The sequence below is a fragment of the Scyliorhinus torazame genome, chromosome 9, assembly GCF_047496885.1.
Source record: "Scyliorhinus torazame isolate Kashiwa2021f chromosome 9, sScyTor2.1, whole genome shotgun sequence".
NCBI lineage: Eukaryota > Metazoa > Chordata > Chondrichthyes > Carcharhiniformes > Scyliorhinidae > Scyliorhinus > Scyliorhinus torazame.
Genome location: NC_092715.1, coordinates 181,386,307 through 181,455,947, shown reverse-complemented (window position 1 = coordinate 181,455,947; position 69,641 = coordinate 181,386,307).

The following is a 69,641-nucleotide window of genomic DNA, read 5'->3' as shown; positions in this document are numbered from 1 at the left end:
TGGAGACTCTCGATGTTGCAGGAGGAACTGCTGGTCGTGCCTCTCGATATTGGAGCAGGAGCTGGAGGCGGAGCATCTCGATGTTGGAACAGGAGCTGCAGGTGGAGTCTCTCGATGTTGAAGCAGGAGCTGCAGATGGAATCACTCAATGTTGGAACTAGAGCTGCAGATGGAGTCTCTCGATGTTGGAGCAGGTGCTGCAGGTGGAGTCAGTCGATGGGAGCGAAGGAGTTGCAGGTGCAGTCTCACGATGTCGGAGCAGGAGCTGCAGGTGGAGCATCTCGAGGTTGGAGCTGGAACTGCAGATGGAGTCTCTCGATGTTAGAGCAGGAGCTCCAGGTGGCGTCTCTCGATGTTGGTGCAGGAACTGCAGGTTTCGTCTCTCGATGTGAGAGCAGGAGCTGCAGCTAGAGTCTCTCGAGTACGTGGCAGGAGCTGCAGGTGGAGCCTCTTGTTGTTGAAGCAGCAATGGCAGGTGGAGCCTCTAGATGGTCGAGCAGGAGCTGCAGGTGGAGCATCTCGATGTTGGTGCAGGAGCTGCAGGTGGAATCTGTCGATGTTAGAACAGTAACTGCAGGTGGAGCCTCTCGATGTTGGAGCAGGTGCTGCAGGTTGAGCCTCTCGATGTTGGAGCAGGAACTGCAAGTGGTGTCTCTCGATGTGGTAGCAGGAACTGCAGGTTGAGCCTCTCCATGTTATAGCAGGAACTTCACGTTCAGCCTCTCCATGTTGGGAGCAGGAACAGCTGGTCGAGCATGTCCATGTTAGATCAGGAGCTGCAGGTGGAGACTCTCGATGTTGGAGCAGGAACAGCTGGTCGAGCACGTCGATGTTAGTTCCGGAGCTGCAGGTGGAGCCTCTCGATGTTGGAGCAGGAGATTCAGGTGGACCCTCTCGATGTTGCAGCAGGAAATGCAGGTGGAGCCTGTCGATGTTGGAGCAGGAGCTGCAGGTTTAGCCTCTCGATGTTGGAGCAGGAGCTGCAGGTGGAGTCTCTCGATGTTCGAGCAGGAGCTGCAGGTGGAGACTCTCGAAGTTGGAGGAGGAACTGCTGGCCGAATCTCTCGATATTGGAGCAGGCGCTGGAGGCGGAGCATCTCGATGTTGGAACAGGAGCTGCAGGTGGAGACTCTCGATGTTGGAGGAGGAACTGCTGGTCGAGTCTCTCGATATTGGAGCAGGAGCTGGTGGCGGAGCATCTCGATGTTGGAACAGGAGCTGCAGGTGGAGTCTCTCGATGTTGGAGCAGGAGCTGCAGGTGGAGTCTCTCGATGTTGGAGCAGGTGCTGCAGGTGAAGTCTGTCGATGTGGGAGAAGGCGTTACAGGTGGAGTCTCACGATGTCGGAGTAGGAGCTGTAGGTGGAGCATCTCGAGGTTGGAGCAGGAACTGCAGATGGAGTCTCTCGATGTTAGAGCAGGAGCTCCAGGTGGCGTCTCTCGATGTTGGTGCAGGAGCTGCAGGTGGAGTCTCTCGATGTTGTAGCAGGAGCTGCAGGTGGAATCTCTCGATATTAGAGCAATAACTGCAGGTGGACACTCTCGGTGCTGCAGCAGGCGCTGCAGGTGGAGCCTCTCGATGTTGGAGCAGGAACTGCAGGTGGACACTATCGATGTTGCAGCAGGAACTGCTGGTGGACTCTCCCGATGTTGTAGCAGGAAATGCAGGTGGAGTCATTCGATGTTGGAGCAGGAGCCGCAGGTGGGCCCTCTCGATGTTGAAGCAGGAAGTGCAGGTGGAGCCTCTCGATGCGGTAGCAGGAACTGCAGGCTGAGCCTCTCCATGTTATAGCAGGAACTTCACGTTCAGCCTCTACATGTTGGGAGCAGGAACAGCTGGTCGAGCTTGTCGATGTTAGATCAGGAGCTGCAGGTGGAGACTCTCGATGTTGGAGCAGGAACAGCTGGTCGAGCATGTCCATGTTAGTTCGGGAGCTGCAGGTGGAGCCTCTCGATGTAGGAGCAGGAGCTGCAGGTGGATCATCTCGATGTTGGAGCACGAGCTGCAGTTTGAGCCTCTCGATGTTGAACCATGAGCTGCAGGTGGAGTCTCTCGATGTTGCAGCAGGAGCTGCAGGTGGAGTCTCTCCATATTAGAGCAAGAGCTACAGGTGGACCCTGGCGATGTTGCAGCAGGAAGTGCAGGTGGAGCCTCTCGATGTTGGAGCAGGAGCTGCAGATTTAGTCTCTCGATGTTGTAGCAGGAGCTGCAGGTGGAGTCTCTCGATGTTAGAGCAGGAGCTGCAGGTGGAGACTCACGATGTTGGAGGAGGAACTGCTGGTCGAGTCTCTCGATATTGGAGCAGGAGCTGGAGGCGGAGCATCTCGATGTTGGAACAGGAGCTGCAGGTGGAGTCTCTCGATGTTGGAGCAGGAACAGCAGGTGGTGCCTCTCGATGTTGGAGCACGAGCTGCAGTGGAGCCTCTCGATATTGGTGCAGGAACTGCAGGTGGGTTCTCTCGATGTTGGAAACGTAGCTGCAGGTAGTGTCTCTCGATGTTGTAGCAGGAACTACAGGTTTCGTCTGTCGATGTTAGAGCCGGGCCTCCAGGTGGCGTCTCACGTTGTTTTGCAGGAACTGCAGGTGGAGTCTCTCGATTTTGCAACAGGAACTGCAGGTGGAGCCTCTCGAAGTTGTAGCAGGAACTGCAGGTTTCGTCTCTCGGTGTTAGAGCCGGAGCTGCAGGTGGAGACTCTCAATGTTGGAGCAGGGACTGCAGGTGGAGTCCTCGAAGATGGAGCAGGAACTGCATGTGGAGTCTCTCGATGTTAGAGCTGAATCTACAGGTGGCGTCTCTCGATGTTGCAGCAGGAACTGTACGTTTCGTCTATCGATGTTAGAGCAGGAGCTGCAGGTGGAGTCTCTCGATGTTGTAGCAGGAGCTGCAGGTGGAGCCTCTTGTTGTTGGAGAAGCAACTGCAGGTGGAGCCTCCAGATGGTCGAGCAGGAGCTGCAGGTGGAGCATCTCGATGTTGGTGCAGGAACTGCAGCTGGATACTCTCGATGTTCGAGTAGGAGCTGCAGGTGGATCCTCTCGATGTTGGAGCAGGAGCTGGAGGTGGTGCTTCTCGATGTTGGAGACGGAGCTGCAGTGGAACATCTCAATATTCGAGCAGGAGCTCGAGGTGCAGCTTCTCGATGTTGGAGCAGGAGCTGCAGGTGAACTCTCTCGATGTTGGAGACGGAGCTGCAGGTGGAGCATCTCGATGTTCGAGCAGGAGCTACAGGTGGAGTCTCTCGATGTTGGAGCCGGAGCTGCAGTTGAAGTCTCTCAATGTTGGAGCAGGAACTGCAGGTGGAGGCTATCGATGTTAGAGCCGGAGCTGCACGTGGAATCTCTCGATGTCGGAGCAGCAACTGCAGGTGGAGACTCTCGATGTTGGATCAGGAGCTGCAGGTGGAATATCTCGACGTTGTAGCAGGAACTGCAGGTGGAGTCATTCGATGTTGGAGCAGGAGCTGCAGGTGGACCCTCACGATGTTGCAGCAGGAGCTTCAGGTGAAGTCATTCGATGTTGAAGCAGGAGCTGCAGGTTGGACCCTCTCGATGTTGCAGCAGGAACTGCAGGTGGAGCCTCTCGATGTTAGAGCAGGAGCTGCAGGTGGAGGTTCTCGATGATGGGAACGGAGCTGCAGGTGGAGCCTCTCCATGTCGGAACAGGAACAGCAGCTGGAGACTTTCGATGTTGAACCAGGAGTTGCAGGTGGAGTCTCTCGATAATGGAGCGGGAGCTGCAGTTGGAGTCTCCCTATGATGGAGCAGGAGCTGCAGGTGGAGCCTCTCGATGTTGGAGCAGGAGCTGCAGGTGGCGTCCCTCGATGTTGGAACTGGAGCTGCAGGTCGAGTCTCTCGATGTTGGAGCAGGTGCTGCAGGTGAAGTCTGTCGATGTGGGAGAAGGAGTTGCAGGTGGAGTCTCACGATGTCGGAACAGGAGCTGCAGGTGGAGTATATCGAGGTTGGAGCAAGAACTGCAGATGGAGTCTCTCGATGTTAGAGCAGGAGCTCCAGCTGGCGTCTCCCGATGTTGGTGCAGGAACTGCAGGTTTCGTCTCTCGGTGTTAGAGCAGGAGCTGCAAGTGGAGTCTCTCGAGTATGCAGCAGGAGCTGCAGGTGGAGTCATTGTTGTTGGAGCAGCAACGGCAGGTGGAGCCTCTAGATGGTCGAGCAGGAGCTGCAGTGGGAGCATCTCGATGTTGGTGCAGGCGCTGCAGGTGGAATCTCTCGATGTTAGAGCAGTAACTGCAGGTGGACACTATCGATGTTGCAGCAGGAACTGCTGGTGGACTCTCCCGATGTTGTAGCAGGAAATGCAGGTGGAGTCATTCGATATTGGAGCAGGAGCTGCAGGTTTCGTCACTCGATGTTGTAGCAGGAACTTCAGGTGGAGCCTCTCGATGTTGCAGCAGAAACTGCAGGTGGAGTCTCTCGATGTTGGTGCAGGAGCTGCAGATGAAGTCTCTCGATGATGGAGTAGGAGCTGCAGGTAGAGAGTCCGATTTTGGAGACGGAGCTGCAGGATGAGTCTCTCGATGTTGTAGTAGGAACTTCAGGTGGAGTCTCTCGATTTTGGAGCAGGAGCTGCAGGTGGAGTCTCTCGATGTTTTAGCAGGAATTTCAGGTGGAGTCTCTCGAATTTGGAGCAGGAGCTGCAGGTGGAGTCTCTCGAAGTTTTAGCAGGAATTTCAGATGGAGTCTCTCGATTTTGGTGCAGGAGCTGCAGGTGGAATCTCTCGATGTTTTAGCAGGAATTTCAGGTGGAGTATCTCGATGTTTTAGCAGGAACTTCAGGTGGAGTCTCTCGATGTTAGAGCCGGAGCTCCAGGTGGCGTCTCTCGATGTTGTAGCAGGAACTGCAGCTTTCTTCTCACGATGTTAGAGCCGGAGCTGCAAGTGCAGTCTCTCAATGTTAAAGCAGGAAATGCAGGTGGAGTCTCTTGATGTTGTCGCAGGAACTGCAGGTTTCGTCTGTCGATGTTAGAGCCGGGTCTCCAGGTGGAGTCTCTCAATGTTGGAGCAGGAACTGCAGGTAGAGTCCTCGATGTTGGAGCAGGAACTGCAGGTGGAGTCTCTCGATGATGGAGCAGGAACTGCAGGTTTCGTCTCTCGATGTTAGAGCCGGAGCTGCAGGTGGAGTCTCTCAATGGTGGAGCAGGACCTGCAGGTGGAGTCCTCGAACTTGGAGCAGGAACTGCATGTGGAGTCTCTAGATGTTAGAGCTGGATCTACAGGTGGCGTCTCTCGATGTTGTAGCAGGAACTGTAGGTTTCGTCTCTCGATGTTAGAGCAGGAGCTGCAGTTGGAGCATCTCGATGATGGTGCAGGAACTGCAAGTGGATACTCTCGCTGTTCGAGTAGCAGCTGCAGGTGGAGCCTCTCGATGTTGGAGCAGGAACTGCACATGGTGTCTCTCGATGTTGGAGTAGGAGCTGCAGGGTGAATCTCACGGTGTCGGAGCAGTAGGTGCAGGGGGAATCTCACGGTGTCGGAGCAGGAGCTGCAGGTGGAGTCTCTCGATGTTGGAGCAGGAGCTGCAGGTGGCGTCCCTCGATGTTGGAACTGGAGCTGCAGGCGGAGTCTCTCGATGTTGGAGCAGGTGCTGCAGGTGGAGTGTCTCAATGTTAGAGCAGGAGCTCCAGGTGGCGTCTCTCGATGTTGGTGCAGGAACTGCAGGTTTCGTCTCTCGATGTTAGAGCAGGAGCTGCAGGTAGAGTCTCTCGAGTATGTAGCAGGAGCTGCAGGTGAAGTCTCTCGATGATGGAGCAGGAGCTGCAGGTAGAGACTCCGATTTTGTAGACGGAGCTGCAGGTTGAGTCTCTCGATGTTGTAGTAGGAACTTCAGGTGGAGTCTCTCGATTTTGGAGCAGGAGCTGCAGGTGGAATCTCTAGATGTTTTAGCAGGAACTTCAGGTGGAGTATCTCGATTTTGTAGCAGGAACTGCAGGGGAGTTTTATGCGCCAAAGTTTAGAGAACCCCAAAGTGTTTCATGGCGTTCACCTGACCCACAACCTTTTATAGATTGTGGAATGGGGAGCACACGACCCACTCTACAGTGTGGGACAGCAGAATGGAAAAGTATTATTTAAAGCAAAACAATGTATCTTCTACGAACTCAAATTAACCTTTTCAAACCATAAAGTGAACACCTTAGCAACAGTTAATTCAAATACAACAGCCAAAGAATACAACACTAAGAAAGCCTTAAACTGTCCTGTTAACTTCCTTAAGACTTAAAAAAAAACTTTAAAACACAAAGAGCAGGTTTAAATTCACTATTGGGAGCAGTTATTAGTTTTAAAACACCAAAGGATCGATTTACAATCTTTAGATTCCAGAGAGAGAAAGCAATACGCCCTCGATTTTGTAGCAGGAACTGCAGGTGGAGTTTTATGCGCCAAAGTTTAGAAAACCCCAAAGTGTATCATGGCGTTCACCTGACCCACAACATTTAATAGATTGTGGAGTCTCTCCATGTTGGAGCAGGTGCTGCAGGTGAAATCTGTCGATGTGGGAGAAGGAGTTGCAGGTGGAACCTCACGATGTCGGAGCAGGAGCTGCAGGTGGTGCATCTCGAGGTTGGAGCAGGAACTCCAGATGGAGTCTCTCGATGTTAGAGCAGGAGCTCCAGGTGGCGTCTCTCGATGTTGGTGCAGGAACTGCAGGTTTCGTCTCTCGATGTTAGAGCAGGAGCAGCAGGTAGAGTCTCTCGAGTATGTAGCAGGAGCTGCAGGTGGAACCTCTTGTTGTTGGAGCAGCAACGGCAGGTGGAGCCTCTAGATGGTCGAGCAGGAGCTGCAGGTGGAGCATCTCGATGTTGGTGCAGGAGATGCAGGTGGAATCTCTCGCAGTTAGAGCAGTAACTGCAGGTGGACACTCTCGATGTTCCAGCAGGAACTGCTGGTGGACTGTCCCGATGTTGTAGCAGGAAATGCAGGTGGAGTCATTCGATGTTGGAGCAGGAGCTGCAGGTGGACACTCTCGATGTTGGAGCAGGAACTGCAGTGGAGCCTCTCGATGTTGGTGCAGGAACTGCAGGTGGGTTCTCTCGATGTTGGAGACGGAGCTGCAGGTTGAGTCTCTGGATGTTGTAGCAGGAACTGCAGGTATCGTCTGTCGATGTTAGAGCCGAGTCTCCAGTTGGCGTCTCTCGATGTTCTAGCAGGAACTGCGGATGGAGTCTCTCAATATTGGAGCAGGAACTGCAGGTGGACCCTCTCGAAGTTGCAGCAGAAACGGCAGGTGGAGTCTCTCGAAGTTGTAGCAGGAACTGCAGGTTTCGTTTCTCGATGTTACAGCCGGAGCTGCAGGTGGAGTCTCTCAATTTTGGAGCAGGAACTGCAGGTGGAGTCCTCGATGTTGGAGCAGGAACTGCAGGTTTCGTCTCTCGATGTTAGAGCAGGAGCTGCAGGTAGAGTCTCTCGAGTATGTAGCAGGAGCTGCAGGTGAAGTCTCTCGATGATGGAGCAGGAGCTGCAGGTAGAGACTCCGATTTTGTAGACGGAGCTGCAGGTTGAGTCTCTCGATGTTGTAGTAGGAACTTCAGGTGGAGTCTCTCGATTTTGGAGCAGGAGCTGCAGGTGGAATCTCTAGATGTTTTAGCAGGAACTTCAGGTGGAGTATCTCGATTTTGTAGCAGGAACTGCAGGGGAGTTTTATGCGCCAAAGTTTAGAGAACCCCAAAGTGTTTCATGGCGTTCACCTGACCCACAACCTTTTATAGATTGTGGAATGGGGAGCACACGACCCACTCTACAGTGTGGGACAGCAGAATGGAAAAGTATTATTTAAAGCAAAACAATGTATCTTCTACGAACTCAAATTAACCTTTTCAAACCATAAAGTGAACACCTTAGCAACAGTTAATTCAAATACAACAGCCAAAGAATACAACACTAAGAAAGCCTTAAACTGTCCTGTTAACTTCCTTAAGACTTAAAAAAAAACTTTAAAACACAAAGAGCAGGTTTAAATTCACTATTGGGAGCAGTTATTAGTTTTAAAACACCAAAGGATCGATTTACAATCTTTAGATTCCAGAGAGAGAAAGCAATACGCCCTCGATTTTGTAGCAGGAACTGCAGGTGGAGTTTTATGCGCCAAAGTTTAGAAAACCCCAAAGTGTATCATGGCGTTCACCTGACCCACAACATTTAATAGATTGTGGAGTCTCTCCATGTTGGAGCAGGTGCTGCAGGTGAAATCTGTCGATGTGGGAGAAGGAGTTGCAGGTGGAACCTCACGATGTCGGAGCAGGAGCTGCAGGTGGTGCATCTCGAGGTTGGAGCAGGAACTCCAGATGGAGTCTCTCGATGTTAGAGCAGGAGCTCCAGGTGGCGTCTCTCGATGTTGGTGCAGGAACTGCAGGTTTCGTCTCTCGATGTTAGAGCAGGAGCAGCAGGTAGAGTCTCTCGAGTATGTAGCAGGAGCTGCAGGTGGAACCTCTTGTTGTTGGAGCAGCAACGGCAGGTGGAGCCTCTAGATGGTCGAGCAGGAGCTGCAGGTGGAGCATCTCGATGTTGGTGCAGGAGATGCAGGTGGAATCTCTCGCAGTTAGAGCAGTAACTGCAGGTGGACACTCTCGATGTTCCAGCAGGAACTGCTGGTGGACTGTCCCGATGTTGTAGCAGGAAATGCAGGTGGAGTCATTCGATGTTGGAGCAGGAGCTGCAGGTGGACACTCTCGATGTTGGAGCAGGAACTGCAGTGGAGCCTCTCGATGTTGGTGCAGGAACTGCAGGTGGGTTCTCTCGATGTTGGAGACGGAGCTGCAGGTTGAGTCTCTGGATGTTGTAGCAGGAACTGCAGGTATCGTCTGTCGATGTTAGAGCCGAGTCTCCAGTTGGCGTCTCTCGATGTTCTAGCAGGAACTGCGGATGGAGTCTCTCAATATTGGAGCAGGAACTGCAGGTGGACCCTCTCGAAGTTGCAGCAGAAACGGCAGGTGGAGTCTCTCGAAGTTGTAGCAGGAACTGCAGGTTTCGTTTCTCGATGTTACAGCCGGAGCTGCAGGTGGAGTCTCTCAATTTTGGAGCAGGAACTGCAGGTGGAGTCCTCGATGTTGGAGCAGGAACTGCAGGTGGAATCTCTCGATGTTAGAGCAGAATCTACAGGTGGCGTCTCTCGATGTTGTAGCTGGAACTGCAGGTTTCGTCTCTCGATGTTAGAGCAGGAGCTGCAGGTGGTGTCTCTCGATGTTAGAGCAGGAGCTGCAGGTGGAGCCTCTCGATGTTGGAGCAGGAGCTGGAGACGGAGCTGCAGTGGAACATCTCGAAGTTCGAGCAGGAGCTGGAGATGCAGCTTCTCGATGTTGGAGCCGAAGCTGCAGGTGAAGTCTCTCGATGTTGGAGACGGAGCAGCAGGTGGAGCATCTCAATGTTCGAGCAGGAGCTGGAGATGCAGTTTCTCGATGTTGGAGCAGGAGCTGCAGGTGGAGTCTCTCGATGTTGGAGCAGGAGCTGCAGTTGAAGTCTCTCAATGTTGGAGCAGAAACTGCAGGTGGAGTCTCTCGATGTCAGAGCCGGAGATGCAGTTGAAGTCTCTCAATGTTGCAGCAGGAACAGCAGGTTGAGACTCTCGATGTTGGCGCAGCAGCTGCAGGTGAAGTCTCTCAATGTTGGAGCAGGAACGGCACATGGAGTCTCTCGATGTTGGAGCAGGAGCTGCAGGTGGATCATCTCGATGTTGGAGCACGAGCTGCAGGTTGAGCATCTCGATGGTGAACCATGAGCTGCAGGTGGAGTCTCTCGATGTTGAACCAGGAGCTGCAGGTGGAGTCATTCGATGTTTGAGCAGGTGTTGCAGGTGGACCCTTTCGATGTTGCAGCAGATACTGCGGATGGAGTCTCTCGATGTTGCAGCAGGAGCTGCAGGTGGAGTCTCTCGATTTTAGAGGAGGAGCTGCAGGTGGACCCTCTCGATGTTGCAGCAGGAACTGCAGATGGAAGTCTCGATGTTGGAGCAGGAGCTGCAGGTAGACCCTCTCGATGTTGGAGCAGGAGCTGCAGGTGGAGACTCTCGAAGTTGGAGGTGGAACTGCTGGTCGAGTCTCTCGATATTGGAGCAGGAGCTGGAGGCGGAACATATCGATGTTGAACCATGAGCTGCAGGTGGAGTCTCTCGATGTTGGAGTAGGAGCTGCAGGTGGAGTCTCTCGATGTTGGAGCAGGATCTTCAGGTGGAGACTCTCGATGTTGCAGCAGGAAGTGCAGGTGGAGCCTCTCGATGTTGGAGCAGGAGCTGCAGCTCTTTAAAACACAAAGAGCAGGTTTAAATTCACTATTGGGAGCAGTTATTAGTTTTAAAACACCAAAGGATCGATTTACAATCTTTAGATTCCAGAGAGAGAAAGCAATACGCCCTCTGATGTGACTGCAGCTATCCAGCTCTCAAAACGAAACTACATTACACCCTGCAACAAACAGCATAAAACAAAAGTAAAAAGCTGACAGAGAGCCCAGCTCCACCCAAACTCTGACGTCACTGATAAGCACCCATTTCTGAAAGGTACATTTCTTAAACACCCATTTCTTAAAGGTACTCTCACATGACAAGTCACTCGATTTGGGCGCAAGAGCTTCAGGTGGAGCCTCTCGATCTTAGAGCAGGATCTTCAGGTGGAGCCCCTCGATGTTGGAGACGGAGCTGCAGGTGGAGTCTCTCGATGTTGGAACAGGAGCTGCAGGTGGAGTCTCTCGATGTTGGAGCAGGAGCTGCAGGTGGCGTCGCTCGATGTTGGAACTGGAGCTGCAGGTGGAGTCTCTCGATGTTGGAGCAGGTGCTGCAGGTGAAGTCTGTCGATGTGGGAGAAGGAGTTGCAGGTGGAGTCTCAGGATGTCGGAGCAGGAGCTGCAGGTGGAGTATCTCGATGTTAGAGCCGGAGCTCCAGGTGGCGTCTCTCGATGTTGTAGCAGGAACTTGAGCTTTCTTCTCACGATGTTAGAGCCGGAGCTACAAGTGCAGTCTCTCAATGTTAAAGCAAGAACTGCAGGTGGAGTCACTCGCTGTTGTAGCAGGAACTGCAGGTCTCGTCTCTCGATGTTAGAGCCGGAGCTGCAGGTGGAGTCTCTCAATGTTGGTGCAGGAACTGCAGGTGGCGTCCTCAATGTTGGAGCAGGAACTGCATGTGGAGTCTCTAGATGTTAGAGCAGGATCTACAGGTGGCGTCTGTCGATGTTGTAGCAGGAACTGCAGGTGGAGCCTCTCGATGTTGGAGCAGGAGCTGGACGTGGAGCTTCTCGATGTTGGAGATGGAGCTGCAGGTGAAGTCTCTCGATGTTGGAGCCGGAGCTGCAGTTGAAGCCTCTCAATGTTGGAGCAGGAATAGCAGGTTGAGTCTCTCGATGTTGGAGCAGGAGCTGCAGGGGGAATCTCACGGTGTCGGAGCAGGAGCGGCACATGGAGTCTCTCGATGTTGCAGCAGGAGCTGCAGCTTGAGCCTCCCGATTTTGAACCATTAGCTGCAGGTGGAGTCTCTCGATGTTGAACCAGGAGCTGCAGGTGGAGTCATTCGATGTTCGATCAGGAACTGTTGGTGGACCCTTTCGATGTTGCAGCAGAAACTGCAGCTGGAGCCTATCGATGTCGGAGAAGGATCTGCAGGTGGAGTCTCTCAATGTTGCAGCAGGAGCTGCATGTGGAGTCTCTCGATGTTAGAGCAGGAGCTGCAGGTGGACTCTCGCGATGTTGCTGCAGGAAGTGCAGGTGGAGCCTCCCGATGTTGGAGCAGGAGCTGCAGGTTTAGTCTCTCGATGTTGGTGCAGGAACTGCAGGTGGAGTCTCTCAATGTTCGAGCAGGAGCTGCAGGTGGAGACTCACGCTGATGGAGGAGGAACTGCTGGCCGATTCTCTCGATATTGGAGCAGGAGCTGGAGGCGGAGCATCTCGATGTTGGAACAGGAGCTGCAGGTGGAGTCTCTCGATGTTGGAGCAGGAGCTGCAGGTGGAGTCCCTCCGTGTTGGAACTGGGGCTGCAGGTGGAGTCTCTCGATGTTGGAGCAGATGCTGCAGGTGAAGTCTGTCGATGTGGGAGAAGGAGTTGCAGGTAGAGTCTCTCGAGAATGTAGCAGGAGCTGCAGGTGGAGCATCTTGTTGTTGGAGCAGCAACGGCAGGTGGAGCCTCTAGATGGTTGAGCAGGAGCGGCAGGTGGAGCATCTCGATGTTGGTGCAGGAGCTGCAGGTTTCGTCTCTCGATGTGAGAGCAGGAGCTGCAGGTAGATTCTCTCGAGAATGTAGCAGGAGCTGCAGGTGGAGCCTCTTGTTGTTGGAGCAGCAACGGCAGGTGGAGCCTCTAGATGGTCGAGAAGGAGCTGCAGGTGGAGCATCTCGATGTTGGTGCAGGAGCTGCAGGTGGAGCATCGCGATGTTGGTGCAGGAGCTGCAGGTGGAATCTCTCGATGTTAGAGCAGTAACTGCAGGTGGACTCTCTCGATGTTGAAGCAGGAGCTGCAGGTGGAGTCTCTCGATGTTGGAACAGGCGCTTCAGGTGGAGCCTCTCGATGTTGTAGCAGGAACTGCAGGTGAAGCCTCTTGTTGTTGGAGCAGCAACGGCAGTTGGAGCCTCTAGATGGTCGTGCAGGAGCTGCAGGGGGAGCATCTCGATGTTGGTGCAGGAGCTGCAGGTGGAGCCCCTCCGTGTTGGAACTGGAGCTGCAGGTGGAGTCTCTCGATGTTAGAGCAGAAACTGCAGGTGGACACTATCGAAGTTGCAGCAGGAACTGCTGGTGGACTCTCCCGATGTTGTAGCAGGAAATGCAGGTGGAGTCATTCGATGTTGGAGCAGGAGCTGCAGGTTTCATCTCTCGATGTTGTAGCAGGTAATTCAGGTGGAGCCTCTCGATATTGCAGCAGAAACTGCAGGTGGAGTCTCTCGATGTTGGTGCAGGAGCTGCAGGTGAAGTCTCTCGACTATGGAGCAGGAGCTGCAGGTAGAGACTCCGATTTTGGAGACGGAGCTGCAGGATGAGTCTCTCGATGTTGCAGTAGGAACTTCAGGTGGTGTCTCTCGATTCTGGAGCAGGAGCTGCAGGTGGAGTCTCTCGATGTTTTAGCAGGAACTTCAGTTGGAGTATCTCGATTTTGTAGCAGGAACTTCAGGTGGAGTTTTATGCGCCAATGTTTAGAGAACCCCAAAGTGTATGATGGCGTTCACCTGACCCACAACATTTAATAGACTGTGGAATGTGGAGCACACGACCCACTCTACAGTGTGGGACAGCAGAATGGAAACGTATTATTTAAAGCAAAACAATGTATCTTCTATGAACTCAAATTAACCTTTTCAAACCATAAAGTGAACACCTTAGCAACAGTTAATTCAAATACAACAGCCAAAGAATACAACACTAAGAAAGCCTTAAACTGTCCTGTTAACATCCTTAAGACTTTACAAAGAGCAGGTTTAAATTCACTATTGGGAGCAGTTATTAGTTTTAAAACACCAAAGGATCGATTTACAATCTTTAGATTACAGAGAGAGAAAGCAATACGCCCTCTGATGTGACTACAGCTATCCAGCTCTCAAAACGAAACTAAATCACACCCTGCAACAAACAACCGAACACAAAAGTAAAAAGTCGACAGAGAGCCCAGCTCCAGCCACACTCTGACATCATTGATAAACATCCATTCCTTCAAGGTACAATTCTTAAACACTCATTTCTTAAAGGTACTCTCACATGACAAGTGTCTCTCGATGTTGGGGCAGTAGCTGCAGGTGGAGTCCTCGATGTTGGAGCAGGAACTGCAGGTTTCGTCTCTCGATGTTAGAGCAGGAGCTGCAGGTGGAGTCTCTCGATGTTGTAGCAGTAGCTGCAGGTGGAGCCTCTTGTTGTTGGAGCAGCAACTGCAGGTGGAGCCTCCAGATGGTCGAGCAGGAGCTGCAGGTGGAGCATCTCGATGTTGGTGCAGGAACTGCAGGTGGATACTCTCGATGTTGGATCAGGAACTGCAGGTGGAGCCTCTCGATGTTGGGGACGGAACTGCAGGTGAAGTCCTTCGATGTTCGAGTAGGAGCTGCAGGTGGAGCATCTCCATGTTCGAGTAGGAGCTGCAGGTGGAGGCTATGATGTTGGAGCAGGAGCTGGAGGTGGAGCTTCTCGATGTTGGAGACGGAACTGCAGTGGAACATCTCGATGTTCGAGCAGGAACTGGAGGTGCAGCTTCTCGATGTTGGAGCAGGAGCTGCTCGTGAAGTCTCTCGGTGTTGGAGACGGACGGAGCTGCAGGTGGAGCATCTCAATGTTCGAGCAGGAGCTGCAGGTGGAGTCTCTCGATGTTGGAGCCGGAGCTGCAGTTGAAGTCTCTCAATGTTGCAGCAGGAACAGCAGGTTGAGTCTCTCGATGTTGGAGCAGCAGCTGCAGGTGAAGTCCCACAATGTTGGAGCAGGAACTGCACATGGAGTCTCTCGATGTTGGAGCAGGAGCTGCAGGGGAAGTCTCACGGTGTCGGAGCAGGAGCTGCACATGGAGTCTCTCAATATTGGAGCAGGAACTGCAGGTGGACCCTCTCGAAGTTGCAGCAGGAACGGCAGGTGGAGCCTCTCGAAGTTGTAGCAGGAACTGCAGGTTTCGTCTCTCGATGTTACAGCCGGGTCTCCAGGTGGCGTCTCTCGATGTTCTAGCTGTAACTGCAGGTGGAGTCTCTCAATGTTGGATCAGGAACTGCAGGTGGAGTCTCTCGATGTTGGGGACGGAACTGCAGGTGAAGTCTCTTCGATGTTCGAGTAGGAGCTGCAGGTGGAGCATTTCCATGTTCGAGTAGGAGCTGCAGGTGGAGCCTCTCGATGTTGGAGCAGGAGCTGGAGGTGGAGCTTCTCGATGTTGGAGACGGAGCTGCAGTGGAACATCTCGATGTTCGAGCAGGAGCTGGAGGTGCAGTTTCTCGATGTTGGAGCAGGAGCTGCAGGTGAAGTCTCTCGATGTTGGAGCCGGAGCTGCAGTTGAAGTCTCTCAATGTTGGAGCAGGAACTGCAGGTGGAGTCTCTCGATGTCAGAGCCGGAGATGCAGATGAAGTCTCTCAATGTTGCAGCAGGAACAGCAGGTTGAGTCTCTCGATGTTGGAGCATGAGCTGCAGGTGAAGTCTCTCAATGTTGGAGCAGGAACTGCACATGGAGTCTCTCGATGTTGGAGCAGGAGCTGCAGGGGGAATCTCACGGTGACGGAGCAGAAGCTGCACATGGAGTCTCTCGATGTAGGAGTAGGAGCTGCAGGTGGATCATCTCGATGTTGGACCGCGAGCTGCAGGTGGAGTCATTCAATGTTGGATCAGGAACTGCTGGTGGACCCTTTCGATGTTGCAGCAGAAACTGCAGATGGAGCCTATCGATGTTGGAGCAGGAGCTGCAGGTGGAGTCTCTCGATGTTAGAGCAGGAGCTGCAGGTGGAGTCTCTCGATGTTGGAGTAGGAGCTGCAGGTGGACCCTCTCGATGTTGGAGCAGGAACAGCAGGTGGTGCCTCTCGATGTTGGAGCACGAACTGCAGTGGAGCCTCTCGATATTGGTGCAGGAGCTGTAGCTGGAGCATCTCGATGTTGGAGACGGAGCTGCAGGAGTAGTCTCTCAATGTTGGACCAGGAACTGCAGATCGAGTGTCTCGATGTTGTAGCAGGATCTGCAGGTTTCGTATCTCGATGTTAGAGCCGGAGCTGCAAGTGAAGTCTCTCGATGTTGGAGCAGGAGCTCCAGGTGGCGTCTCTCGATGTTGTAGCAGGAACTGCAGCTTTCTTCTCACGATGTTAGAGCCGGAGCTCCAGGTGACGTCTCTCAATGTTGGAGCAGGAACTGCAGGTGGAGTCTCTCGATGTTGTAGCAGGAACTGCAGGTTTCGTCTGTTGATGTTAGAGCCGGGTCTCCAGGTGGCGTCTCTCGATGTTCTAGCTGGAACTGCGGGTAGAGTCACTCAATATTGGAGCAGGAACTGCAGGTGGACCCTCTCGAAGTTGCAGCAGGAACGGCAGGTGGAGTCTCTCTAAGTTGTAGCAGGAACGGCAGGTGGAGTCTCTCTAAGTTGTAGCAGGAACTGCAGGTTTCGTCTCTCGATGTTAGAGCCGGGTCTCCAGGTGGCGTCTCTCGATGTTCTAGCAGTAACTGCAGATGGAGTCTCTCAATGTTGGATCAGGAACTGCAGGTGGAGCCTCTCGATGTTGGGGACGGAACTGTAGGTAAAGCCCTTCGATGTTCGAGTAGGAGTTGCACGTGGAGCATCTCCATGTTCGAGTAGGAGCTGCAGGTGGAGCCTCTCGATGTTGGAGCAGGAGCTGGAGGTGGAGCTTCTCGATGTTGGAGCAGGAGCTGCAGGTGAGGTCTCTCGATATTGGAGCCGGAGCTGCAGTTGACGTCTCTCAATGTTGGAGCCGGAGATGCAGATGAAGATTCTCAATGTTTCAGCAGGAACAGCAGGCTGAGTCTCTCGATGTTGGAGCAGGAGCTGCAGGTGAAGTCTCTCAATGTTGGAGCAGGAACTGCACATGGAGTCTCTCGATGTAGGAGCAGGAGCTGCAGGTGGATCATCTCGATGTTGGAGCACGAGCTGCAGGTTGAGCCTCTCGATGTTCAACCATGAGCTGCAGGTGGAGTCTCTCGATGTTGCAGCAGGAGCTGCAGGTGGAGTCTCTCCATGTTAGAGAGGAGCTGCAGGTGGACCCTCTCGATGTTGCAGCAGGAAGTGCAGGTGGAGCCTCTCGATGTTGGAGCAGGAGCTGCAGATTTAGTCTCTCGATGTTGTAGCAGGAGCTGCAGGTGGAGTCTCTCGATGTTAGAGCAGGAGCTGCAGGTGGAGGCTCACGATGTTTGAGGAGGAACTGCTGGTCGAGTCTCTCGATATTGGAGCAGGAGCTGGAGGCGGAGCATCTCGATGTTGGAACAGGAGCTGCAGGTGGAGTCTCTCGATGTTGGAGTAGGAGCTGCAGGTGGACCCTCTCGATGTTGGAGCAGGAACAGCAGGTGGTGCCTCTCGATGTTGGAGCACGAACTGCAGTGGAGCCTCTCGATATTGGTGCAGGAACTGCAGGTGGGTTCTCTCGATGTTGGAAACGTAGCTGCAGGTTGTGTCTCTCGATGTTGTAGCAGGAACTGCAGGTTTCGTCTGTCGATGTTAGAGCCGGGCCTCCAGGTGGCGTCTCACGTTGTTTTTGCAGTTACTGCAGGTGGAGTCTCTCGATGTTGCAACAGGAACTGCAGGTGGAGCCTCTCGAAGTTGTAGCAGGAACTGCAGGTTTCGTCTCTCGGTGTTAGAGCCGGAGCTGCAGGTGGAGACTCTCAATGTTGGAGCAGGAACTGCAGGTGGAGTCCTCGAAGATGGAGCAGGAACTGCATGTGGAGTCTCTCGATGTTAGAGCTGAATCTACAGGTGGCGTCTCTCGATGTTGTAGCAGGAACTGTACGTTTCGTCTATCGATGTTAGAGCAGGAGCTGCAGGTGGAGTCTCTCGATGTTGTAGCAGGAGCTGCAGGTGGAGCCTCTTGTTGTTGGAGAAGCAACTGCAGGTGGAGCCTCCAGATGGTCGAGCAGGAGCTGCAGGTGGAGCATCTCGATGTTGGTGCAGGAGCTGGAGGTGGTGCTTCTCGATGTTGGAGACGGAGCTGCAGTGGAACATCTCAATATTCGAGCAGGAGCTCGAGGTGCAGCTTCTCGATGTTGGAGCAGGAGCTGCAGGTGAACTCTCTCGATGTTGGAGACGGAGCTGCAGGTGGAGCATCTCGATGTCCGAGCAGGAGCTGCAGGTGGAGTCTCTCGATGTTGGAGCCGGAGCTGCAGTTGAAGTCTCTCAGTGTTGGAGCAGGAACTGCAGGTGGAGGCTATCGGTGTTAGAGCCGGAGCTGCACGGGGAATCTCTCGATGTCGGAGCAGCAACTGCAGGTGGAGACTCTCGATGTTGGATCAGGAGCTGCAGGTGGAATATCTCGACGTTGTAGCAGGAACTGCAGGTGGAGTCATTCGATGTTGGAGCAGGAGCTGCAGGTGGACCCTCACGATGTTGCAGCAGGAGCTTCAGGTGGAGTCATTCGATGTTGAAGCAGCAGCTGTAGGTTGGACCCTCTAGATGTTGCAGCAGGAACTTCAGGTGGAGCCTCTCGAAGTTAGAGCAGGAGCTGCAGGTGGAGGTTCTCGATGATGGGAACGGAGCTGCAGGTGGAGCCTCTCGATGTTGGAACAGGAACAGCAGCTGGAGACTTTCGATGTTGAACCAGGAGTTGCAGGTGGAGTCTCTCGATAATGGAGCGGGAGCTGCAGTTGGAGTCTCCCTATGATGGAGCAGGAGCTGCAGGTGGAGCCTCTCGATGTTGGAACAGGAGCTGCAGGTGGCGTCCCTCGATGTTGGAACTGGAGCTGCAGGTCGAGTCTCTCGATGTTGGAGCAGGTGCTGCAGGTGAAGTCTGTCGATGTGGGAGAAGGAGTTGCAGGTGGAGTCTCAGGATGTTAGAGCAGGAGCTCCAGCTGGCGTCTCCCGATGTTGGTGCAGGAACTGCAGGTTTCGTCTCTCGGTGTTAGAGCAGCAGCTGCAAGTGGAGTCTCTCGAGTATGTAGCAGGAGCTGCAGGTGGAGTCATTGTTGTTGGAGCAGCAACGGCAGGTGGAGCCTCTAGATGGTCGAGCAGGAGCTGCAGGGGGAGCATCTCGATGTTGGTGCAGGCGCTGCAGGTGGAATCTCTCGATGTTAGAGCAGTAACTGCTGGTGGACACTATCGATGTTGCAGCAGGAACTGCTGGTGGACTCTCCCGATGTTGTAGCAGGAAATGCAGGTGGAGTCATTCGATATTGGAGCAGGAGCTGCAGGTTTCGTCACTCGATGTTGTAGCAGGAACTTCAGGTGGAGCCTCTCGATGTTGCAGCAGAAACTGCAGGTGGAGTCTCTCGATGTTGGTACAGGAGCTGCAGGTGAAGTCTCTCGATGATGGAGTAGGAGCTGCAGGTAGAGAGTCCGATTTTGGAGACGGAGCTGCAGGATGAGTCTCTCGATATTGTAGTAGGAACTTCAGGTGGAGTCTCTCGATTCTGGAGCAGGAGCTGCAGGTGGAGTCTCTCGATGTTTTAGCAGGAATTTCAGGTGGAGTCTCTCGAATTTGGAGCTGGAGCTGCAGGTGGAGTCTCTCGAAGTTTTAGCAGGAATTTCAGGTGGAGTCTCTCGATTTTGGTGCAGGAGCTGCAGGTGGAATCTCTCGATTTTTAGCAGGAATTTCAGGTGGAGTATCTCGATGTTTTAGCAGGAACTTCAGGTGGAGCCTCTCGATGTTAGAGCCGGAGCTCCAGGTGGCGTCTCTCGATGTTGTAGCAGGAACTGCAGCTTTCTTCTCACGATGTTAGAGCCGGAGCTGCAAGTGCAGTCTCTCAATGTTAAAGCAGGAAATGCAGGTGGAGTCTCTTGGTGTTGTCGCAGGAACTGCAGGTTTCGTCTGTCGATGTTAGAGCCGGGTCTCCAGGTGGAGTCTCTCAATGGTGGAGCAGGACCTGCAGGTGGAGTCCTCGAACTTGGAGCAGGAACTGCATGTGGAGTCTCTAGATGTTAGAGCTGGATCTACAGGTGGCGTCTCTCGATGTTGTAGCAGGAACTGTACGTTTCGTCTCTCGATGTTAGAGCAGGAGCTGCAGTTGGAGCATCTCGATGATGGTGCAGGAACTGCAAGTGGATACTCTCGCTGTTCGAGTAGCAGCTGCAGGTGGAGCCTCTCGATGTTGGAGCAGGAACTGCACATGGTGTCTCTCGATGTTGGAGTAGGAGCTGCAGGGGGAATCTCACGGTGTCGGAGCAGGAGCTGCAGGGGGAATCTCACGGTGTCGGAGCAGGAGCTGCAGGTGGAGTCTCTCGATGTTGGAGCAGGAGCTGCAGGTGGCGTCCCTCGATGTTGGAACTGGAGCTGCAGGCGGAGTCTCTCGATGTTGGAGCAGGTGCTGCAGGTGGAGTGTCTCAATGTTAGAGCAGGAGCTCCAGGTGGCGTCTCTCGATGTTGGTGCAGGAACTGCAGGTTTCGTCTCTCGATGTTAGAGCAGGAGCTGCAGGTAGAGTCTCTCGAGTATGTAGCAGGAGCTGCAGGTGAAGTCTCTCGATGATGGAGCAGGAGCTGCAGGTAGAGACTCCGATTTTGTAGACGGAGCTGCAGGTTGAGTCTCTCGATGTTGTAGTAGGAACTTCAGGTGGAGTCTCTCGATTTTGGAGCAGGAGCTGCAGGTGGAATCTCTAGATGTTTTAGCAGGAACTTCAGGTGGAGTATCTCGATTTTGTAGCAGGAACTGCAGGGGAGTTTTATGCGCCAAAGTTTAGAGAACCCCAAAGTGTTTCATGGCGTTCACCTGACCCACAACCTTTTAAAGATTGTGGAATGGGGAGCACACGACCCACTCTACAGTGTGGGACAGCAGAATGGAAAAGTATTATTTAAAGCAAAACAACGTATCTTCTACGAACTCAAATTAACCTTTTCAAACCATAAAGTGAACACCTTAGCAACAGTTAATTCAAATACAACAGCCAAAGAATACAACACTAAGAAAGCCTTAAACTGTCCTGTTAACTTCCTTAAGACTTAAAAAAAAACTTTAAAACACAAAGAGCAGGTTTAAATTCACTATTGGGAGCAGTTATTAGTTTTAAAACACCAAAGGATCGATTTACAATCTTTAGATTCCAGAGAGAGAAAGCAATACGCCCTCTGGCTGTGACTGCAGCTATCCAGCTCTCAAAACGAAACTAAATCACACCCTGCAACAAACAGCCGAATATAAAAGTAAAAAGCCGACAGAGAGCCCAGCTCCAGCCACACTCTTACATCACTGATAAACACCCATTTTTTAAAAGTACATTTCTTAAACACCCATTTCTTAAAGATACTCTCACATGGCAAGTCTCTCGATTTAGGAGCAGGAGCTGCAGGTGGAGCCTCTCGATGTTGGAGACGGAGCTGCAGGTGGAGTCTCTCAATGTTGGAACAGGACCTGCAGAAGGATTCTCTCGATGTTGTAGTAGGAACTTCAGGTGGAGTCTCTCGATTTTGGAGCAGGAGCTGCAGATGGAGTCTCTCGATGTTTTAGCAGGAACTTCAGGTGGAGTTTTATGCGCCAAAGTTTAGAGAACCCCAAAGTGTATCATGGCGTTCACCTGACCCACAACATTTAATAGATTGTGGAGTCTCTCCATGTTGGAGCAGCTGCTGCAGGTGAAATCTGTCGATGTGGGAGAAGGAGTTGCAGGTGGAACCTCACGATGTCGGAGCAGGAGCTGCAGGTGGTGCATCTCGAGGTTGGAGCAGGAACTCCAGATGGAGTCTCTCGATGTTAGAGCAGGAGCTCCAGGTGGCGTCTCTCGATGTTGGTGCAGGAACTGCAGGTTTCGTCTCTCGATGTTAGAGCAGGAGCAGCAGGTAGAGTCTCTCGAGTATGTAGCAGGAGCTGCAGGTGGAACCTCTTGTTGTTGGAGCAGCAACGGCAGGTGGAGCCTCTAGATGTTCGAGCAGGAGCTGCAGGTGGAGCATCTCGATGTTGGTGCAGGAGATGCAGGTGGAATCTCTCGCAGTTAGAGCAGTAACTGCAGTTGGACACTCTCGATGTTCCAGCAGGAACTGCTGGTGGACTGTCCCGATGTTGTAGCAGGAAATGCAGGTGGAGTCATTCGATGTTGGAGCAGGAGCTGCAGGTGGACACTCTCGATGTTGGAGCAGGAACTGCAGTGGAGCCTCTCGATATTGGTGCAGGAACTGCAGGTGGGTTCTCTCGATGTTGGAGACTGAGCTGCAGGTTGAGTCTCTGGATGTTGTAGCAGGAACTGCAGGTATCGTCTGTCGATGTTAGAGCCGAGTCTCCAGTTGGCGTCTCTCGATTTTCTAGCAGGAACTGCGGATGGAGTCTCTCAATATTGGAGCAGGAACTGCAGGTGGACCCTCTCGAAGTTGCAGCAGAAACGGCAGGTGTAGTCTCTCGAAGTTGTAGCAGGAACTGCAGGTTTCGTTTCTCAATGTTACAGCCGGAGCTGCAGGTGGAGTCTCTCAATTTTGAAGCAGGAACTGCAGGTGGAGTCCTCGATGTTGGAGCAGGAACTGCAGGTGGAATCTCTCGATGTTAGAGCAGAATCTGCAGGTGGCGTCTCTCGATGTTGTAGCTGGAACTGCAGGTTTCGTCTCTCGATGTTAGAGCAGGAGCTGCAGGTGGTGTCTCTCGATGTTAGAGCAGGAGCTGCAGGTGGAGCCTCTCGATGTTGGAGCAGGAGCTGGAGACGGAGCTGCAGTGGAACATCTCGATGTTGGTGCAGGAGATGCAGGTGGAATCTCTCGCAGTTAGAGCAGTAACTGCAGGTGGACACTCTCGATGTTCCAGCAGGAACTGCTGGTGGACTGTCCCGATGTTGTAGCAGGAAATGCAGGTGGAGTCATTCGATGTTGGAGCAGGAGCTGCAGGTGGACACTCTCAATGTTGGAGCAGGAACTGCAGTGGAGCCTCTCGATATTGGTGCAGGAACTGCAGGTGGGTTCTCTCGATGTTGGAGACGGAGATGCAGGTTGAGTCTCTGGATGTTGTAGCAGGAACTGCAGGTATCGTCTGTCGATGTTAGAGCCGAGTCTCCAGTTGGCGTCTCTCGATGTTCTAGCAGGAACTGCGGATGGAGTCTCTCAATATTGGAGCAGGAACTGCAGGTGGACCCTCTCGAAGTTGCAGCAGAAACGGCAGGTGGAGCCTCTCGAAGTTGTAGCAGGAACTGCAGGTTTCGTTTCTCGATGTTACAGCCGGAGCTGCAGGTGGAGTCTCTCAATTCTGGAGCAGGAACTGCAGGTGGAGTCCTCGATGTTGGAGCAGGAACTGCAGGTGGAATCTCTCGATGTTAGAGCAGAATCTACAGGTGGCGTCTCTCGATGTTGTAGTTGGAACTGCAGGTTTCGTCTCTCGATGTTAGAGCAGGAGCTGCAGGTGGTGTCTCTCGATGTTAGAGCAGGAGCTGCAGGTGGAGCCTCTCGATGTTGGAGCAGGAGCTGGAGACGGAGCTGCAGTGGAACATCTCGATGTTTGAGCAGGAGCTGGAGATGCAGCTTCTCGATGTTGGAGCAGGAGCTGCAGGTGAAGTCTCTCGATGTTGGAGACGGAGCTGCAGGTGGGGCATCTCAATGTTCGAGCAGGAGCTGGAGATGCAGTTTCTCGATGTTGGAGCAGGAGCTGCAGGTGGAGTCTCTCGATGTTGGAGCAGGAACTGCAGATGGAAGTCTCGATGTTGGAGCAGGAGCTGCAGGTGGACCCTCTCGATGTTGGAGCAGGAGCTGCAGGTGGAGACTCTCGATGTTGGAGGAGGAACTGCTGGTCGAGTCTCTCGATATTGGAGCAGGAGCTGGAGGCGGAGCATCTCGATGTTGAACCATGAGCTGCAGGTGGAGTCTCTCGATGTTGGAGTAGGAGCTGCAGGTGGAGTCTCTCGATGTTGGAGCAGGATCTGCAGGTGGAGACTCTCGATGTTGCAGCAGGAAGTGCAGGTGGAGCCTCTCGATGTTGGAGCAGGAGCTGCAGCTCATTAAAACACAAAGAGCAGGTTTAAATTCACTATTGGGAGCAGTTATTAGTTTTAAAACACCAAAGGATCGATTTACAATCTTTAGATTCCAGAGAGAGAAAGCAATACGCCCTCTGATGTGACTGCAGCTATCCAGCTCTCAAAACGAAACGAAATCACAACGTGCAACAAACAGCCGAACACAAAAGTAAAAAGCCGACAGAGAGCCCAGCTCCAGCCACACTCTGACATCACTGATAAACACCCATTCCTTACAGGTACATTTCTTAAACACCCATTTCTTAAAGGTACTCTCACATGACAAGAGTCTCTCGATGTTGGGGCAGTAGCTGCAGGTGGAGTCCTCGAGGTCGGAGCAGGAACTGCATATGGAGTCTCTAGATGTTAGAGCAGGATCTACAGGTGGCGTCTCACGATGTTGTAGCAGGAACTGCAGGTTTCGTCTCTCGATGTTAGAGCAGGAGCTGCAGGTGGAGTCTCTCGATGTTGTAGCAGTAGCTGCAGGTGTAGCGTCTTGTTGTTGGAGCAGCAAATGCAGGTGGAGCCTCCAGATGGTCGAACAGGAGCTGCAGGTGGAGCATCTCGACTTTGGTGCAGGAACTGCAGGTGGATACTCTCGATGTTGGATCAGGAACTGCAGGTGGAGCCTCTCGATGTTGGGGACGGAACTGCAGGTGAAGTCCTTCGAGATTCGAGTAGGAGCTGCAGGTGGAGCATCTCCATGTTCGAGTAGGAGCTGCAGGTGGAGCCTATGATGTTGGAGCAGGAGCTGGAGGTGGAGCTTCTCGATGTTGGAGACGGAACTGCAGTGGAACATCTCGACATTGAAGCAGGAGCTGGAGGCGGAGCATCTCGATGTAGGAGCAGAAACTGCAGGTGGAGTCTCTCGATGTTGGAGCAGGAACTGCTGGTCGAGTCCCTCGATGTTGGAGCAGGAGCTGTAGCTGGAGCATCTCGATGTTGGAGACGGAGCTGCAGGAGTAGTCTCTCAATGTTGGGCCAGGAACTGCAGATCGAGTGTCTCGATGTTGTAGCAGGATCTGCAGGTTTCGTATCTCGATGTTAGAGCAGGAGCTCCAGGTGGCCTCTCCGGATGTTGTAGCAGGAACTGCAGCTTTCTTCTCACGATGTTAGAGCCGGAGCTCCAGGTGAAGTCTCTCAATGTTGGAGCAGGAACTGCAGGTGGAGTCTCTCGATGTTGTAGCAGGAACTGCAGGTTTCGTCTGTTGATGTTAGAGCCGGGTCTCCAGGTGGCGTCTCTCGATGTTCTAGCTGGAACTGCGGGTGGAGTCACTCAATATTGGAGCAGGAACTGCAGGTGGAGCCTCTCGATGTTGGAGCAGGAGCTGCAGCTCTTTAAAACACAAAGAGCAGGTTTAAATTCACTATTGGGAGCAGTTATTAGTTTTAAAACACCAAAGGGTCGATTTACAATCTTTAGATTCCAGAGAGAGAAAGCAATACGCCCTCTGATGTGACTGCAGCTATCCAGCTCTCAAAACGAAACTAAATCACACCGTGCAACAAACAGCCGAACACAAAAGTAAAAATCCGACTTGAGAGCCCAGCTCCAGCCACACTCTGACATCACTGATAAACACCCATTCCTTACAGGTACATTTCTTAAACACCCATTTCTTAAAGGTACTCTCACATGACAAGAGTCTCTCGATGTTGGGGCAGTAGCTGCAGGTGGAGTCCTCGATGTTGGAGAAGGAACTGCATGTGGAGTCTCTAGATGTTAGAGCAGGATCTACAGGTGGCGTCTCTCGATGTTGTAGCAGGAACTGCAGGTTTCGTCTCTCGATGTTAGAGCAGGAGCTGCAGGTGGAGTCTCTCGATGTTGTAGCAGTAGCTGCAGGTGTAGCGTCTTGTTGTTGGAGCAGCAAATGCAGGTGGAGCCTCCAGATGGTCGAACAGGAGCTGCAGGTGGAGCATCTCGATTTTGGTGCAGGAAATGCAGGTGGATACTCTCGATGTTGGATCTGGAACTGCAGGTGGAGCCTCTCGATGTTGGGGATGGAACTGCAGGTGAAGTCCTTCGAGATTCGAGTAGGAGCTGCAGGTGGAGCATCTCCATGTTCGAGTAGGAGCTGCAGGTGGAGCCTATGATGTTGGAGCAGGAGCTGGAGGCGGAGCATCTCGATGTAGGAGCAGAACCTGCAGGTGGAGTCTCTCGATGTTGGAGCAGGAACTGCTGGTCGAGTCTCTCGATGTTGGAACAGGAGCTGTAGCTGGAGCATCTCGATGTTGGAGACGGAGCTGCAGGAGTAGTCTCTCAATGTTGGACCAGGAACTGCAGATCGAGTGTCTCGATGTTGTAGCAGGATCTGCAGGTTTCGTATCTCGATGTTAGAGCCGGAGCTGCAGGTGAAGTCTCTCGATGTTGGAGCAGGAGCTCCAGGTGGCGTCTCTCGATGTTGTAGCAGGAACTGCAGCTTTCTTCTCACGATGTTAGAGCCGGAGCTCCAGGTGAAGTCTCTCAATGTTGCAGCAGGAACTGCAGGTGGAGTCTCTCGATGTTGTAGCAGGAACTGCAGGTTTCGTCTGTTGATGTTAGAGCCGGGTCTCCAGGTGGCGTCTCTCGATGTTCTAGCTGGAACTGCGGGTGGAGTCACTCAATATTGGAGCAGGAACTGCAGGTGTACCCTCTCGAAGTTGCAGTAGGAACGGCAGGTGGAATGTCTCTAAGTTGTGGCAGGAGCTGCAGGTTTCGTCTCTCGATGTTAGAGCCGGGTCTCCAGGTGGCGTCTCTCGATGTTCTAGCAGTAACTGCAGATGGAGTCTCTCAATGTTGGATCAGGAACTGCAGGTGGAGCCTCTCGATGTTGGGGACGGAACTGTAGGTAAAGCCCTTCGATGTTCGAGTAGGAGCTGCACGTGGAGCATCTCCATGTTCGAGTAGGAGCTGCAGGTGGAGCCTCTCGATGTTGGAGCAGGAGCTGGAGGTGGAGCTTCTCGATGTTGGAGCAGGAGCTGCAGGTGAGGTCTCTCGATATTGGAGCCGGAGCTGCAGTTGAAGTCTCTCAATGTTGGAGCCGGAGATGCAGATGAAGTCTCTCAATGTTGCAGCAGGAACAGCAGGTTGAGTCTCTCGATGTTGGAGCAGGAGCTGCAGGTGAAGTCTCTCAATGTTGGAGCAGGAACTGCACATGGAGTCTCTCGATGTAGGAGCAGGAGCTGCAGGTGGATCATCTCGATGTTGGAGCACGAGCTGCAGGTTGAGCCTCTCGATGTTGAACCATGAGCTGCAGGTGGAGTCTCTCAATGTTGCAGCAGGAGCTGCAGGTGGAGTCTCTCCATGTTAGAGCAGGAGCTGCAGCTGGACCCTCTCGATGTTGCAGCTGGAAGTGCAGGTGGAGCCTCTCGATGTTGGAGCAGGAGCTGCAGATTTAGTCTCTCGATGTTAGAGCAGGAGCTGCAGGTGGAGACTCACGATGTTGGAGGAGGAACTGCTGGTCGAGTCTCTCGATATTGGAGCAGGAGCTGGAGGCGGAGCATCTCGATGTTGGAACAGGAGCTGCAGGTGGTGTCTCTCGATGTTGGAGCAGGAGCTGCAGGTGGAGTTTCATGGGCCAAGGTTAAGTGAACCCCAAAGTGTATCATGGCGTTCACCTGACGCACAGCATTTAATAGATTGTGGTTTGGGGAACACACGACCCACTCTCCAGTGTGGTACAGCAGAATGATAAAGTATTATTTAAAGCAAAACAATGTATATTGTATGAACTCAAATTAACCTTTTCAAAAAATAAAGTGGACACCTTTGCAACAATTAATTCAAATACAATGCCCAAACAATACAACACTACGTAAGCCTTAAGCTTTCCTGTTAACATCCATAAGACTTTAAAAAAACCTTTAAAACACAAAGATCAGGTTTAAATTCACTATTGGGAGCAGTTATTAGTTTTAAATCACCAAAGGATCGATTTACAATCTTTAGATTACAGAGAGAGAAAGCAATAGGCCCTCTGGCTGTGACTGCAGCTATCCAGTTCTCAAAACGAAACTACATTACACCCTGCAACAAACAGCATAAAACAAAAGTAAAAAGCTGACAGAGAGCCCAGCTCCACCCAAACTCTGACGTCACTGATAAGCACCCATTTCTGAAAGGTACATTTCTTCAACACCCATTTCTTAAAGGTACTCTCACATGACAAGTCACTCGATTTGGGCGCAGGAGCTTCAGGTGGAGCCTCTCGATCTTAGAGCAGGATCTTCAGGTGGAGCCCCTCGATGTTGGAGACGGAGCTGCAGGTGGAGTCTCTCGATGTTGGAACAGGAGCTGCAGGTGGAGTCTCTCGATGTTGGAGCAGGAGCTGCAGGTGAAGTCTGTCGATGTGGGAGAAGGAGTTGCAGGTGGAGTCTCAGGATGTCGGAGCAGGAGCTGCAGGTGGAGTATCTCGATGTTAGAGCCGGAGCTCCAGGTGGCGTCTCTCGATGTTGTAGCAGGAACTTGAGCTTTCTTCTCACGATGTTAGAGCCGGAGCTACAAGTGCAGTCTCTCAATGTTAAAGCAAGAACTGCAGGTGGAGTCTCTCGATGTTGTAGCAGGAACTGCAGGTCTCGTCTCTCGATGTTAGAGCCGGAGCTGCAGGTGGAGTCTCTCAATGTTGGTGCAGGAACTGCAGGTGGCGTCCTCAATGTTGGAGCAGGAACTGCATGTGGAGTCTCTAGATGTTAGAGCAGGATCGACAGGTGGCGTCTGTCGATGTTGTAGCAGGAACTGCAGGTGGAGCCTCTCGATGTTGGAGCAGGAGCTGGACGTGGAGCTTCTCGATGTTGGAGATGGAGCTGCAGGCGAAGTCTCTCGATGTTGGAGCCGGAGCTGCAGTTGAAGCCTTTCAATGTTGGAGCAGGAATAGCAGGTTGAGTCTCTCGATGTTGGAGCAGGAGCTGCAGGGGGAATCTCACGGTGTCGGAGCAGGAGCGGCACATGGAGTCTCTCGATGTTGGACCAGGAGCTGCAGGTGGATCATCTTGATGTTGCAGAACGAGCTGCAGCTTGAGCCTCCCGATTTTGAACCATTAGCTGCCGGTGGAGTCTCTCGATGTTGAACCAGGAGTTGCAGGTGGAGTCATTCGATGTTGGATCAGGAATTGTTGGTGGACCCTTTCGATGTTGCAGCAGAAACTGCAGATGGAGCCTATCGATGTTGGAGAAGGATCTGCAGGTGGAGTCTCTCAATGTTGCAGCAGGAGCTGCATGTGGAGTCTCTCGATGTTAGAGCAGGAGCTGCAGGTGGACTCTCTCGATGTTGCTGCAGGAAGTGCAGGTGGAGCCTCTCGATGTTGGAGCAGGAGCTGCAGGTTTAGTCTCTCGATGTTGGTGCAGGAGCTGCAGGTGGAGTCTCTCGATGTTGGAGCAGGAGCTGCAGGTGGAGCCTTTCGATGTTGGAGCAGGAGCTGCAGGTTTAGTCTCTCGATGTTGGTGCAGGAGCTGCAAGTGGAGCCTCTCAATGTTCGAGCAGGAGCTGCAGGTGGAGACTCGCGCTGATGGAGGAGGAACTGCTGGTCGATTCTCTCGATATTGGAGCAGGAGATGGAGGCGGAGCATCTCGATGTTGGAACAGGAGCTGCAGGTGGAGTCTCTCGATGTTGGAGCAGGAGCTGCAGGCGATGTCTCTCGATGTTGGAGCCGGAGCTGCAGTTGAAGCCTCTCAATGTTGGAGCAGGAATAGCAGGTTGAGTCTCTCGATGTTGGAGCAGGAGCTGCAGGGGGAATCTCACGGTGTCGGAGCAGGAGCGGCACATGGAGTCTCTCGATGTTGGAGCAGGAGCTGCAGGTGGATCATCTTGATGTTGCAGAACGAGCTGCAGCTTGAGCCTCCCGATTTTGAACCATTAGCTGCCGGTGGAATCTCTCGATGTTGAACCAGGAGTTGCAGGTGGAGTCATTCGATGTTGGATCAGGAATTGTTGGTGGACCCTTTCGATGTTGCAGCAGAAACCGCAGATGGAGCCTATCGATGTTGGAGAAGGATCTGCAGGTGGAGTCTCTCAATGTTGCAGCAGGAGCTGCATGTGGAGTCTCTCGATGTTAGAGCAGGAGCTGCAGGTGGACTCTCTCGATGTTGCTGCAGGAAGTGCAGGTGGAGCCTCTCGATGTTGGAGCAGGAGCTGCAGGTTTAGTCTCTCGATGTTGGTGCAGGAGCTGCAGGTGTAGTCTCTCGATGTTCGAGCAGGAGCTGCAGGTGGAGCCTTTCGATGTTGGAGCAGGAGCTGCAGGTTTAGTCTCTCGATGTTGGTGCAGGAGCTGCAAGTGGAGCCTCTCAATGTTCGAGCAGGAGCTGCAGGTGGAGACTCGCGCTGATGGAGGAGGAACTGCTGGTCGATTCTCTCGATATTGGAGCAGGAGATGGAGGCGGAGCATCTCGATGTTGGAACAGGAGCTGCAGGTGGAGTCTCTCGATGTTGGAGCAGGAGCTGCAGGTGGAGTCCCTCCGTGTTGGAACTGGAGGTGCAGGTGGAGTCTCTCGATGTTGGAGCAGATGCTGCAGGTGAAGCCTGTCGATGTGGGAGAAGGAGTTGCAGGTGGAGTCTCGCGATGTCGGAGCAGGAGCTGCAGGTGGAGCATCTCGAGGTTGGAGCAGGAACTGCAGATGGAGTCTCTCGATGTTCGTGCAGGAACTGCAGGTTTCGTCTCTCGATGTGAGTGCAGGAGCTGCAGGTAGAGTCTCTCGAGAATGTAGCAGGAGCTGCAGGTGGAGCATCTTGTTGTTGGAGCAGCAACGGCAGGTGGAGCCTCTAGATGGTTGAGCAGGAGCGGCAGGTGGAGCATCTCGATGTTGGTGCAGGAGCTGCAGGTTTCGTCTCTCGATGTGAGAGCAGGAGCTGCAGGTAGATTCTCTCGAGAATGTAGCAGGAGCTGCAGGTGGAGCCTCTTGTTGTTGGAGCAGCATCGGCAGGTGGAGCCTCTAGATGGTCGAGAAGGAGCTGCAGGTGGAGCATCTCGATGTTGGTGCAGGTGCTGCAGGTGGAGCATCTCGATGTTGCTGCAGGAGCTGCAGGTGGAATCTCTCGATGTTAGAGCAGTAACTGCAGGTGGACTCTCTCGATGTTGGAGGAGGTGCTGCAGGTGGAGCCTCTCGATGTTGGAGCAGGAACTGCAAGTGGAGTCCCTCGATGTTGGTGCAGGAGCTGCAGGTGGAGTCTCTCAATGTTCGAGCAGGAGCTGCAGGTGGAGACTCACGCTGATGGAGGAGGAACTGCTGGTCGATTCTTTCGATATTGGAGCAGGAGTTGGAGGCGTAGCATCTCGATGTTGGAACAGGAGCTGCAGGTGGAGTCTCTCGATGTTGGAACAGGAGCTGCAGGTGGAGTCCCTCCGTGTTGGAACTGGAGCTGCAGGTGGAGTCTCTCGATGTTGGAGCAGATGCTGCAGGTGAAGTCTGTTGATGTGGGAGAAGGAGTTGCAGGTGGAGTCTCGCGATGTCGGAGCAGGAGCTGCAGGTGGAGCATCTCGAGGTTGGAGCAGGAACTGCAGATGGAGTCTTTCGATGTTAGAGCAGGAGCTCCAGGTGGCGTCTCTCGATGTTCGTGCAGGAACTGCAGGTTTCGTCTCTCGATGTGAGAGCAGGAGCTGCAGGTAGAGTCTCTCGAGAATGTAGCAGGAGCTGCAGGTGGAGCGTCTTGTTGTTGGAACAGCAACGGCAGGTGGAGCCTCTAGATGGTTGAGCAGGAGCTGCAGGTAGAGCATCTCGATGTTGGTGCAGGAGCTGCAGGTTTCGTCTCTCGATGTGAGAGCAGGAGCTGCAGATAGAGTCTCTCGAGAATGTAGCAGGAGCTGCAGGTGGAGCCTCTTGTTGTTGCAGCAGCAACGGCAGGTGGAGCCTCTAGATGGTCGAGAAGGAGCTGCAGGTGGAGCATCTCGATGTTGGTGCAGGAGCTGCAGGTGGAGCATCTCGATGTTGGTGCAGGAGCTGCAGGTGGAATCTCTCGATGTTAGAGCAGTAACTGCAGGTGGACTCTCTCGATGTTGGAGGAGGAACTGCAAGTGGAGTCTCTCGATGTTGAAGCAGGAGCTGCAGGTGGAGTCTCTCGATGTTGGACCAGGAGCTGCAGGTGGATCATCTTGATGTTGCAGAACGAGCTGCAGCTTGAGCCTCCCGATTTTGAACCATTAGCTGCCGATGGAGTCTCTCGATGTTGAACCAGGAGTTGCAGGTGGAGTCATTCGATGTTGGATCAGGAATTGTTGGTGGACCCTTTCGATGTTGCAGCAGAAACTGCAGATGGAGCCTATCGATGTTGGAGAAGGATCTGCAGGTGGAGTCTCTCAATGTTGCAGCAGGAGCTGCATGTGGAGTCTCTCGATGTTAGAGCAGGAGCAGCAGGTGGGCTCTCTCGATGTTGCTGCAGGAAGTGCAGGTGGAGCCTCTCGATGTTGGAGCAGGAGCTGCAGGTTTAGTCTCTCGATGTTGGTGCAGGAGCTGCAGGTGGAGTCTCTCGATGTTCGAGCAGGAGCTGCAGGTGGAGCCTTTCGATGTTGGAGCAGGAGCTGCAGGTTTAGTCTCTCGATGTTGGTGCAGGAGCTGCAAGTGGAGCCTCTCAATGTTCGAGCAGGAGCTGAAGGTGGAGACTCGCGCTGATGGAGGAGGAACTGCTGGTCGATTCTCTCGATATTGGAGCAGGAGATGGAGGCGGAGCATCTCGATGTTGGAACAGGAGCTGCAGGTGGAGTCTCTCGATGTTGGAGCAGGAGCTGCAGGCGAAGTCTCTCGATGTTGGAGCCGGAGCTGCAGTTGAAGCCTATCAATGTTGGAGCAGGAATAGCAGGTTGAGTCTCTCGATGTTGGAGCAGGAGCTGCAGGGGGAATCTCACGGTGTCGGAGCAGGAGCGGCACATGGAGTCTCTCGATGTTGGAGCAGGAGCTGCAGGTGGATCATCTTGATGTTGCAGAACGAGCTGCAGCTTGAGCCTCCCGATTTTGAACCATTAGCTGCCGGTGGAATCTCTCGATGTTGAACCAGGAGTTGCAGGTGGAGTCATTCGATGTTGGATCAGGAATTGTTGGTGGACCCTTTCGATGTTGCAGCAGAAACTGCAGATGGAGCCTATCGATGTTGGAGAAGGATCTGCAGGTGGAGTCTCTCAATGTTGCAGCAGGAGCTGCATGTGGAGTCTCTCGATGTTAGAGCAGGAGCTGCAGGTGGACTCTCTCGATGTTGCTGCAGGAAGTGCAGGTGGAGCCTCTCGATGTTGGTGCAGGAGCTGCAGGTTTAGTCTCTCGATGTTGGTGCAGGAGCTGCAGGTGTAGTCTCTCGATGTTCGAGCAGGAGCTGCAGGTGGAGCCTTTCGATGTTGGAGCAGGAGCTGCAGGTTTAGTCTCTCGATGTTGGTGCAGGAGCTGCAAGTGGAGCTTCTCAATGTTCGAGCAGGAGCTGCAGGTGGAGACTCGCGCTGATGGAGGAGGAACTGCTGGTCGATTCTCTCGATATTGGAGCAGGAGATGGAGGCGGAGCATCTCGATGTTGGAACAGGAGCTGCAGGTGGAGTCTCTCGATGTTGGAGCAGGAGCTGCAGGTGGAGTCCCTCCGTGTTGGAACTGGAGGTGCAGGTGGAGTCTCTCGATGTTGGAGCAGATGCTGCAGGTGAAGCCTGTCGATGTGGGAGAAGGAGTTGCAGGTGGAGTCTCGCGATGTCGGAGCAGGAGCTGCAGGTGGAGCATCTCGAGGTTGGAGCAGGAACTGCAGATGGAGTCTCTCGATGTTCGTGCAGGAACTGCAGGTTTCGTCTCTCGATGTGAGTGCAGGAGCTGCAGGTAGAGTCTCTCGAGAATGTAGCAGGAGCTGCAGGTGGAGCATCTTGTTGTTGGAGCAGCAACGGCAGGTGGAGCCTCTAGATGGTTGAGCAGGAGCGGCAGGTGGAGCATCTCGATGTTGGTGCAGGAGCTGCAGGTTTCGTCTCTCGATGTGAGAGCAGGAGCTGCAGGAAGATTCTCTCGAGAATGTAGCAGGAGCTGCAGGTGGAGCCTCTTGTTGTTGGAGCAGCAACGGCAGGTGGAGCCTCTAGATGGTCGAGAAGGAGCTGCAGGTGGAGCATCTCGATGTTGGTGCAGGAGCTGCAGGTGGAGCATCTCGATGTTGCTGCAGGAGCTGCAGGTGGAATCTCTCGATGTTAGAGCAGTAACTGCAGGTGGACTCTCTCGATGTTGGAGGAGGTGCTGCAGGTGGAGCCTCTCGATGTTGGAGCAGGAATTGCAAGTGGAGTCTCTCGATGTTGGTGCAGGAGCTGCAGGTGGAGTCTCTCAATGTTCGAGCAGGAGCTGCAGGTGGAGACTCACGCTGATGGAGGAGGAACTGCTGGTCGATTCTTTCGATATTGGAGCAGGAGTTGGAGGCGTAGCATCTCGATGTTGGAACAGGAGCTGCAGGTGGAGTCTCTCGATGTTGGAACAGGAGCTGCAGGTGGAGTCCCTCCGTGTTGGAACTGGAGCTGCAGGTGGAGTCTCTCGATGTTGGAGCAGATGCTGCAGGTGAAGTCTGTTGATGTGGGAGAAGGAGTTGCAGGTGGAGTCTCGCGATGTCGGAGCAGGAGCTGCAGGTGGAGCATCTCGAGGTTGGAGCTGGAACTGCAGATGGAGTCTTTCGATGTTAGAGCAGGAGCTCCAGGTGGCGTCTCTCGATGTTCGTGCAGGAACTGCAGGTTTCGTCTCTCGATGTGAGAGCAGGAGCTGCAGGTAGAGCCTCTCGAGAATGTAGCAGGAGCTGCAGGTGGAGCGTCTTGTTGTTGGAACAGCAACGTCAGGTGGAGCCTCTAGATGGTTGAGCAGGAGCTGCAGGTAGAGCATCTCGATGTTGGTGCAGGAGCTGCAGGTTTCGTCTCTCGATGTGAGAGCAGGAGCTGCAGGTAGAGTCTCTCGAGAATGTAGCAGGAGCTGCAGGTGGAGCCTCTTGTTGTTGCAGCAGCAACGGCAGGTGGAGCCTCTAGATTGTCGAGAAGGAGCTGCAGGTGGAGCATCTCGATGTTGGTGCAGGAGCTGCAGGTGGAGCATCTCGATGTTGGTGCAGGAGCTGCAGGTGGAATCTCTCGATGTTAGAGCAGTAACTGCAGGTGGACTCTCTCGATGTTGGAGGAGGAACTGCAAGTGGAGTCTCTCGATGTTGAAGCAGGAGCTGCAGGTGGAGTCTCTCGATGTTGGAGCAGGCGCTTCAGGTGGAGCCTCTCGATGTTGTAGCAGGAACTGCAGGTGGAACCTCTTGTTGTTGGAGCAGCAACTGCAGGTGGACACTCTCGATGTTGCAGCAGGAACTGCTGGTGGACTCTCCCGATGTTGTAGCAGGAAATGCAGGTGGAGTCATTCGATGTTGGAGCAGGAGCTGCAGGTTTCATCTCTCGATGTTGTAGCAGGAACTTCAGGTGGAGCCTCTCGATGTTGCAGCAGAAACTGCAGGTGGAGTCTCTCGATGTTGGTGCAGGAGCTGCAGGTGAAGTCTCTCGATGATGGAGCAGGAGCTGCAGGCAGAGACTCCGATTTTGGAGACGGAGCTGCAGGATGAGTCTCTCGATGTTGTAGTAGGAACTTCAGGTGGTGTCTCTCGATTTTGGAACAGGAGCTGCAGGTGGAGTCTCTCCATGTTTTAGCAGGAACTTCAGTTGGAGTATCTCGATTTTGTAGCAGGAACTTCAGGTGGAGTTTTATCCGCCCATGTTTAGAGAACCCCAAAGTGTATGATGGCGTTCACCTGACCCACAACATTTAATAGACTGTGGAATGTGGAGCACACGACCCACTCTACAGTGTGGGACAGCAGAATGGAAACGTATTATTTAAAGCAAAACAATGTATCTTCTATGAACTCAAATTAACCTTTTCAAACCATAAAGTGAACACCTTAGCAACAGTTAATTCAAATACAACACCCAAAGAATACAACACTAAGAAAGCCTTAAACTGTCCTGTTAACATCCTTAAGACTTTACAAAGAGCAGGTTTAAATTCACTATTGGGAGCAGTTATTAGTTTTAAAACACCAAAGGATCGATTTACAATCTTTAGATTACAGGGAGAGAAAGCAATACGCCCTCTGATGTGACTACAGCTATCCAGCTCTCAAAACGAAACTAAATCACACCCTGCAACAAACAGCCGAACACAAAAGTAAAAAGTCGACAGAGAGCCCAGCTCCAGCCACACTCTGACATCACTGATAAACATCCATTCCTTAAAGGTACAATTCTTAAACACTCATTTCTTAAAGGTACTCTCACATGACAAGAGTCTCTCGATGTTGGGGCAGTAGCTGCAGATGGAGTCCTCGATGTTGGAGCAGGAACTGCAGGTTTCGTCTCTCGATGTTAGAGCAGGAGCTGCAGGTGGATTCTCTCGATGTTGTAGCAGGAGCTGCAGGTGGAGCCTCTCGATGTTTTAGCAGGAAATGCAGGTGGAGTCTCTCGATGTTGTAGCAGGAACTGCAGGTTTCGTCTGTCGACGTTAGAGCCGGGTCTCCAGGTGGCGTCTCTCGATGTTCTAGCAGGAACTGCAGGTGAAGTCTCTCAATGTTGGAGCAGGAAATGCAGGTGGAGTCCTCGATGTTGGAGTAGGAAATGCAGGTGGAGTCTCTCGAAGTTGTAGCAGGAACTGCAGGTTTCGTCTCTCGATGTTAGAGCCGGAGCTGCAGGTGGAGTCCTCGGTGTTGGAGCGAGAACTGCATGTGTAGTCTCTAGATGTTAGAGCTGGATCTACAGGTGGCGTCTCTCGATGTTGTAGCAGGAACTGTAGGTTTCGTCTCTCGATGTTAGAGCAGGAGCTGCAGGTGGAGTCTCTCGATGTTGTAGCAGGAGCTGCAGGTGGAGCCTCTTGTTGTTGGAGCAGCAACTGCAGGTGGAGCCTCCAGATGGTCCAGCAGGAGCTGCAGGTGGAGCATCTAGATGTTGGTGCAGGAACTGCAGCTGGATACTCTCGATGTTGGAGCAGAAAATGCAGGTGGAGCCTCTCGATGTTGGAGCAGGAACTGCTGGTCAAGTCTCTCGATGTTGGTGCAGGAACTGTAGCTGGAGCATCTCGATGTTGGAGACGGAGCTGCAGGTGGAGTCTCTCAATGTTGCAGCAGGAGCTGCTGGTGGAGTCTCTCGATGTTAGAGCAGGAGCTGCAGGTGGACTCTCTCGATGTTGCTGCAGGAAGTGCAGGTGGAGCCTCTCGATGTTGGAGCAGGAGCTGCAGGTGGAGTCTCTTGATTTTAGAGCAGGAGCTGCAGGTGGACCCTCTCGATGTTGCAGCAGGAACTGCAGGTGGAGCCTCTCGATGTTGGAGCAGGAGCTGGAGGCGGAGCATCTCGATGTTGGACCAGAAACTGCAGGTGGAGCCACTCGATGTTGGAGCAGGAACTGCTGGTCGAGTCTCTCGATGTTGGAGCAGGAACTGTAGCTGGAGCCACTCGATGTTGGAGCAGGAGCTGCAGGGGAAATCTCACGGTGTCGGAGCAGGAGCTGCACATGGAGTCTCTCGATGTAGGAGCAGGCGCTGCAGGTGGATCATCTCGATATTGGACCACGAGCTGCAGGTCGAGCCTCTCGATGTTGAACCATGAGCTGCAGGTGGAGTGTCTCGATGTTGAACCAGGAGCTGCAGGTCGAGTCATTCAATGTTGGATCAGGAACTGCTGGTGGACCCTTTCGATGTTGCAGCAGAAACTGCAGATGGAGCCTATCGATGTCGGATCAGGAGCTGCAGGTGGAGTCTCTCGATGTTAGAGCAGGAGCTGCAGGTGGACCCTCTCGATGTTGCAGCAGGAAGTGCAGGTGGAGCCTCTCGATGTTGCAGCAGGAGCTGCAGATTTAGTCTCTCAAAGAACAAAGAACAAAGAAATGTACAGCACAGGAACAGGCCCTTCGGCCCTCCAAGCCCGTGCCGACCATACTGCCCGACTAAACTACAATCTTCTACACTTCCTGGGTCCGTATCCTTCTATTCCCATCCTATTCATATATTTGTCAAGATGCCCCTTAAATGTCCCTATCGTCCCTGCCTCCACTACCTCCTCCGGTAGTGAGTTCCAGGCACCCACTACCCTCTGCGTAAAAAACTTGCCTCGTACATCTACTCTAAACTTTGCCCCTCTCACCTTAAACCTATGCCCCCTAGTAATTGACCCCTCTACCCTGGGGAAAAGCCTCTGACTATCCACTCTGTCTATGCCCCTCATAATTTTGTATACCTCTATCAGGTCGCCCCTCAACCTCCTTCGTTCCAGTGAGAACAAACCGAGTTTATTCAATCGCTCCTCATAGCTTATGCCCTCCATACCAGGCAACATTCTGGTAAATCTCTTCTGCACCCTCTCTAAAGCCTCCACATCCTTCTGGTAGTGTGGCGACCAGAATTGAACACTATACTCCAAGTGTGGCCTAACTAAGGTTCTATACAGCTGCAACATGACTTGCCAATTCTTATACTCAATGCCCCGGCCAATGAAGGCAAGCATGCCGTATGCCTTCTTGACTACCTTCTCCACCTGTGTTGCCCCTTTCAATGACCTGTGGACCTGTACTCCTAGATCTCTTTGACTTTCAATACTCTTGAGGGTTCTACCATTCACTGTATATTCCCTACCTGCATTAGCCCTTCCAAAATGCATTACCTCACATTTGTCCAGGTTAAACTCCATCTGCCATCTCTCCGCCCAAGTCTCCAGACAATCTAAATCCTGCTGTATCCTCAGACAGTCCTCATCGCTATCCGCAATTCCACCAACCTTTGTGTCGTCTGCAAACTTACTAATCAGACCAGTTACATTTTCCTCCAAATCATTTATATATACTACAAAGAGCAAAGGTCCCAGCACTGATCCCTGTGGAACACCACTGGTCACAGCCCTCCAATTAGAAAAGCATCCCTCCATTGCTACCCTCTGCCTTCTATGGCCTAGCCAGTTCTGTATCCACCTTGCCAGTTCACCCCTGATCCCGTGTGACTTCACCTTTTGTACTAGTCTACCATGAGGGACCTTGTCAAAGGCCTTACTGAAGTCCATATAGACAACATCTACTGCCCTACCTGCATCAATCATCTTAGTGACCTCCTCGAAAAACTCTATCAAGTTAGTGAGACACGACCTCCCCTTCACAAAACCGTGCTGCCTCTCACTAATACGTCCATTTGCTTCCAAATGGGAGTAGATCCTGTCTCGAAGAATTCTCTCCAGTAATTTCCCTACCACTGAAGTAAGGCTCACCGGCCTGTAGTTCCCGGGATTATCCCTGCCACCCTTCTTAAACAGAGGAACAACATTGGCTATTCTCCAGTCCTCCGGGACATCCCCTGAAGACAGCGAGGATCCAAAGATTTCTGTCAAGGCCTCAGCAATTTCCTCTCCAGCCTCCTTCAGTATTCTGGGGTAGATCCCATCCGGCCCTGGGGACTTATCTACCTTAATATTTTTTAAGACACCCAACACCTCGTCTTTTTGGATCACAATGTGACCCAGGCTATCTACACCCCCTTCTCCAGACTCAACATCTACCAATTCCTTCTCTTTGGTGAATACTGATGCAAAGTATTCATTTAGTACCTCGCCCATTTCCTCTGGCTCCACACATAGATTCCCTTGCCTATCCTTCAGTGGGCCAACCCTTTCCCTGGCTACCCTCTTGCTTTTTATGTAAGTGTAAAAAGCCTTGGGATTTTCCTTAACCCTATTTGCCAATGACTTTTCATGACCCCTTCTAGCCCTCCTGACTCCCTGCTTAAGTTCCTTCCTACTTTCCTTATATGCCACACAGGCTTCGTCTGTTCCCAGCCTTTTAGCCCTGACAAATGCCTCCTTTTTCTTTTTGACGAGGCCTACAATATCATTCGTCATCCAAGGTTCCCGAAAATTGCCGTATTTGTCTTTCTTCCTCACAGGAACATGCCTGTCCTGTATTCCTATCAACTGACACTTGAAAGCCTCCCACATGTCAGATGTTGATTTGCCCTCAAACATCCGCCCCCAATCTATGCTCTTCAGTTCCCGCCTAATATTGTTATAATTAGCCTTCCCCCAATTTAGCACATTCATCCTCGGACCACTCTTATCCTTGTCCACCAGTACTTTAAAACTTACTGAATTGTGGTCACTGTTACCGAAATGCTCCCCTACTGAAACATCTACCACCTGGCCGGGCTCATTCCCCAATACCAGGTCCAGTACCGCCTCTTCCCTAGTTGGACTGTTTACATATTGTTTTAAGAAGCCCTCCTGGATGCTCCTTACAAACTCTGCCCCGTCTAAGCCCCGATGTTGGAGCAGAAGCTGCAGGTGGAGTCTCTCGATGTTCGAGCAGGAGCTGCAGGTGGAGACTCACGATGTTGGAGGAGGAACTGCTGGTCGAGGCTCTCGATATTGGAACAGGATCTGGAGGCGGAGCATCTCGATGATGGAGCAGGAGCTGCAGGTGTAGTCTCTCGATGTTGGAGCAGGGGCTGCAGGTGGAGTTTCATGGGCCAAGGTTAAGTGAACCCCAAAGTGTATCATGGCGTTCACCTGACGCACAGCATTTAATAGATTGTGGTATGGGGAACACACGACCCACTCTACAGTGTGGTACAGCAGAATGATAAAGTATTATTTAAAGCAAAACAATGTATATTGTATGAACTCAAATTAACCTTTTCAAAACATAAAGTGAACGCCTTAGCAACAATTAATTCAAATACAACCCCCAAACAATACAACACTAAGTGAACCTTCAGCTTTTCTGAGAGACGAAAACTGGAGCTGCAGGTGGAGTCTCTCGATGTTGGAGCAGGAACTGCAGCTTTCTTCTCAAGATGTTAGAGCTGGAGCTGCAAGTGCAGTCTCTCAATATCAAAGCAGGAACTGCAGGTGGAGTCTCTCGATGTTGGAGCAGGAGCTCCAGGTGGCGTCTATATGTTGTAGCAGGAACTGCAGCTTTCTTCTCGCGATGTTAGAGCCGGAGCTCCAGGTGAAGTCTCTCAATGTTGGAGCAGGAACTGCAGGTGGAGTCTCTCGATGTTGTAGCAGGAACTGCAGGTGGAGCCTCTCGATGTTGGAGCAGGAGCTGGACGTGGAGCTTCTCGATGTTGGAGATGGAGCTGCAGGTGGAGCCTCTCGATGTTCGAGCAGGAGCTGGAGGTGCAGCTTCTCGATGTTGGAGCAGGAGCTGCGGGTGAATTCTCCTCAATGTTGGAGCAGGAACTGCAGTTGGAGTATCTCGATGTCAGAGCCGGAGATGCAGTTGAAGTCTCTCAATGTTGCAGCAGGAACAGCAGGTTGAGTCTCTCTATGTTGGAGCAGGAGCTGCAGGTGAAGTCTCTCAATGTTGGAGCCGGAGCTGCATGTGGAGTCTCTCGATGTTGGAGCAGGAGCTGCAGGGGGAATCTCACGGTGTCGGAGCAGGAGCTGCACATGGAGTCTCTCGATGTTGGAGCAGGAGCTGCAGGTGGATGCTCTCGATGTTGGAGCACGAGCTGCAGCTTGAGCCTCTCGATGTTGAACCATGAGTTGCAGGTGGAGTCTCTCGATGTTGAACCAGGAGCTGCAGGTGGAGTCATTCGATGTTGGATCAGGAACTGTTGGTGGACCCTTTCGATGTTGCAGCAGAAACTGCAGATGGAGCCTATTGATGTTGCTGCAGGAAGTGCAGGTGGAGCATTTAGATGTTGGAGCAGGAGCTGCAGGTTTAGTCTCTCGATGTTGGTGCAGGAGCTGCAGGTGGTCTATCTCGATGTTCGAGCAGGAGCTGCAGGTGGAGTCTTTCGATGTTGGAGCAGGAGCTGCAGCTTGAGCCTCTCGATGTTGAACCATGAGCTGCAGGTGGAGTCTCTCGATGTTGAACCAGGAGCTGCAGGTGGAGTCATTCGATGTTGGATCAGGAACTATTGGTGGACCCTTTCGATGTTGCAGCAGAAACTGCATATGGAGCCTTTCGATGTTGGAGCAGGAGCTGCAGGTGGAGTCTCTCGATGTCGCAGCAGGAGCTGCAGGTGGAATCTCTCGATGTTGGAGCCGGAGCTGCAGTTGAAGCCTATCAATGTTGGAGCAGGAATAGCAGGTTGAGTCTCTCGATGTTGGAGCAGGAGCTGCAGGGGGAATCTCACGGTGTCGGAGCAGGAGCGGCACATGGAGTCTCTCGATGTTGGAGCAGGAGCTGCAGGTGGATCATCTTGATGTTGCAGAACGAGCTGCAGCTTGAGCCTCCCGATTTTGAACCATTAGCTGCCGGTGGAATCTCTCGATGTTGAACCAGGAGTTGCAGGTGGAGTCATTCGATGTTGGATCAGGAATTGTTGGTGGACCCTTTCGATGTTGCAGCAGAAACTGCAGATGGAGCCTATCGATGTTGGAGAAGGATCTGCAGGTGGAGTCTCTCAATGTTGCAGCAGGAGCTGCATGTGGAGTCTCTCGATGTTAGAGCAGGAGCTGCAGGTGGACTCTCTCGATGTTGCTGCAGGAAGTGCAGGTGGAGCCTCTCGATGTTGGTGCAGGAGCTGCAGGTTTAGTCTCTCGATGTTGTTGCAGGAGCTGCAGGTGTAGTCTCTCGATGTTCGAGCAGGAGCTGCAGGTGGAGCCTTTCGATGTTGGAGCAGGAGCTGCAGGTTTAGTCTCTCGATGTTGGTGCAGGAGCTGCAAGTGGAGCTTCTCAATGTTCGAGCAGGAGCTGCAGGTGGAGACTCGCGCTGATGGAGGAGGAACTGCTGGTCGATTCTCTCGATATTGGAGCAGGAGATGGAGGCGGAGCATCTCGATGTTGGAACAGGAGCTGCAGGTGGAGTCTCTCGATGTTGGAGCAGGAGCTGCAGGTGGAGTCCCTCCGTGTTGGAACTGGAGGTGCAGGTGGAGTCTCTCGATGTTGGAGCAGATGCTGCAGGTGAAGCCTGTCGATGTGGGAGAAGGAGTTGCAGGTGGAGTCTCGCGATGTCGGAGCAGGAGCTGCAGGTGGAGCATCTCGAGGTTGGAGCAGGAACTGCAGATGGAGTCTCTCGATGTTCGTGCAGGAACTGCAGGTTTCGTCTCTCGATGTGAGTGCAGGAGCTGCAGGTAGAGTCTCTCGAGAATGTAGCAGGAGCTGCAGGTGGAGCATCTTGTTGTTGGAGCAGCAACGGCAGGTGGAGCCTCTAGATGGTTGTGCAGGAGCGGCAGGTGGAGCATCTCGATGTTGGTGCAGGAGCTGCAGGTTTCGTCTCTCGATGTGAGAGCAGGAGCTGCAGGAAGATTCTCTCGAGAATGTAGCAGGAGCTGCAGGTGGAGCCTCTTGTTGTTGGAGCAGCAACGGCAGGTGGAGCCTCTAGATGGTCGAGAAGGAGCTGCAGGTGGAGCATCTCGATGTTGGTGCAGGAGCTGCAGGTGGAGCATCTCGATGTTGCTGCAGGAGCTGCAGGTGGAATCTCTCGATGTTAGAGCAGTAACTGCAGGTGGACTCTCTCGATGTTGGAGGAGGTGCTGCAGGTGGAGCCTCTCGATGTTGGAGCAGGAATTGCAAGTGGAGTCTCTCGATGTTGGTGCAGGAGCTGCAGGTGGAGTCTCTCAATGTTCGAGCAGGAGCTGCAGGTGGAGACTCACGCTGATGGAGGAGGAACTGCTGGTCGATTCTTTCGATATTGGAGCAGGAGTTGGAGGCGTAGCATCTCGATGTTGGAACAGGAGCTGCAGGTGGAGTCTCTCGATGTTGGAACAGGAGCTGCAGGTGGAGTCCCTCCGTGTTGGAACTGGAGCTGCAGGTGGAGTCTCTCGATGTTGGAGCAGATGCTGCAGGTGAAGTCTGTTGATGTGGGAGAAGGAGTTGCAGGTGGAGTCTCGCGATGTCGGAGCAGGAGCTGCAGGTGGAGCATCTCGAGGTTGGAGCTGGAACTGCAGATGGAGTCTTTCGATGTTAGAGCAGGAGCTCCAGGTGGCGTCTCTCGATGTTCGTGCAGGAACTGCAGGTTTCGTCTCTCGATGTGAGAGCAGGAGCTGCAGGTAGAGCCTCTCGAGAATGTAGCAGGAGCTGCAGGTGGAGCGTCTTGTTGTTGGAACAGCAACGTCAGGTGGAGCCTCTAGATGGTTGAGCAGGAGCTGCAGGTAGAGCATCTCGATGTTGGTGCAGGAGCTGCAGGTTTCGTCTCTCGATGTGAGAGCAGGAGCTGCAGGTAGAGTCTCTCGAGAATGTAGCAGGAGCTGCAGGTGGAGCCTCTTGTTGTTGCAGCAGCAACGGCAGGTGGAGCCTCTAGATTGTCGAGAAGGAGCTGCAGGTGGAGCATCTCGATGTTGGTGCAGGAGCTGCAGGTGGAGCATCTCGATGTTGGTGCAGGAGCTGCAGGTGGAATCTCTCGATGTTAGAGCAGTAACTGCAGGTGGACTCTCTCGATGTTGGAGGAGGAACTGCAAGTGGAGTCTCTCGATGTTGAAGCAGGAGCTGCAGGTGGAGTCTCTCGATGTTGGAGCAGGCGCTTCAGGTGGAGCCTCTCGATGTTGTAGCAGGAACTGCAGGTGGAACCTCTTGTTGTTGGAGCAGCAACTGCAGGTGGACACTCTCGATGTTGCAGCAGGAACTGCTGGTGGACTCTCCCGATGTTGTAGCAGGAAATGCAGGTGGAGTCATTCGATGTTGGAGCAGGAGCTGCAGGTTTCATCTCTCGATGTTGTAGCAGGAACTTCAGGTGGAGCCTCTCGATGTTGCAGCAGAAACTGCAGGTGGAGTCTCTCGATGTTGGTGCAGGAGCTGCAGGTGAAGTCTCTCGATGATGGAGCAGGAGCTGCAGGCAGAGACTCCGATTTTGGAGACGGAGCTGCAGGATGAGTCTCTCGATGTTGTAGTAGGAACTTCAGGTGGTGTCTCTCGATTTTGGAACAGGAGCTGCAGGTGGAGTCTCTCCATGTTTTAGCAGGAACTTCAGTTGGAGTATCTCGATTTTGTAGCAGGAACTTCAGGTGGAGTTTTATCCGCCCATGTTTAGAGAACCCCAAAGTGTATGATGGCGTTCACCTGACCCACAACATTTAATAGACTGTGGAATGTGGAGCACACGACCCACTCTACAGTGTGGGACAGCAGAATGGAAACGTATTATTTAAAGCAAAACAATGTATCTTCTATGAACTCAAATTAACCTTTTCAAACCATAAAGTGAACACCTTAGCAACAGTTAATTCAAATACAACACCCAAAGAATACAACACTAAGAAAGCCTTAAACTGTCCTGTTAACATCCTTAAGACTTTACAAAGAGCAGGTTTAAATTCACTATTGGGAGCAGTTATTAGTTTTAAAACACCAAAGGATCGATTTACAATCTTTAGATTACAGGGAGAGAAAGCAATACGCCCTCTGATGTGACTACAGCTATCCAGCTCTCAAAACGAAACTAAATCACACCCTGCAACAAACAGCCGAACACAAAAGTAAAAAGTCGACAGAGAGCCCAGCTCCAGCCACACTCTGACATCACTGATAAACATCCATTCCTTAAAGGTACAATTCTTAAACACTCATTTCTTAAAGGTACTCTCACATGACAAGAGTCTCTCGATGTTGGGGCAGTAGCTGCAGATGGAGTCCTCGATGTTGGAGCAGGAACTGCAGGTTTCGTCTCTCGATGTTAGAGCAGGAGCTGCAGGTGGATTCTCTCGATGTTGTAGCAGGAGCTGCAGGTGGAGCCTCTCGATGTTTTAGCAGGAAATGCAGGTGGAGTCTCTCGATGTTGTAGCAGGAACTGCAGGTTTCGTCTGTCGACGTTAGAGCCGGGTCTCCAGGTGGCGTCTCTCGATGTTCTAGCAGGAACTGCAGGTGAAGTCTCTCAATGTTGGAGCAGGAAATGCAGGTGGAGTCCTCGATGTTGGAGTAGGAAATGCAGGTGGAGTCTCTCGAAGTTGTAGCAGGAACTGCAGGTTTCGTCTCTCGATGTTAGAGCCGGAGCTGCAGGTGGAGTCCTCGGTGTTGGAGCGAGAACTGCATGTGTAGTCTCTAGATGTTAGAGCTGGATCTACAGGTGGCGTCTCTCGATGTTGTAGCAGGAACTGTAGGTTTCGTCTCTCGATGTTAGAGCAGGAGCTGCAGGTGGAGTCTCTCGATGTTGTAGCAGGAGCTGCAGGTGGAGCCTCTTGTTGTTGGAGCAGCAACTGCAGGTGGAGCCTCCAGATGGTCCAGCAGGAGCTGCAGGTGGAGCATCTAGATGTTGGTGCAGGAACTGCAGCTGGATACTCTCGATGTTGGAGCAGAAAATGCAGGTGGAGCCTCTCGATGTTGGAGCAGGAACTGCTGGTCAAGTCTCTCGATGTTGGTGCAGGAACTGTAGCTGGAGCATCTCGATGTTGGAGACGGAGCTGCAGGTGGAGTCTCTCAATGTTGCAGCAGGAGCTGCTGGTGGAGTCTCTCGATGTTAGAGCAGGAGCTGCAGGTGGACTCTCTCGATGTTGCTGCAGGAAGTGCAGGTGGAGCCTCTCGATGTTGGAGCAGGAGCTGCAGGTGGAGTCTCTTGATTTTAGAGCAGGAGCTGCAGGTGGACCCTCTCGATGTTGCAGCAGGAACTGCAGGTGGAGCCTCTCGATGTTGGAGCAGGAGCTGGAGGCGGAGCATCTCGATGTTGGACCAGAAACTGCAGGTGGAGCCACTCGATGTTGGAGCAGGAACTGCTGGTCGAGTCTCTCGATGTTGGAGCAGGAACTGTAGCTGGAGCCACTCGATGTTGGAGCAGGAGCTGCAGGGGAAATCTCACGGTGTCGGAGCAGGAGCTGCACATGGAGTCTCTCGATGTAGGAGCAGGAGCTGCAGGTGGATCATCTCGATATTGGACCACGAGCTGCAGGTCGAGCCTCTCGATGTTGAACCATGAGCTGCAGGTGGAGTGTCTCGATGTTGAACCAGGAGCTGCAGGTCGAGTCATTCAATGTTGGATCAGGAACTGCTGGTGGACCCTTTCGATGTTGCAGCAGAAACTGCAGATGGAGCCTATCGATGTCGGATCAGGAGCTGCAGGTGGAGTCTCTCGATGTTAGAGCAGGAGCTGCAGGTGGACCCTCTCGATATTGCAGCAGGAAGTGCAGGTGGAGCCTCTCGATGTTGCAGCAGGAGCTGCAGATTTAGTCTCTCAAAGAACAAAGAACAAAGAAATGTACAGCACAGGAACAGGCCCTTCGGCCCTCCAAGCCCGTGCCGACCATACTGCCCGACTAAACTACAATCTTCTACACTTCCTGGGTCCGTATCCTTCTATTCCCATCCTATTCATATATTTGTCAAGATGCCCCTTAAATGTCCCTATCGTCCCTGCCTCCACTCCCTCCTCCGGTAGTGAGTTCCAGGCACCCACTACCCTCTGCGTAAAAAACTTGCCTCGTACATCTACTCTAAACTTTGCCCCTCTCACCTTAAACCTATGCCCCCTAGTAATTGACCCCTCTACCCTGGGGAAAAGCCTCTGACTATCCACTCTGTCTATGCCCCTCATAATTTTGTATACCTCTATCAGGTCGCCCCTCAACCTCCTTCGTTCCAGTGAGAACAAACCGAGTTTATTCAATCGCTCCTCATAGCTTATGCCCTCCATACCAGGCAACATTCTGGTAAATCTCTTCTGCACCCTCTCTAAAGCCTCCACATCCTTCTGGTAGTGTGGCGACCAGAATTGAACACTATACTCCAAGTGTGGCCTAACTAAGGTTCTATACAGCTGCAACATGACTTGCCAATTCTTATACTCAATGCCCCGGCCAATGAAGGCAAGCATGCCGTATGCCTTCTTGACTACCTTCTCCTCCTGTGTTGCCCCTTTCAATGACCTGTGGACCTGTACTCCTAGATCTCTTTGACTTTCAATACTCTTGAGGGTTCTACCATTCACTGTATATTCCCTACCTGCATTAGCCCTTCCAAAATGCATTACCTCACATTTGTCCAGGTTAAACTCCATCTGCCATCTCTCCGCCCAAGTCTCCAGACAATCTAAATCCTGCTGTATCCTCAGACAGTCCTCATCGCTATCCGCAATTCCACCAACCTTTGTGTCGTCTGCAAACTTACTAATCAGACCAGTTACATTTTCCTCCAAATCATTTATATATACTACAAAGAGCAAAGGTCCCAGCACTGATCCCTGTGGAACACCACTGGTCACAGCCCTCCAATTAGAAAAGCATCCCTCCATTGCTACCCTCTGCCTTCTATGGCCTAGCCAGTTCTGTATCCACCTTGCCAGTTCACCCCTGATCCCGTGTGACTTCACCTTTTGTACTAGTCTACCATGAGGGACCTTGTCAAAGGCCTTACTGAAGTCCATATAGACAACATCTACTGCCCTACCTGCATCAATCATCTTAGTGACCTCCTCGAAAAACTCTATCAAGTTAGTGAGACACGACCTCCCCTTCACAAAACCGTGCTGCCTCTCACTAATACGTCCATTTGCTTCCAAATGGGAGTAGATCCTGTCTCGAAGAATTCTCTCCAGTAATTTCCCTACCACTGAAGTAAGGCTCACCGGCCTGTAGTTCCCGGGATTATCCCTGCCACCCTTCTTAAACAGAGGAACAACATTGGCTATTCTCCAGTCCTCCGGGACATCCCCTGAAGACAGCGAGGATCCAAATATGTGTGTCAAGGCCTCAGCAATTTCCTCTCCAGCCTCCTTCAGTATTCTGGGGTAGATCCCATCCGGCCCTGGGGACTTATCTACCTTAATATTTTTTAAGACACCCAACACCTCGTCTTTTTGGATCACAATGTGACCCAGGCTATCTACACCCCCTTCTCCAGACTCAACATCTACCAATTCCTTCTCTTTGGTGAATACTGATGCAAAGTATTCATTTAGTACCTCGCCCATTTCCTCTGGCTCCACACATAGATTCCCTTGCCTATCCTTCAGTGGGCCAACCCTTTCCCTGGCTACCCTCTTGCTTTTTATGTAAGTGTAAAAAGCCTTGGGATTTTCCTTAACCCTATTTGCCAATGACTTTTCATGACCCCTTCTAGCCCTCCTGACTCCCTGCTTAAGTTCCTTCCTACTTTCCTTATATGCCACACAGGCTTCGTCTGTTCCCAGCCTTTTAGCCCTGACAAATGCCTCCTTTTTCTTTTTGACGAGGCCTACAATATCATTCGTCATCCAAGGTTCCCGAAAATTGCCGTATTTGTCTTTCTTCCTCACAGGAACATGCCTGTCCTGTATTCCTATCAACTGACACTTGAAAGCCTCCCACATGTCAGATGTTGATTTGCCCTCAAACATCCGCCCCCAATCTATGCTCTTCAGTTCCCGCCTAATATTGTTATAATTAGCCTTCCCCCAATTTAGCACATTCATCCTCGGACCACTCTTATCCTTGTCCACCAGTACTTTAAAACTTACTGAATTGTGGTCACTGTTACCGAAATGCTCCCCTACTGAAACATCTACCACCTGGCCGGGCTCATTCCCCAATACCAGGTCCAGTACCGCCTCTTCCCTAGTTGGACTGTTTACATATTGTTTTAAGAAGCCCTCCTGGATGCTCCTTACAAACTCTGCCCCGTCTAAGCCCCGATGTTGGAGCAGAAGCTGCAGGTGGAGTCTCTCGATGTTCGAGCAGGAGCTGCAGGTGGAGACTCACGATGTTGGAGGAGGAACTGCTGGTCGAGGCTCTCGATATTGGAACAGGATCTGGAGGCGGAGCATCTCGATGATGGAGCAGGAGCTGCAGGTGTAGTCTCTCGATGTTGGAGCAGGGGCTGCAGGTGGAGTTTCATGGGCCAAGGTTAAGTGAACCCCAAAGTGTATCATGGCGTTCACCTGACGCACAGCATTTAATAGATTGTGGTATGGGGAACACACGACCCACTCTACAGTGTGGTACAGCAGAATGATAAAGTATTATTTAAAGCAAAACAATGTATATTGTATGAACTCAAATTAACCTTTTCAAAACATAAAGTGAACGCCTTAGCAACAATTAATTCAAATACAACCCCCAAACAATACAACACTAAGTGAACCTTCAGCTTTTCTGAGAGACGAAAACTGGAGCTGCAGGTGGAGTCTCTCGATGTTGGAGCAGGAACTGCAGCTTTCTTCTCAAGATGTTAGAGCTGGAGCTGCAAGTGCAGTCTCTCAATATCAAAGCAGGAACTGCAGGTGGAGTCTCTCGATGTTGGAGCAGGAGCTCCAGGTGGCGTCTATATGTTGTAGCAGGAACTGCAGCTTTCTTCTCGCGATGTTAGAGCCGGAGCTCCAGGTGAAGTCTCTCAATGTTGGAGCAGGAACTGCAGGTGGAGTCTCTCGATGTTGTAGCAGGAACTGCAGGTGGAGCCTCTCGATGTTGGAGCAGGAGCTGGACGTGGAGCTTCTCGATGTTGGAGATGGAGCTGCAGGTGGAGCCTCTCGATGTTCGAGCAGGAGCTGGAGGTGCAGCTTCTCGATGTTGGAGCAGGAGCTGCGGGTGAATTCTCCTCAATGTTGGAGCAGGAACTGCAGTTGGAGTATCTCGATGTCAGAGCCGGAGATGCAGTTGAAGTCTCTCAATGTTGCAGCAGGAACAGCAGGTTGAGTCTCTCTATGTTGGAGCAGGAGCTGCAGGTGAAGTCTCTCAATGTTGGAGCCGGAGCTGCACGTGGAGTCTCTCGATGTTGGAGCAGGAGCTGCAGGGGGAATCTCACGGTGTCGGAGCAGGAGCTGCACATGGAGTCTCTCGATGTTGGAGCAGGAGCTGCAGGTGGATGCTCTCGATGTTGGAGCACGAGCTGCAGCTTGAGCCTCTCGATGTTGAACCATGAGTTGCAGGTGGAGTCTCTCGATGTTGAACCAGGAGCTGCAGGTGGAGTCATTCGATGTTGGATCAGGAACTGTTGGTGGACCCTTTCGATGTTGCAGCAGAAACTGCAGATGGAGCCTATTGATGTTGCTGCAGGAAGTGCAGGTGGAGCATTTAGATGTTGGAGCAGGAGCTGCAGGTTTAGTCTCTCGATGTTGGTGCAGGAGCTGCAGGTGGTCTATCTCGATGTTCGAGCAGGAGCTGCAGGTGGAGTCTTTCGATGTTGGAGCAGGAGCTGCAGCTTGAGCCTCTCGATGTTGAACCATGAGCTGCAGGTGGAGTCTCTCGATGTTGAACCAGGAGCTGCAGGTGGAGTCATTCGATGTTGGATCAGGAACTATTGGTGGACCCTTTCGATGTTGCAGCAGAAACTGCATATGGAGCCTTTCGATGTTGGAGCAGGAGCTGCAGGTGGAGTCTCTCGATGTCGCAGCAGGAGCTGCAGGTGGAATCTCTCGATGTTAGAGCAGGAGCTGCAGGTGGACCCTCTCGATGTTGCTGCAGGAAGTGCAGGTGGAGTCTCTCGATGTTCGAGCAGGAGCTGCAGGTGGAGCCTTTCGATGTTGGAGCAGGAGCTGCAGTTTTAGTCTCTCGATGTTGGTGCAGATCGAGAGACTTCACCTGCAGCTCCGGCTCTTACATCGAGAGACGAAACCTGCAGTTCCTGCTACAACATCGAGACACTCGATCTGCAGTTCCTGGTCCAACATTGAGAGACTCCTCCTGCAGCTCCGTCTCCAACATCGAGAGACGAAACCTGCAGTTCCTGCTCCAACATCGAGAGACGAAACCTGCAGTTCCTGCTGCAACATCAAGACACTCGACCAGCAGTTCCTGCTCCAACATCGAGAGGCTCCACCTGCAGTTTCTGCTCCAACATCGAGAGGCTCCATCTGCAGTTTCTGCTGCAACATCGAAAGGGTCCACCTGCAGCTCCTGCTCCAACATCGAATGACTCCACCTGCAGCTCCTGGTTCAACATCGAGAGACTCCACCTGCAGCTCATGGTTCAACATCGTGAGGCTCAAGCTGCAGCTCGTGCTCCAACATCGAGAGACTCCATGTGCAGCTCCTGCTCCGACACCGTGAGATTCCCCCTGCAGCTCCTGCTCCAACATCGAGAGACTCCATGTGCAGTTCCTGCTCCAACATTGAGGGACTTCACCTGCAGCTGCTGCTCTAACATCGAGAGACTCCACCTGCATCTCCGGCTCTAACATCGAGAGACTCCACCTGCAGTTCCTGCTCCAACATTGAGAGACGTCAACTGCATCTCCGGCTCTGACATCGAGAGACTCCACCTGAAGCGCCTGCTCCAACATCAAAAGACTCCACCTGCAGCTCCTGCTTCAAAATCGAGAGACTCCACTTGCAGTTCCTGCACCAACATCGAGAGACGCCACCTGGAGCTCCTGCTCTAACACCGAGAGACTCCATCTGCAGTTCCTGCTCCAACCTCGAGATGCTCCACCTGCAGCTCCTGCTCCGACATCGTGAGACTCCACCTGCAACTCCTTCTCCCACATCGACAGACTTCACCTGCAGCGCCCGCTCCAACATCGAGAGACTCCACCTGCAGCTCCAGTTCCAACATCGAGGGACTACGCCTCCAGCTCCTGCTCCAATATCGAGAGACTCGACCAGCAGTTCCTCCTCCAACATCGAGAGTCTCCACCTGCAGCTCCTGCTCGAACATCGAGAGGCTAAACCTGCAGATCCTGCTCCAACATCGAGATGCTCCACCTGCAGCTCCTGCTCCAACCTCGAGATGCTCCACCTGCAGCGCCTGCTCCGACATCGTGAGACTCCACCTGCAACTCCTTCTCCCACATCGTCAGACTTCACCTGCAGCATCTGCTCCAACATCGAGAGACTCCACCTACAGATCCTGCTGCAACATCGAGAGGGTCCACCTGCAGCTCCTGCTCTAACATCGAGAGGCTCCACCTGCAGCTCTTGATCTAACATCGACATGCTCGGCCAGCTGCTCCTGCTCCCAACATGGAGAGGCTCAACGTGAAGTTCATGCTATAACATGGAGAGGCTCAACCTGCAGTTCCTGCGACAACATCGATAGGCTCCACCTGAAGCGCCTGCTCCAACATCAAGAGACTCCACCTGCAGCTCCTGCTTCAACATCGAGAGACTCCACTTGCAGTTCCTGCTCCAACATCGAGAGGCTCCACCTGCAGCACCTGCTGCAACACCGAGATGCTCCACCTGCAGCTCCTGCACCAACATCGAGATGCTCCACCTGCAGCTCCTGCTCGACCATCTAGAGGCTCCACCTGCCGTTGCTGCTCCAACAACAAGAGGCTCCACCTGCAGCTCCTGCTACATACTCGAGAGACTCTACCTACAGCTCCTGCTCTCACATCGAGAGACGAACCCACAGTTCCTGCACCGACATCGAGAGACGCCACCTGGAGTTGCAGGTGGAGCCTCTTGTTGTTCGAGCAGCAACGGCAGGTGGAGCCTCCAAATGTTCGAGCAGGAGCTGCAGGTGGAGCATCTCGATGTTGGTGCAGGAACAGCAGGTGGTGCCTCTCGATGTTGGAGCAGGATCTGCAGGTGGAGACTCGCGATGTTGGAGCAGGATCTGCAGGTTTAGCCTCTCGATGTTCGAGCAGGAGCTGCAGGTGGAGACTCTCGATGTTGGAGGAGGAACTGCTGGTCGAGTCTCTCGATATTGGAGCAGGAGCTGGAGGCGTAGTCCCTCGATGTTGGAACTGGAGCTGCAGGTGGAGTCTCTCGATGTTGGAGCGGGCGCTGCAGGTGAAGTCTGTCGATGTGGGAGAAGGAGTTGCAGGTGGAGTCTCACGATGTCGGAGCAGGAGCTGCAGGTGGAGCATCTCGAGGTTGGAGCAGGAACTGCAGATGGAGTCTCTCGGTGTTAGAGCAGGAGCTCCAGGTGGCGTCTCTCGATGTTGGTGCAGGAACTGCAAGTGGAGTCTCTCGATGTTGAAGCAGGAGCTGCAGGTGGAGTCTTTTGATGTTGGAGCAGGCGCTTCAGGTGGAGTCTCTCGATGTCAGAGCCGGAGATGCAGTTGAAGTCTCTCAATGTTGCAGCAGGAACAGCAGGTTGAGTCTCTCGATGTTGGAGCTGCAGCTGCAGGTGAAGTCTCTCAATGTTGGAGCAGGAACTGCACATGGAGTCTCTCGATGTTGGAGGAGGAGCTGCAGGGGGAATCTCACGGTGTCGGAGCAGGAGCTGCACATGGAATCTCTCGATGTTGGAGCAGGAGCTGCAGGTGGATCATCTCGATGTTGGAGCACGAGCTGCAGGTTGAGCCTCTCGCTGTTGAACCATGGGCTACAGGTGGAGTCTCTCGATGTTGAACCAGGAGCTGCAGGTGGAGTCATTCGATGTTGGAGCAGTTGCTGCAGGTGGACCCTTTCGATGTTGCAGCAGATACTGCAGATGGACTCTCTCGATGTTGCAGCAGGAGCTGCAGGTGGAGTCTCTTGATTTTAGAGCAGGAGCTGCAGGTGGACCCTCTCGATGTTGCAGCAGGAACTGCAGGTGGAGCCTCTCGATGTTGGAGCAGGAGTTGCGGGCGGAGCATCTCGATGTTGGAGCAGAAACTACAGGTGGAGCCTCTCGATGTTGGTGCAGGAACTGCTGGTCGAGTCTCTCGATGTTGGAGCAGAAACTGTAGCTGGGGCATCTCGATGTTGGAGACGGAGCTGCAGGAGGAGTCTCTCAATGTTGGACCAGGAACTGCAGAACGAGTGTCTCGATGTTGTAGCAGGAACAGGAGGTTTCGTCTCTCGATGTTAGAGCCGGAGCTCAAAGTGGCGTCTCTCGATGTTGTAGCAGGAACTGCAGCTTTCTTCTCACGATGTTGGAGCCGGAGCTGCAAGTGCAGTCTCTCAATGTTAAAGCAGGAAATGCAGGTGGAGTCTCTCGATGTTGTAGCAGGAACTGCAGGTTTCGTCTGTCGATGTTAGAGCCGGGTCTCCAGGTGGCGTCTCTCGATGTTCTAGCAGGAACTGCAGGTGGAGTCTCTCAATGTTGGAGCAGGAACTGCAGGTGGAGTCCTCGATGTTCGAGCAGGAAATGCAGTTGGAGTCTCTCGAAGTTGTAGCAGGAACTGCAGGTTTCGTCTCTCGAAGTTAGAGCCGGAGCTGCAGGTGGAGTCCTCGATGTTGGAGCAGGAACTGCATGTGGAGTCTCTAGATGTTAGAGCTGGATCTACAGGTGGCGTCTCTCGATGTTGTAGCAGGAACTGTAGGTTTCGTCGCTCGATGTTGGAGCAGGAGCTGCAGGTGGCGTCTCTCGATGTTGTAGCAGGAGCTGCAGGTGGAGCTTCTTGTTGTTGGAGCAGCAACTGCAGGTGGAGCCTCCAGATGGTCAAGCAGGAGCTGCAGGTGGAGCATCTCGATGTTGGTGCAGGAACTGCAGGTGGATACTCTCGATGTTGGATCAGGAACTGCAGGTGAAGCCTCTCGATGTTGGAGCAGGAGCTGGAGGTGGTGCTTCTCCATGTTGGAGACGGAGCTACAGTGGAACATCTCGATATTCGAGCAGGAGTTGAAGGTGCAGCTTCTCGATGTTGGAGCAGGACCTGCAGGTGAAGCCTCTCGATGTTGGAGACGGAGTTGCAGGTGGAGCATCTCGATGTTCGAGCAGGAGCTGCAGGTGGAGTCTCTCGAGGTTGGAGCCGGAGCTGCAGTTGAAGTCTCTCAATGTTGGAGCAGGAACTGCAGGTGAAGTCTCTCGATGTCAGAGGCGGAGATGCAGTTGAAGTCTCTCAATGTTGGAGCAGGAACTGCAGGTGGAGTCTCTCGATGTTGGAGCCGGAGTTGCAGTTGAAGTCTCTCAATGTTGGAGCAGGAGCTGCAGGTGGAGTCTCTCGACGTTGGAGCCGGAGCTGCAGTTGAAGTCTCTCAATGTTGCAGCAGGAACAGCAGGTTGATTCTCTCGATGTTGGAGCAGCAGCTGCAGGTGAAGTCTCTCAATGTTGGAGCAGGAACTGCACATGGAGTCTCTCGATGTTGGAGCAGGAGCTGCAGGGGGAATCTCACGGTGTCGGAGCAGGAGCTTCACATGGATTCTCTCGATGTTGGAGCATGAGCTGCAGGTTGAGCCTCTCGATGTTGAACCATGAGCTGCAGGTGGAGTCTCTCGATGTTGAACCAGGAGCTGCAGGTGGAGTCATTCGATGTTGGAGCAGGAGCTGCAGGTTGAGCATCTCGATGTTGGAGCAGGAGATGCAGGTGGATCATCACGATGTTGGAGCACGAGCTGCAGGGTGAGCCTCTCGATGTTGAACCATGAGCTGCAGGTGGAGTCTCTCGATGTTGAACCAGGAGCTGCAGATGGAGTCATTCGATATTGGACCAGGAGCTGCAGGTGGACCCTTTCGATGTTGCAGCAGATACTGCAGATGGAGTCTCTCGATGTTGCAGCAGGAGCTGCAGTTGGAGTCTCCTGATTTTAGAGCAGGAGCTGCAGGTGGACCCTCTCGATGTTGCAGCAGGAACTGCAGGTGGAGCCTCTCGATGTTGGAGCAGGAGCTGCAGGTTTAGTCTCTCGATGTTGGAGCAGGAGCCGCAGGTGGAGTCTCTCGATGTTAGAGCAGGAGCAGCAGGTGGAGACTCACGATGTTGGAGGGGGAACTGCTGGTCGAGTCTCTCGATATTGGAGCAGGAGCTGGAGGCGGAGCATCTCGATGTTGGAGACGGAGCTGCAGGAGGAGTCTCTCAATGTTGGACCAGGAACTGCAGATCTAGTGTCTCGATGTTGTAGCAGGAACTGCAGGTTTCGTCTCTCGATGTTAGAACCGGAGCTCCAAACGGCGTCTCTCGATGTTGTAGCAGGAACTGCAGCTTTCTTCTCACGATGGTAGAGCAGGAGCTGCAAGTTCAGTCTCTCAATGTTAAAGCAGGAAATGCAGGTGGATTCTCTCGATGTTGTAGCAGGAACTGCAGGTTTCGTCTGTCGATGTTAGAGCCGGCTCTCCAGGTGGCGTGTCTCGATGTTCTAGCAGGAACTGCAGGTGGAGTCTCTCAATGTTGAAGCAGGAACTGCAGGTGGAGTCCTCGATGTAGGAGCAGGAACTGCAGCTTTCGTCTCTCGATGTTAGAGCCGGAGCTGCAGCTGGAGTCCTCGATGTTGGAGCAGGAACTGCAGGTGGAGCCTCTTGTTGTTGGAGCAGCAACTGCAGGTGGAACCTCCATATGGTGGAGCAGGAGCTGCAGTTGGAGCATCTGGATGTTGGTGCAGGAACTGCAGGTGGATACTCTCGATGTTGGATCAGGAACTGCATGTGGAGTCTCTAGATGTTAGAGCTGGATCTACAGGTGGCGTCTCTCGATGTTGTCGCAGGAACTGTAGGTTTCGTCTCTCGATGTTAGAGCAGGAGCTGCAGGTGGAGTCTCTCGATGTTGTAGCACGAGCTGCAGGTGGAGCCTCTTGTTGCTGGAGCAGCAACTGCAGGTGGAGCCTCCAGAAGCTCGAGCAGGAGCTGCAGGTGAAGCATCTCGATGTTGGTGCAGGAACTGCAGGTGGATACTCTCGATGTTGGATCAGGAACTGCAGGTGGAGTCTCTCGATGTTGGAGCCGGAGCTGCAGTGAAGTCTCTCAGTGTTGGAGCAGGAACTGCAGGTGGAGACTCTCGATGTTGGAGGAGGAACTGCTGGTCGAGTCTCTCGATATTGGAGCAGGAGCTGGAGGCGGAGTCATTCGATGTTGGACCAGGAGCTGCAGGTGGACCCTTTCGATGTTGCAGCAGATACTGCAGATGGAGTCTCTCGATGTTGCAGCGGGAGCTGCAGTTGGAGTCTCCTGATTTTAGAGCAGGAGCTGCAGGAACTAAAGCTGCACCTTCAGCTCCTGCTCGAATATCGAGATGTTCCACTGTAGCTCCGTCTCCAACATCGAGAAGCACCACCTCGAGCTCCTGCTCCAACATCGAGAGGCTTCACCTGCAGTTCCTTCTCCAACATCGAGAGTATCCACCTGCAGTTCCTGCACCAACATCGAGATGCTCCACCTGCAGCTCCTGCTCGACCATCTGGAGGCTCCACCTGCAGTTGCTGCTCCAACAACAAGACGCTCCACCTGCAGCTCCTGCTACAACATCGAGAGACGCCACCTGCATGTGGAGTTCCCTCGATGTTGGAAATGGAGCTGCAGGTGGCGTCTCTCGATGTCGGAGCAGGAGCTGCAGGTGGAGCAACTCGAGGTTGGAGCAGGAACTGCAGATGGAGTCTCTCGGTGTTAGAGCAGGAGCTCCAGGTGGCGTCTCTCGATGTTGGTGCAGGAACTGCAAGTGGAGTCTCTCGATGTTGAAGCAGGAGCTGCAGGTGGAGTCTCATGATGTTGGAGCAGGCGCTTCAGGTGGAGTCTCTCGATGTCAGAGCCGGAGATGCAGTTGAAGTCTCTCAATGTTGCAGCAGGAACAGCAGGTTGAGTCTCTCGATGTTGGAGCTGCAGCTGCAGGTGAAGTCTCTCAATGTTGGAGCAGGAACTGCACATGGAGTCTCTCGATGTTGGAGCAGGAGCTGCATGGGGGATTCTCACGGTTTCGGAGCAGGAGCTGCACATGGAATCTCTCGATGTTGGAGCAGGAGCTGCAGGTGGATCATCTCGATGTTGGAGCACGAGCTGCAGGTTGAGCCTCTCGATGTTGAACCATGAGCTGCAGGTGGAGTCTCTCGATGTTGAACCAGGAGCTGCAGGTGGAGTCATTCGATGTTGGAGCAGTTGCTGCAGGTGGACCCTTTCGATGTTGCAGCAGATACTGCAGATGGAGTCTCTCGATGTTGCAGCAGGAGCTGCAGGTGGAGTCTCTTGATTTTAGAGCAGGAGCTGCAGGTGGACCCTCTCGATGTTGCAGCAGGAACTGCAGGTGGAGCCTCTCGATGTTGGAGCAGGAGCTGGAGGCGGAGCATCTCGATGTTGGAGCAGAAACTGCAGGTGGAGTCTCTCAATGTTGGACCAGGAACTGCAGAACTAGTGTCTCGATGTTGTAGCAGGAACAGCAGGTTTCGTCTCTCGATGTTAGAGCCGGAGCTCAAAGGGGCGCCCTCGATGTTGTAGCAGGAACTGCAGCTATCTGCTCACGATGTTGGAGCCGGAGCTGCAAGTGCAGTCTCTCAATGTTAAAGCAGGAAAAGCAGGTGGAGTCTCTCGATGTTGTAGCAGTAACTGCAGGTTTCGTCTGTCGATGTTAGAGCCGGGTCTCCAGGTGGCGCCTCTCGATGTTCTAGCAGGAACTGCAGGTGGAGTCTCTCAATGTTGGAGCAGGAACTGCAGGTGGAGTCCTCGATGTTGGAGCAGGAAATGCAGTTGGAGTCTCTCGAAGTTGTAGCAGGAACTGCAGGTTTCGTCTCTCGATGTTAGAGCCGGAGCTGCACGTGGAGTCCTCGATGTTGGAGCAGGAACTGCATGTGGAGTCTCTAGATGTTAGAGCTGGATTTACAGGTGGCGTCTCTCGATGTTGTAGCAGGAACTGTAGGTTTCGTCGCTCGATGTTAGAGCAGGAGCTGCAGGTGGCGTCTCTCGCTGTTGTAGCAGGAGCTGCAGGTGGAGCCTCTTGTTGTTGGAGCAGCAACTGCAGGTGGAGCCTCCAGATGGTCGAGCAGGAGCTGCAGGTGGAGCATCTCGATGTTGGTGCAGGAACTGCAGGTGGATACTCTGGATGTTGGATCAGGAACTGCAGGTGAAGCCTCTCGATGTTGGAGCAGGAGCTGGAGGTGGTGCTTCTCGATGTTGGAGACGGAGCTACAGTGGAACATCTCGATATTCGAGCGATAAGCTGAAGGTGCAGCTTCTCGATCTTGGAGCAGGAGCTGCAGGTGAAGCCGCTCGATGTTGGAGACGGAGCTGCAGTGGAGCATCTCGATGTTCGAGCAGGAGCTGCAGGTGGAGTCTCTCGAGGTTGGAGCCGGAGCTGCAGTTGAAGTCTCTCAATGTTGGAGCAGGAACTGCAGGTGGAGTCTCTCGATGTCAGAGGCGGAGATGCAGTTGAAGTCTCTCAATGTCGGAGCAGGAGCTTCACATGGAGTCTCTCGATGTTGGAGCAGGAGCTGCAGGTTGAGTCTCTCGATGTTGAACCATGAGCTGCAGGTGGAGTCTCTCGATGTTGAACCAGGAGCTGCAGGTGGAGTCATTCGATGTTGGAGCAGGAGCTGCAGGTTGAGCATCTCGATGTTGGAGCAGGAGCTGCAGGTGGATCATCTCGATGTTGGAGCACGAGCTGCAGGTTGAGCCTCTCGATGTTGAACCATGAGCTGCAGGTGGGGTCTCTCGATGTTGAACCAGGAGCTGCAGGTGGAGTCATTCGATGTTGGACCAGGAGCTGCAGGTGGAGCCTCTCGATGTTGGAGCAGGAGCTGGAGGCGGAGCATCTCGATGTTGGAGCAGAAACTGCAGGTGGAGCCTCTCGATGTTGGAGCAGGAACTGCTGGTCGAGTCTCTCAATGTTGGACCAGGAACTGCAGAACTAGTGTCTCGATGTTGTAGCAGGAACAGCAGGTTTCGTCTCTCGATGTTAGAGCCGGAGCTCAAAGTGGCGCCCTCGATGTTGTAGCAGGAACTGCAGCTATCTGCTCACGATGTTGGAGCCGGAGCTGCAAGTGCAGTCTCTCAATGTTAAAGCAGGAAATGCAGGTGGAGTCTCTCGATGTTGTAGCAGTAACTGCAGGTTTCGTCTGTCGATGTTAGAGCCGGGTCTCCAGGTGGCGCCTCTCGATGTTCTAGCAGGAACTGCAGGTGGAGTCTCTCAATGTTGGAGCAGGAACTGCAGGTGGAGTCCTCGATGTTGGAGCAGGAAATGCAGTTGGAGTCTCTCGAAGTTGTAGCAGGAACTGCAGGTTTCGTCTCTCGATGTTAGAGCCGGAGCTGCACGTGGAGTCCTCGATGTTGGAGCAGGAACTGCATGTGGAGTCTCTAGATGTTAGAGCTGGATTTACAGGTGGCGTCTCTCGATGTTGTAGCAGGAACTGTAGGTTTCGTCGCTCGATGTTAGAGCAGGAGCTGCAGGTGGCGTCTCTCGCTGTTGTAGCAGGAGCTGCAGGTGGAGCCTCTTGTTTTTGGAGCAGCAACTGCAGGTGGAGCCTCCAGATGGTCGAGCAGGAGCTGCAGGTGGAGCATCTCGATGTTGGTGCAGGAACTGCAGGTGGATACACTGGATGTTGGAGCAGGAACTGCAGGTGAAGCCTCTCGATGTTGGAGCAGGAGCTGGAGGTGGTGCTTCTCGATGTTGGAGACGGAGCTACAGTGGAACATCTCGATATTCGAGCAGGAGCTGAAGGTGCAGCTTCTCGATGTTGGAGCAGGAGCTGCAGGTGAAGCCGCTCGATGTTGGAGACGGAGCTGCAGGTGGAGCATCTCGATGTTCGAGCAGGAGCTGCAGGTGGAGTCTCTCGAGGTTGGAGCCGGAGCTGCAGTTGAAGTCTCTCAATGTTGGAGCAGGAACTGCAGGTGGAGTCTCTCGATGTCAGAGGCGGAGATGCAGTTGAAGTCTCTCAATGTTGGAGCAGGAACTGCAGGTGGAGTCTCTCGATGTTGTAGCCGGAGCTGCAGTTGAAGTCTCTCAATGTTGGAGCAGGAGCTGCAGGTGGAGTCTCTCGATGTTGGAGCCGGAGCTGCAGTTGAAGTCTCTCAATGTTGCAGCAGGAACAGCAGGTTGATTCTCTCGATGTTGGAGCAGCAGCTGCAGGTGAAGTCTCTCAATGTTGGAGCAGGAACTGCACATGGAGTCTCTCGATGTTGGAGCAGGAGCTGCAGGGGGAATCTCACGGTGTCGGAGCAGGAGCTTCACATGGAGTCTCTCGATGTTGGAGCAGGAGCTGCAGGTTGAGTCTCTCGATGTTGAACCATGAGCTGCAGGTGGAGTCTCTCGATGTTGAACCAGGAGCTGCAGGTGGAGTCATTCGATGTTGGAGCAGGAGCTGCAGGTTGAGAATCTCGATGTTGGAGCAGGAGCTGCAGGTGGATCATCTCGATGTTGGAGCACGAGCTGCAGGTTGAGCCTCTCGATGTTGAACCATGAGCTGCAGGTGGGGTCTCTCGATGTTGAACCAGGAGCTGCAGGTGGAGTCATTCGATGTTGGACCAGGAGCTGCAGGTGGACCCTTTCGATGTTGCAGCAGATACTGCAGATGGAGTCTCTCGATGTTGCAGCAGGAGCTGCAGTTGGAGTCTCCTGATTTTAGAGCAGGAGCTGCAGGTGGACCCTCTCGATGATGCAGCAGGAACTGCAGGTGGAGCCTCTCGATGTTGGAGCAGGAGCTGCACGTTTAGTCTATCGATGTTGGAGCAGGAGCCGCAGGTGGAGCCTCTCGATGTTAGAGCAGGAGCAGCAGGTGGAGACTCTCGATGTTGGAGGAGGAACTGCTGGTCGACTCTCTCGATATTGGAGCAGGAGCTGGAGGCGGAGCATATCGATGTTGGAGCAGAAAATGCAGGTGGAGCCTCTCGATGTTGGAGCAGGAACTGCTGGTCGGGTCTCTCGATGTTGGTGCAGGAACTGTAGCTGGAGCATCTCGATGTTGGAGACGGAGCTGCAGAAGGAGTCCCTCAATGTTGGACCAGGAACTGCAGATCTAGTGTCTCGATGTTGTAGCAGGAACTGCAGTTTTCGTCTCTCGATTTTAGATCCGGAGCTCCAAACGGCGTCTCTCGATGTTGTAGCAGGAACTGCAGCTTTCTTCTCACGATGTTAGAGCCGGAGCTGCAAGTTCAGTCTCTCAATGTTAAAGCAGGAAATGCAAGTGGAGTCTCTCGATGTTGTAGCAGGAACTGCAGGTTTCGTCTGTCGATGTTAAAGCCGGCTCTCCAGGTGGCGTCTCTCGATGTTCTAGCAGGAACTGCAGGTGGAGTCTCTCAATGTTGAAGCAGGAACTGCAGGTGGAGTCCTCGATTTTGGAGCAGGAACTGCAGCTTTCGTCTCTCGATGTTAGAGCCGGAGCTGCAGGTGGAGTCTCTCGATGTTGCAGCAGGAGCTGCAGGTGGAGTCTCTTGATTTTAGAGCAGGAGCTGCAGGTGGACCCTCTCGATGTTGCAGCAGATAGTGCAGATGAAGTCTCTCGATGTCGCAGCAGGAGCTGCAGGTGGAGTCTCTTGATTTTAGAGCAGGAGCTGCAGGTGGACACTCTCGATGTTGCAGCAGGAACTGCAGGTGGAGCCTCTCGATGTTGGAGCAGGAGCTGGAGGCGGAGCATCTCGATGTTGGAGCAGAAACAGCAGGTGGAGCCACACGATGTTGGAGCAGGAACTGCTGGTCGAGTCTCTCGATGTTGGAGCAGGAACTGTAGCTGGAGCATCTCGATGTTGGAGACGGAGCTGCAGGAGGAGTCTCTCAATGTTGGACCAGGAACTGCAGATCTAGTGTCTCGATGTTGTAGCAGCAACTGCAGGTTTCATCTCTCGACGTTAGAGCCGGAGCTCCAAGTGGCGTCTCTCGATGTTGTAGCAGGGACTGCAACTTTCTTCTCACAATGTTAGAGCCGGAGCTGCAAGTGCAGTCTCTCAATGTTAAAGCAGGAAATGCAGGTGGAGTCTCTCGATGTTGTAGCAGGAACTGCAGGTTTCGTCTGTCGATGTTAGAGCCGGGTCTCCAGGTGGCGTCTCTCGATGTTCTAGCAGGAACTGCAGGTGGAGTCTCTCAATGTTGGAGCAGGAACTGCAGGTGAAGTCCTCGATGTTGGAGCAGGAAATGCAGGTGGAGTCTCTCGAAGTTTTAGCAGGAACTGCACGTTTCGTCTCTCGATGTTAGAGCCGGAGCTGCAGGTGGAGTCCTCGATGTTGGAGCGAGAACTGCATGTGTAGTCTCTAGATGTTAGAGCTGGATCTACAGGTGGCGTCTCTCGATGTTGTAGCAGGAACTGTAGGTTTCGTCTCTCGATGTTAGAGCAGGAGCTGCAGGTGGATTCTCTCGATGTTGTAGCAGGAGCTGCAGGTGGAGCCTCTTGTTGTTGGAGCAGCAACTGCAGGTGGAGCATCCAGATGGTCCAGCAGGAGCTGCAGGTGGAGCATCTCGATGTTGGTGCAGGAACTGCAGCTGGATACTCTCGATGTTGGAGCACAAACTGCAGGTGGAGCCTCTCGATGTTGGAGCAGGAACTGCTGGTCGAGTCTCTCGATGTTGGTGCAGGAACTGTAGCTGGAGCATCTCGATGTTGGAGACGGAGCTGCAGGTGGAGTCTCTCAATGTTGCAGCTGGAGCTGCAGGTGGAGTCTCTCGATGTTAGAGCAGGAGCTGCAAGGTGGACTCTCTCGATGTTGCTGCAGGAAGTGCAGGTGGAACCTCTCGATGTTGGAGCAGGAGCTGCAGGTTTAGTCTCTCGATGTTGGTGCAGGAGCTGCAGGTGGAGTCTCTCGATGCTCGAGCAGCAGCTGCAGGTGGAGCCTTTCGATGCTGGAGCAGGATGTGCAGGTTTAGTCTCTCGATGTTGGTGCAGGAGCTGCAGGTGGAGTCTCTCAATGTTCGAGCAGGAGCTGCAGGTGGAGACTCACGCTGATGGAGGAGGAACTGCTGGTCGATTCTCTCGATATTTGAGCAGGAGCTGGAGGCGGAGCATCTCGATGTTGGAACAGGAGCTGCAGGTGGATTCTCGCGATGTTGGAGCAGGAGCTGCAGGTGGAGTCTCTCGATGTTGGAGCAGATGCTGCAGGTGAAGACTGTCGATGTGGGAGAAGGAGTTGCAGGTGGAGTCTCGTGATGTCGGAGCAGGAGCTGCAGGTGGAGCATCTCGAGGTTGGAGCAGGAACTGGAGATGGAGTCTCTCGATGTTAGAGCAGGAGCTCCAGGTGGCGTCTCTCGATGTTCGTACAGGAACTGCAGGTTTCGTCTCTCGATGTGAGAGCAGGAGCTGCAGGTAGAGTCTCTCGAGTATGTAGCAGGCGCTGCAGGTGGAGCCTCTTGTTGTTGGAGCAGCAACGGCACGCGGAGCCTCTAGATGGTCGAGCAGGAGCTGCAGGTGGAGCATCTCGATGTTGGTGCAGGAGCTGCAGGTGGAGCATCTCGATGGTGGTGCAGGAGCTGCAGGTGGAATCTCTCGATGTTAGAACAGTAACTGCAGGTGGACTCTCTCGATGTTGGAGCAGGTGCTGCAGGTGGAGTCCTCGATGTTGGAGCAGGAACTGCAAGTGGAGCCTCTCGATGTTGAAGCAGGAGCTGCAGGTGGAGTCTCTCGATGTTGGAGCAGGCGCTTCAGGTGGAGCCTCTCGATGTTGTAGCAGGAACTGCAGGTGGAGCCTCTTGTTGTTGGAGCAGCAACGGCAGGTGGAGCCTCTAGATTGTCGTGCAGGAGCTGCAGGGGGAGCATCTCGATGTTGGTGCAGGCGCTGCAGGTGGCATCTCTCGATGTTAGAGCAGTAACTGCAGGTGGACACTCTCGATGTTGCAGCAGGAACTGCTGGTGGACTCTCCGATGTTGTAGCAGGAAATGCAGGTGGAGTCATTCGATGTTGGAGCAGGAGCTGCAGGTTTCATCTCTCGATGTTGTAGCAGGAACTTCAGATGGAGCCTCTCGATGTTGCAGCAGAAACTGCAGGTGGAGTCTCTCGATGTTGGTGCAGGAGCTGCAGGTGAAGTCTCTCGTTGATGGAGCAGGAGCTGCAGGTAGAGACTCCGATTGTGGAGACGGAGCTGCAGGATGAGTCTCTCGATGTTGTAGTAGGAACTTCAGGTGGTGTCTCTCGATTTTGGAACAGGAGCTGCAGGTGGAGTCTCTCGATGTTTTAGCAGGAAATGCAGGTGGAGTCTCTCGATGTTGTAGCAGGAACTGCAGGTTTCGTCTGTCGACGTTAGAGCCGGGTCTTCAGGTGGCGTCTCTCGATGTTCTAGCAGGAACTGCAGGTGAAGTCTAACAATGTTGGAGCAGGAAATGCAGGTGGAGTCCGCGATGTTGGAGCAGGAAATGCAGGTGGAGTCTCTCGAAGTTGTAGCAGGAACTGCAGGTTTCGTCTCTCGATGTTAGAGCCGGAGCTGCAGGTGGAGTCCTCGGTGTTGGAGCGAGAACTGCATGTGTAGTCTCTAGATGTTAGAGCTGGATCTACAGGTGGCGTCTCTCGATGTTGTAGCAGGAACTGTAGGTTTCGTCTCTCGATGTTAGAGCAGGAGCTGCAGGTGGAGTCTCTCGATGTTGTAGCAGGAGCTGCAGGTGGAGCCTCTTGTTGTTGGAGCAGCAACTGCAGGTGGAGCCTCCAGATGGTCCAGCAGGAGCTGCAGGTGGAGCATCTAGATGTTGGTGCAGGAACTGCAGCTGGATACTCTCGATGTTGGAGCAGAAAATGCAGGTGGAGCCTCTCGATGTTGGAGCAGGAACTGCTGGTCGAGTCTCTCGATGTTGGTGCAGGAACTGTAGCTGGAGCATCTCGATGTTGGAGACGGAGCTGCAGGTGGAGTCTCTCAATGTTGCAGCAGGAGCTGCTGGTGGAGTCTCTCGATGTTAGAGCAGGAGCTGCAGGTGGACTCTCTCGATGTTGCTGCAGGAAGTGCAGGTGGAGCCTCTCGATCTTGGAGCAGGAGCTGCAGGTGGAGTCTCTTGATTTTAGAGCAGGAGCTGCAGCTGGACCCTCTCGATGTTGGAGCAGGAACTGCAGGTGGAGCCTCTCGATGTTGGAGCAGGAGCTGGAGGCGGAGCATCTCGATGTTGGAGCAGAAACTGCAGGTGGAGCCACTCGATGTTGGAGCAGGAACTGCTGGTCGAGTCTCTCGATGTTGGAGCAGGAACTGTAGCAGGAGCATCTCGATGTTGGAGACGGAGCTGCAGGAGGAGTCTCTCAATGTTGGACCAGGAACTGCAGATCTAGTGTCTCGATGTTGTAGCAGGAACTGCAGGTTTCATCTCTCGATGTTAGAGCCGGAGCTCCAAGTGGCGTCTCTCGATGTTGTAGCAGGAACTGCAACTTTCTTCTCACAATGTTAGAGCCGGAGCTGCAAGTGCAGTCTCTCAATGTTAAAGCAGGAAACGCAGGTGGAGTCTCTCGATGTTGTAGCAGGATCTGCAGGTTTCATCTGTCGATGTTAGAGCCGGGTCTCCAGGTGGCGTCTCTCGATGTTCTAGCAGGAACTGCAGGTGGAGTCTCTCAATGTTGGAGCAGGAACTGCAGGTGGAGTCCTCGATGTTGGAGCAGGAAATGCAGGTGGAGTCTCTCGAAGTTGTAGCAGGAACTGCAGGTTTCGTCTCTCGATGTTAGAGCCGGAACTGCAGGTGGAGTCCTCGATGTTGGAGCGAGAACTGCATGTGTAGTCTCTAGATGTTAGAGCTGGATCTACAGGTGGCGTCTCTCGATGTTGTAGCAGGAACTGTAGGTTTCGTCTCTCGATGTTAGAGCAGGAGCTGCAGGTGGAGTCTCTCGATGTTGTAGCAGGTGCTGCAGGTGGAACCTCTTGTTGTTGGAGCAGCAACTGCAGGTGGAGCCTCCAGATGGTCCAGCAGGAGCTGCAGGTGGAGCATCTCGATGTTGGTGCAGGAACTGCAGCTGGATACTCTCGATGTTGGAGCAGAAACTGCAGGTGGAGCCTCTCGATGTTGGAGCAGGAACTGCTGGTCGAGTCTCTCGATGTTGGTGCAGGAACTGTAGCTGAAGCATCTCGATGTTAGAGACGGAGCTGCAGGTGGAGTCTCTCAATGTTGCAGCAGGACCTGCTGGTGGAGTCTCTCGATGTTAGAGCAGGAGCTGCAGGTGGACTCTCTCGATGTTGCTGCAGGAAGTGCAGGTGGAGCCTCTCGATGTTGGAGCAGGAGCTGCAGGTTTAGTCTCTCGATGTTGGTGCAGGAGCTGCAGGTGGAGTCTCTCGATGTTCGAGCAGGAGCTGCAGGTGGAGCCTTTCGATGCTGGAGCAGGATCTGCAGGTTTAGTCTCTCGATGTTGGTGCAGGAGCTGCAGGTTGAGTCTCTCAATGTTCGAGCAGGAGCTGCAGGTGGAGACTCACGCTGATGGAGGAGGAACTGCTGGTCGATTCTCTCGATATTTGAGCAGGAGCTGGAGGCGGAGCATCTCGATGTTGGAACAGGAGCTGCAGGTGGAGTCTCTCGATGTTGGAGCAGATGCTGCAGGTGAAGACTGTCGATGTGGGAGAAGGAGTTGCAGGTGGAATCTCGCGATGTCGGAGCAGGAGCTGCAGGTGGAGCATCTCGAGGTTGGACCAAGAACTGCAGATGGAGTCTCTCGATGTTAGAGCAGGAGCTCCAGGTGGAGTCTCTCGATGTTGGAGCCGGAGCTGCAGTGAAGTCTCTCAGTGTTGGAGCAGGAACTGCAGGTGGAGTCTCTCGATGTCAGAGCCGGAGATGCAGTTGAAGTCTCTCAATGTTGCAGCAGGAACAGCAGGTTGAGTCTCTCGATGTTGGAGCAGCAGCTGCAGGTGACGTCTCTCAATGTTGGAGCAGGAACTGCACATGGAGTCTCTCGATGTTGGAGCAGGAGCTGCAGGGGGAATCTCATGGTGTCGGAGCAGGAGCTGCACATGGAATCTCTCGATGTTGGAGCAGGAGCTGCAGGTGGATCATCTCGATGTTGGAGCACGAGCTGCAGGTTGTGCCTCTCGATGTTGAACCAGGAGCTGCAGGTGGAGTCATTCGATGTTGGAGCAGGTGCTGCAGGTGGAGTCTCTCGATGTTGCAGCAGGAGCTGCAGGTGGAGTCTCTTGATTTTAGAGCAGGAGCTGCAGGTGGACCCTCTCGATGTTGCAGCAGGAACTGCAGATGGAGCCTCTCGATGTTGGAGCAGGAGCTGGAGGCGGAGCATCTCGATGTTGGAGCAGAAACTGCAGGTGGAGCCACTCGATGTTGGAGCAGGAACTGCTGGTCGAGTCTCTCAATGTTGGAGCAGGAACTGTAGCTGGAGCATCTCGATGTTGGAGACGGAGCTGCAGGAGGAGTCTCTCAATGTTGGACCAGGAACTGCAGATCTAGTGTCTCGATATTGTAGCAGGAACTGGAGGTTTCATCTCTCGATGTTAGAGCCGGAGCTCCAAGTGGCGTCTCTCGATGTTGTAGCAGGAACTGCAACTTTCTTCTCACAATGTTAGAGCCGGAGCTGCAAGTGCAGTCTCTCAATGTTAAAGCAGGAAATGCTGGTGGAGTCCCTCGATGTTGTAGCAGGAACTGCAGGTTTCGTCTGTCGATGTTAGAGCCGGGTCTCCAGGTGGCGTCTCTCGATGTTCTAGCAGGACCTGCAGGTGGAGTCTCTCAATGTTGGAGCAGGAACTGCAGGTGGAGTCCTCGATGTTGGAGCAGGAAATGCAGGTGGAGTCTCTCGAAGTTGTAGCAGGAACTGCAGGTTTCGTCTCTCGATGTTAGAGCCGGAGCTGCAGGTGGAGTCCTCGATGTTGGAGCGAGAACTGCATGTGTAGTCTCTAGATGTTAGAGCTGGATCTACAGGTGGCGTCTCTCGATGTTGTAGCAGGAACTGTAGGTTTCGTCTCTCGATGTTAGAGCAGGAGCTGCTGGTGGTGTCTCTCGATGTTGTAGCAGGAGCTGCAGGTGGAGCCTCTTGTTGTTGGAGCAGCAAATGCAGGTGGAGCCTCCAGATGGTCCAGCAGGAGCTGCAGGTGGAGCATCTCGATGTTGCTGCAGGAAATGCAGGTGGAACCTCTCGATGTTGGAGCAGGAGCTGCAGGTTTAGTCTCTCGATGTTGGTGCAGGAGCTGCAGGTGGAGTCTCTCAATGTTCGAGCAGGAGATGCAGGCGGAGACTCACGCTGATGGAGGAGGAACTGCTGGTCGATTCTCTCGATATTTGAGCAGGAGCTGGAGGCGGAGCATCTCGATGTTGGAACAGGAGCTGCAGGTGGAGTCTCGCGATGTAGGAGCAGGAGCTGCAGGTAGAGTCGCTCGATGTTGGAGCAGATGCTGCAGGTGAAGACTGTCGATGTGGGAGAAGGAGTTGCAGGTGGAGTCTCGCGATGTCGGAGCAGGAGCTGCAGGTGGAGCATCTCGAGGTTGGAGCAGGAACTGCAGATGGAGTCTCTCGATGTTAGAGCAGGAGCTCCAGGTGGCGTCTCTCGATGTTCGTGCAGGAACTGCAGGTTTCGTCTCTCGATGTGAGAGCAGGAGCTGCAGGTAGAGTCTCTCGAGTATGTAGCAGGCGCTGCAGGTGGAGCCTCTTGTTGTTGGAGCAGCAACGGCAGGTGGAGCCTCTAGATGGTCGAGCAGGAGCTGCAGGTGGAGCATCTCGATGTTGGTGCAGGAGCTGCAGGTGGAGCATCTCGATGGTGGTGCACGAGCTGCAGGTGGAATCTCTCGATGCTAGAGCAGTAACTGCAGGTGGACTCTCTCGATGTTGGAGCAGGTGCTGCAGGTGGAGCCTCTCGATGTTGGAGCAGGAACTGCAAGTGGAGCCTCTCGATGTTGAAGCAGGAGCTGCAGGTGGAGTCTCTCGATGTTGGAGCAGGCGCTTCAGGTGGAGCCTCTCGATGTTGTAGCAGGAACTGCAGGTGGAGCCTCTTGTTGTTGGAGCAGCAACGGCAGGTGGAGCCTCTAGAT